The sequence below is a fragment of the Schistocerca gregaria genome, unplaced genomic scaffold (assembly GCF_023897955.1).
Source record: "Schistocerca gregaria isolate iqSchGreg1 unplaced genomic scaffold, iqSchGreg1.2 ptg000066l, whole genome shotgun sequence".
Classification (NCBI taxonomy): Eukaryota; Metazoa; Arthropoda; class Insecta; order Orthoptera; family Acrididae; genus Schistocerca; species Schistocerca gregaria.
Genome location: NW_026061707.1, coordinates 16,712,883 through 16,784,971, shown reverse-complemented (window position 1 = coordinate 16,784,971; position 72,089 = coordinate 16,712,883).

Sequence of the window (72,089 nt, the reverse complement as noted above, 5' to 3'; positions counted from 1 at the left end):
GTAATCTGTGGTCTATCAGAATGTTGATGAAACACTGTAAATGCATCGGGATTGATTACAACAGTCACCATGCGCCCTTTCCTCAGTGGGAGTAATGTAACAAACAGCCTACGCTTTGATCGTTAACTGGAAGACCAGTAGTAGTTTCCGATTAACATCTGGAGGCATTCTGTAATCTGTGGACTATCAGAGTGTTGATGAAACACAGAAATTGCATCGGGATTGAATACAACATTCTCCACGCGCAGTTCGATCCATAGGAGTAATGTCTCAAACAGTCTACGCTTTGATCGTTCAGTGGAAGGCCAGTAGTAGTTTCAACTGCACATCTGGAAGCATTCTGTAATCTGTTGAGTATCAGAGTGTTGATGAAACACAGAAATTGCATCGCGATTGAATACAACAGTCACCATGCGCACTTTCCTCCATGGGAGTAATGTCTCAAAGAGTCTACTCTTTGATCGTTCCCGGGAAGACCAGTAGTAGTTTCCGATGCACTTCTCGTGGCATTCTGTAATCTGTGGACTATCAGAGTGTTGATGAAACACAGAAAATGCATCGGGATTGAATACAACAGTCACCATGCGCACTTTCCTCCATGGGAGTAATGTCTCAAAGAGTTTACGCTTTGATCGTTCCCTGGAAGACCAGTAGTAGTTTCCGATGCACATTTGGAGGCATTCTGTAATCTGTGGAGTATCAGAGTGTTGATAAAACACAGAAATTGCATCGGGATTGAATACAACAGTCACCATGCGCACTTTCCTTCATGGGAGTAATGTCCCAAACAGTCTACGCTTTGATCGTTCCCTGGAGGACCAGTAGTAGTTTCCGATTAACATCTGGAGGCATGTTGTAAACTGTGGACTATCAGAGTGTTGATGAAACACAGAAATTGCATCGGGATTGAATACAACAATCTCCATGCGCAGTTTCCTCCATGGGAGTAATGTCTCAAAGAGTCTACGTTTGGTCGTTCCCGGGAAGAACAGTAGTAGTTTCCGATGCACATCTCGTGGCATTCTGTAATCTGTGGACTATCAGAGTGTTGATGAAACACAGAAAATGCATCGGGATTGATACAACATTCACCATGTGCACTTTCCTCCATGGGAGTAATTTCTCAAAGTGTTTACGCTTTGATCGTTCCCTGGAAGGCCAGTAGTAGTTTCCGATGCACATTTGGAGGCATTCTGTAATCTGTGGAGTATTAGAGTGTTGATGAAACTCAAAAATTGCATCGGGATTGAATACAACAATCACCATGCGCACTTTCCTCCATGGGAGTAATGTCCCAAACAGTCTACGCTTTGATCTTTCCCTGGAAGACCAGTAGTAGTTTCCGATTAACATCTGGAGGCATTCTGTAATCTGTGGACTATCAGAGTGTTGTTGAAACACAGAAATTGCATCAGGATTGAATACCACACTCTCCATGCGTACATTCCTCCATAAAAGTAATGTCTCAAACAGTCTACGCTTTGATCGTTTCTGGAAGAACAGTAGTAGTTTCCGATTCACTTGTGGAGGCATTCTGTAATCTGTGGACTATCAGAGTGTTGATGAAACACAGAAATTGCATCGGGATTGAATACAACAGTCACCATGCGTACATTCGTCCATAAAAGTAATGTCTCAAACAGTCTACGCTTTGATGGTTACCTGGAAGAGCAGTAGTAGTTTCCGATTCACATGTGGAGGAATTCTGTAATCTGTGGACTATCACAGTGTTGATGAAACACAGAAATTGCATCGGGATTCAATACAACAGTCACCATGCGCTGTTTCTTACATAAAAGTAATGTCTCAAACAGTCTACGCTTTCATCGTTCCCTGGAGACCAGTAGTAGTTTCCGATGCACATCTCGTGGCATTCTGTAATCTGTGGTCTATCAGAATGTTGATGAAACACTGTAAATGCATCGGGATTGATTACAACAGTCACCATGCGCCCTTTCCTCAGTGGGAGTAATGTAACAAACAGCCTACGCTTTGATCGTTAACTGGAAGACCAGTAGTAGTTTCCGATTAACATCTGGAGGCATTCTGTAATCTGTGGACTATCAGAGTGTTGATGAAACACAGAAATTGCATCGGGATTGAATACAACATTCTCCACGCGCAGTTCGATCCATAGGAGTAATGTCTCAAACAGTCTACGCTTTGATCGTTCAGTGGAAGGCCAGTAGTAGTTTCAACTGCACATCTGGAAGCATTCTGTAATCTGTTGAGTATCAGAGTGTTGATGAAACACAGAAATTGCATCGCGATTGAATACAACAGTCACCATGCGCACTTTCCTCCATGGGAGTAATGTCTCAAAGAGTCTACTCTTTGATCGTTCCCGGGAAGACCAGTAGTAGTTTCCGATGCACTTCTCGTGGCATTCTGTAATCTGTGGACTATCAGAGTGTTGATGAAACACAGAAAATGCATCGGGATTGAATACAACAGTCACCATGCGCACTTTCCTCCATGGGAGTAATGTCTCAAAGAGTTTACGCTTTGATCGTTCCCTGGAAGACCAGTAGTAGTTTCCGATGCACATTTGGAGGCATTCTGTAATCTGTGGAGTATCAGAGTGTTGATAAAACACAGAAATTGCATCGGGATTGAATACAACAGTCACCATGCGCACTTTCCTTCATGGGAGTAATGTCCCAAACAGTCTACGCTTTGATCGTTCCCTGGAGGACCAGTAGTAGTTTCCGATTAACATCTGGAGGCATGTTGTAAACTGTGGACTATCAGAGTGTTGATGAAACACAGAAATTGCATCGGGATTGAATACAACAATCTCCATGCGCAGTTTCCTCCATGGGAGTAATGTCTCAAAGAGTCTACGTTTGGTCGTTCCCGGGAAGAACAGTAGTAGTTTCCGATGCACATCTCGTGGCATTCTGTAATCTGTGGACTATCAGAGTGTTGATGAAACACAGAAAATGCATCGGGATTGATACAACATTCACCATGTGCACTTTCCTCCATGGGAGTAATGTCTCAAAGTGTTTACGCTTTGATCGTTCCCTGGAAGGCCAGTAGTAGTTTCCGATGCACATTTGGAGGCATTCTGTAATCTGTGGAGTATTAGAGTGTTGATGAAACTCAAAAATTGCATCGGGATTGAATACAACAATCACCATGCGCACTTTCCTCCATGGGAGTAATGTCCCAAACAGTCTACGCTTTGATCTTTCCCTGGAAGACCAGTAGTAGTTTCCGATTAACATCTGGAGGCATTCTGTAATCTGTGGACTATCAGAGTGTTGATGAAACACAGAAATTGCATCAGGATTGAATACCACACTCTCCATGCGTACATTCCTCCATAAAAGTAATGTCTCAAACAGTCTACGCTTTGATCGTTTCTGGAAGAACAGTAGTAGTTTCCGATTCACTTGTGGAGGCATTCTGTAATCTGTGGACTATCAGAGTGTTGATGAAACACAGAAATTGCATCGGGATTGAATACAACAGTCACCATGCGCCTTTTCTTACATAAAAGTAATGTCTCACACAGTCTACGCTTTCATCGTTCCCTGAAGACCAGTAGTAGTTTCCGATGCACATCTCGTGGCATTCTGTAATCTGTGGTCTATCAGAGTGTTGATGAAACACAGTAAATGCATCGGGATTGAATAAAACAGTCACCATGCGCACTTTCCTCCATGGGAGTAATGTCTCAAAGAGTTTACGCTTTGATTGTTCCCTGGAAGACCAGTAGTAGTTTCCGATGCACATCTGGAGGCATTCTGTAATCTGTGGACTATTAGAGTGTTGATGAAACACAGAAATTGCATCGGGATTGAATACAACAGTCACCATGCGCACATACCTCCATAAAAGTAATGTCTCAACCAGTCTACGCTTTGATCGTTCCCTGGAAGACCAGTAGTAGTTTACGATGAACATCTGGAGGCATCCTGTAATCTGTGGAGTATCAGAGTGTTGATGAAACACAGAAATTGCATCGGTATTGAATACAACAGTCACCATGCGCACTTTCCTCCATGTGAGTAATGTCTTAAACAGTCTACGCTTTGATGGTTTCCTGGAAGACCAGTAGTAGTTTCCGATTCACATGTGGAGGCATTCTGTAATCTGTGGACTATCAGAGTGTTGATGAAACACAGAAATTGCATCGGGATTCAATACAAGAGTCACCATGCGCTGTTTCTTACATAAAAGTAATGTCTCAAACAGTCTACGCTTTCATCGTTCCCTGGAGACCAGTAGTAGTTTCCGATGCACATCTCGTGGCATTCTGTAATCTGTGGTCTATCAGAGTGTTGATTAAACACTGTATATGCATCGGGATTGAATACAACAGTCACCATGCGCACTTTCCTCAACGGGAGTAATGTCTCAAACAATCTACGCTTTGATCGTTCCCTGGAAGACCAGTAGTAGTTTCCGATGCACATCTCTTGGCATTCTGTAATCTGTGGACTATCAGAGTGTTGATTAAACACTGTAAATGCATCGGGATTGAATACAACTGTCACCATGCGCCCTTTCCTCCATGGGAGTAATGTAACAAACAGCCTACGCTTTGATCGTTAACTGGAAGACCAGTAGTAGTTTCCGATTAACATCTGGAGGCATTCTGTAATCTGTGGACTATCAGAGTGTTGATGAAACACAGATAATGCATCGGGATTGAATACACAGTCACCATGCGCACTTTCCTCCACGGGAGTAATGTCTCAAACAATCTACTCTTTGATCGTTCCCTGGAAGACCAGTAGTAGTATCCGATGCACATTTGGAGGCATTCTGTAATCTGTGGAGTATCAGAGTGTTGATGAAACACAGAAATTGCATCGGGATTGAATACAACAGTCACCATGCGCACTTTCCTTCATGGCAGTAATGTCCCAAACAGTCTACGCTTTGATCGTTCCCTGGAGGACCAGTAGCAGTTTCCGATTAACATCTGGAGGCATTTTGTAATCTGTGGACTATCAGAGTGTTGATGAAACACAGAAATTGCATCGGGATTGAATACAACATTCTCCATGCGCAGTTTCCTCCATGGGAGTAATGTCTCAAACAGGCTACGCTTTGATCGTTCCCTGGAAGACCAGTAGTAGTTTCCGATTAACATCTGGAGGCATTCTGTAATCTGTGGACTATCAGAGTGTTGATGAAACACAGAAATTGCATCGGGATTGAATACAACAGTCACCATGCGTACATTCCTCCATAAAAGTAATGTCTCAAACAGTCTACGCTTTGATGGTTTCCTGGAAGACCAGTAGTAGTTTCCGATTCACATGTGGAGGCATTCTGTAATCTGTGGACTATCAGAGTGTTGATGAAACACAGAAATTGCATCGGGATTCAATACAACAGTCACCATGCGCTGTTTCTTACATAAAAGTAATGTCTCAAACAGTCTACGCTTTCATCGTTCCCTGGAGACCAGTAGTAGTTTCCGATGCACATCTCGTGGCATTCTGTAATCTGTGGTCTATCAGAGTGTTGATGAAACACAGAAATTGCATCGGGATTGAATACAACTGTCACCATGCGCCCTTTCCTCAGTGGGAGTAATGTCCCAAACAGTCTACGCTTTGATCGTTAACTGGAAGAAATGTAGTAGTTTCCGATTAACATCTGGAGGCATTCTGTAATCTGTGGACTATCAGAGTGTTGATGAAACACAGAAATTGCATCGGGATTGAATACAACATTCTCCATGCGCAGTTCCCTCCATAGGAGTAATGTCTCAAACAGTCTACGCTTTGATCGTTCAGTGGAAGGCCAGTAGTAGTTTCAACTGCACATCTGGAGGCATTCTGTAATCTGTTGAGTATCAGAGTGTTGATGAAACACAGAAATTGCATCGGTATTGAATACAACAGTCACCATGCACACTTTCCTCCATGGGAGTAATGTCTCAAAGAGTCTACGCTTTGATCGTTCCCGGGAAGACCAGTAGTAGTTTCCGATGCAGTTCTCGTGGCATTCTGTAATCTGTGGACTATCAGAGTGTTGATGAAACACAGAAAATGCATCGGGATTGAATACAACAGTCACCATGCGCACTTTCCTCCATGGGAGTAATGTCTCAAAGAGTTTACGCTTTGATCGTTCCCTGGAAGACCAGTAGTAGTTTCCGATGCACATTTGGAGGCATTCTGTAATCTGTGGAGTATCAGAGTGTTGATAAAACACAGAAATTGCATCGGGATTGAATATAACAGTCACCATGCGCACTTTCCTTCATGGGAGTAATGTCCCAAACAGTCTACGCTTTGATCGTTCCCTGGAGGACCAGTAGTAGTTTCCGATTAACATCTGGAGGCATTCTGTAGATTGTGGACTATCAGAGTGTTGATGAAACACAGAAATTGCATCGGGATTGAATACAACAATCTCCATGCGCAGTTTCCTCCATGGGAGTAATGTCTCAAACAGTCTACGCTTTGATAGTTCCCTGGAACACCAGTAGTAGTTTCCGATTAACATCTGGAGGCATTCTGTAATCTGTGGACTATCAGATTGTTGATGAAACACAGAAATTGCATCGGGATTGAATACAACAGTCACCATGCGTACATTCCTCCATAAAAGTAATGTCTCAAAGAGTCTACGCTTTGATGGTTTCTTTGAAGACCAGTAGTAGTTTCCGATTCACATGTGGAGGCATTCTGTAATCTGTGGACTATCAGAGTGTTGATGAAACACAGAAATTGCATCGGGATTCAATACAACAGTCACCATGCGCTGTTTCTTACATAAAAGTAATGACTCAAACAGTCTACGCTTTCATCGTTCCCTGGAGACCAGTAGTAGTTTCCGATGCACATTTGGAGGCATTCTGTAATCTGTGGAGTATCAGAGTGTTGATGAAACACAGAAATTGCATCGGGATTGAATACAACAGTCACCATGCGCACTTTCCTTCATGGGAGGAATGTCCCAAACAGTCTACGCTTTGATCGTTCCCTGGAGGACCAGTAGTAGTTTCCGATTAACATCTGGAGGCATTTTGTAATCTGTGGACTATCAGAGTGTTGATGAAACACAGAAATTGCATCGGGATTGAATACAACATTCTCCATGCGCAGTTTCCTCCATTGGAGTAATGTCTCAAACAGTCTATGCTTTGATCGGTCCCTGGAAGACCAGCAGTAGTTTCCGATTCACATGTGGAGGCATTCTGTAATCTGTGGACTATCAGAGTGTTGATGAAACACAGAAATTGCATCGGGATTGAATACAACAGTCACCATGCGTACATTCCTCCATAAAAGTAATGTCTCAAACAGTCTACGTTTTGATGGTTACCTGGAAGACCAGTAGTAGTTTCCGATTCACATGTGGAGGCATTCTGTAATCTGTGGACTATCAGAGTGTTGATGAAACACAGAAATTGCATCGGGATTCAATACAACAGTCACCATGCGCTGTTTCTTACATAAAAGTAATGTCTCAAACAGTCTACGCTTTCATCGTTCCCTGGAGACCAGTAGTAGTTTCCGATGCACATCTCGTGGCATTCTGTAATCTGTGGTCTATAAGAGTGTTGATGAAACACAGAAATTGCATCGGGATTGAATACAACAGTCACCATGCGCCCTTTCCTCGGTGGGAGTAATGTCCCAAACAGTCTACGCTTTGATCGTTAACTGGAAGACCAGTAGTAGTTTCCGATTAACATCTGGAGGCATTCTGTAATCTGTTGAGTATCAGAGTGTTGATGAAACACAGAAATTGCATCGGGATTGAATACAACAGTCACCATGCACACTTTCCTCCATGGGAGTAATGTCTCAAAGAGTCTACGCTTTGATCGTTCCCGGGAAGACCAGTAGTAGTTTCCGATGCATTTCTCGTGGCATTCTGTAATCTGTGGACTATCAGAGTGTTGATGAAACACAGAAAATGCATCGGGATTGAATACAACAGTCACCATGCGCACTTTCCTCCATGGGAGTAATGTCTCAAAGAGTTTACGCTTTGATCGTTCCCTGGAAGACCAGTAGTAGTTTCCGATGCACATTTGGAGGCATTCTGTAATCTGTGGAGTATCAGAGTGTTGATAAAACACAGAAATTGCATCGGGATTGAATACAACAGTCACCATGCGCACTTTCCTCCACGGGAGTAATGTCTCAAACAATCTACGCTTTGATCGTTCCCTGGAAGACCAGTAGTAGTTTCCGATGCACCTCTGGTGGCATTCTGTAATCTGTAGACTATCAGAGTGTTGATGAAACACAGTAATTGCATCTGGATTGAATAAAACACTCACCATGCTCACTTTCCTCCATGGGAGTAAAGTCTCTAACTGTCTACGCTTTGATCGTTCCCTGGAAGACCAGTAGTAGTTTCCGATGAACTTCTGGAGGATTTCAGTAATCTGTGGACTATCAGAGTGTTGATGAAACACAGAAATTGCATCGGGATTGAATACAAAAATCTCCATGCGCAGTTTCCTCCATGGGAGTAATGTCTCAAACAGTCTACGCTTTGATAGTTCCCTGGAACACCAGTAGTAGTTTCCGATTAACATCTGGAGGCATTCTGTAATCTGTGGACTATCAGAGTGTTGATGAAACACAGAAATTGCATCGGGATTGAATACAACATTCTCCATGCGCAATTTCCTCCATTGGAGTAATGTCTCAAACAGTCTATGCTTTGATCTGTACCTGGAAGACCAGCAGTAGTTTCCGATTCACATGTGGAGGCATTCTGTAATCTGTGGACTATCAGAGTGTTGATGAAACACAGAAATTGCATCGGGATTCAATATAACAGTCACCATGCGCTGTTTCTTACATAAAAGTAATGACTCAAACAGTCTACGCTTTCATCGTTCCCTGGAGACCAGTAGTAGTTTCCGATGCACATTTGGAGGCATTCTGTAATCTGTGGAGCATCAGAGTGTTGATGAAACACAGAAATTGCTTCGGGATTGAATACAACAGACACCATGCGCACTTTCCTCCATGGGAGGTATGTCTCAAACAGTCGACGCTTTGATCGTTCTCTGGAAGACCAGTAGTAGTTTCCGATGCACATTTGGAGGCATTCTGTAATCTATGGACTATCAGAGTGTTGATGAAACACAGAAATTGCATCGGGATTGAATACAACAGTCACCATGCGCACTTTCCTCCGTGGGAGTAATTTCTCAAAGAGTCTACGCTTTGATCGTTCCCTGGAGGACCAGTAGTAGTTTCCGATTAACATCTGGAGGCATTTTGTAAACTGTGGACTATCAGAGTGTTGATGACACACAGAAATTGCATCGGGATTGAATACAACAATCTCCATGCGCAGTTTCCTCCATGGGAGTAATGTCTCAAAGAGTCTACGTTTGGTCGTTCCCGGGAAGAACAGTAGTAGTTTCCGATGCACATCTCGTGGCATTCTGTAATCTGTGGACTATCAGAGTGTTGATGAAACACAGAAAATGCATCGGGATTGATACAACATTCACCATGTGCACTTTCCTCCATGGGAGTAATGTCTCAAAGAGTTTACGCTTTGATCGTTCCCTGGAAGGCCAGTAGTAGTTTCCGATGCACATTTGGAGGCATTCTGTAATCTGTGGAGTATCAGAGTGTTGATGAAACACAGAAATTGCATCGGGATTGAATACAACAGTCACCATGCGCTGTTTCTTACATAAAAGTAATGTGTCAAACAATCTATGCTTTGATCGTTCCCTCGAAGACCAGTAGTAGTTTCCGATGCACCTCTGGTGGCATTCTGTAATGTGTAGACTATCAGAGTGTTGCTGAAACACAGTAATTGCATCGGGATTGAATAAAACAGTCACCATGCTCACTTTTCTCCGTGGGAGTAATGTCTCTAACAGTCTACGCTTTGATCGTTCCCTGGAAGACCAGTAGTAGTTTCCGATGTACATCTGCAGGCATTCAGTAATCTGTGGACTATCAGAGTGTTGATGAAACACAGAAAATGCATCAGGATTGAATACAACAGTCACCATGCGCACTTTCCTCCACGGGAGTATTGTCACAAACAATCTACGCTTTGATCGTTCCCTGGAAGACCAGTAGTCGTTTCCGATGCACATCTGGAGGCATTCTGTAATCTGTGGACTATTAGAGTGTTGATGAAACACAGTAATTGCATCGGGATTGAATAAAACAGTCACCATGCTCACTTTCCTCCGTGGGAGTAATGTCTCTAACAGTCTACGATTTGATCGTTCCCTGGAAGACCAGTAGTACTTTCCGATGAACAACTGGAGGCTTCCTGTAATCTGTGGACTATCAGAGTGTTGATGAAACACAGAAATTGCATCGGGATTGAATACAACATTCTCCATGCGCAGTTTCCTCCATGGGAGTAATGTCTCAAACAGTCTACGCTTTGATCGTTCAGTGGAAGACCAGTAGTAGTTTCAACTGCACATCTGGAGGCATTCTGTAATCTGTGGAGTATCAGAGTGTTGATGAAACACAGAAATTGCATCGGGATAGAATACAACAGTCACCATGCGCACTTTCCTCCATGGGACTAATGTCTCAAACAGTCTACGCTTCGATCGTTCCCGGGAAGACCAGTAGTACTTTCTTGTGCACATCTCGTGGCATTCTGTAATCTGTGGACTATCAGAGTGTTGATGAAACACAGAAAATGCATCGGGATTGAATGCAACAGTCACCATGCGCACTTTCCTCCATGGGAGTATTGTCTCAAAGAGTTTACGCTTTGATCGTTACATGGAAGACCAGTAGTAGTTTCCGATGCACATTTGGAGGCATTCTGTAATCTGTGGAGTATCAGAGTGTTGATAAAACACAGAAATTCCATCGGGATTGAATACAACAGTCACCATGCGCACATTCCTCCATGGGAGTAATGTCTCAAACAGTCTACAATTTGATCGTTCCCTGGAAGACCAGTAGAAGTTTCCGATGCACATCTGGAGGCATTCTGTAATCTGTGGAGTATTAGAGAGTTGATGAAACACAGAAATTGTATCGGGATTGAATAACACAGTCCTCATCCGCACTTTCCTCCATGGGAGTAATGTCTGAAACAGTCTACGCGTTGATCGTTCCCGGGAAGACCAGTAGTAGTTTCCGATTAACATCTGGAGGCATTCTGTAATCTGTGGAGTATCAGAGTGTTGATGAAACACAGAAATTGCATCGGGATTGAATACAATAGTCACCATGCGCACTTTCCTCCAAGGGAGTAATGTCAAAAACAGTCTACGTTTTGATCGTTCCCTGGAAGACCAGTAGTAGTTCCCGATGCACATCTGGAGGCATTCTGTAATCTGTGGAGTATCAGAGTGTTGATGAAACACAGAAATTGCATCGGGATTGAATACAACAGTCACCATGCGCACTTTCCTCCATGGGAGTAATGTCCCAAACAGTCTACGCTTTGATCGTTCCCTGGAGGACCAGTAGTAGTTTCCGATTAACATCTGGAGGCATTCTGTAATCTGTGAACTATCAGAGTGTTGATGTAACACAGAAATTGCATCGGGATTGAATACAACAGTCACCATGCGCTGTTTCTTACATAAAAGTAATGTCTCAAACAGTCAACGCTTTGATCGTTCCCTGGAAGACGAGCAGTAGTTTCCGAAGAACATCTGGAGGCATTCTGTAATCTGTGGAGTATCAGAGTGTTGATGAAACACAGAAATTGCATCGGGATTGAATACAACAGTCACCATGCGCACATTCCTCCACGGGAGTAATGTCTCAAACTGTCTACGCTTTGATCGTTCCCTGGAAGACCAGTAGTAGTTTCCGATGCACATCTGGAGGCATTCTGTAATCTGTGGAGTATCAGAGTGTTGATGAAACACAGAAATTGCATCGGGATTGAATACAACAGACACCATGCGCACTTTCCTCCATGGGAGTAATTCTCAAACAGTCTACGCTTTGATCGTTCCCTGGAAGACCAGTAGTAGTTTCCGATGCACATCTCGTGGCATTCTGTAATCTGTGGACTATCAGAATGTTGATGAAACACAGATAATGCATCGGGATTGAATACAACAGTCACCATGCGCACTTTCCTCCATGGGAGTAATGTCTAAAACAGTCTACGCTTTGATCGTTCCCTGGAGGACCAGTAGTAGTCCCCGATGCACATCTGGAGGCTTTCTGTAATCTTTGGACTACCAGAGTGTTGATGAAACACAGAAATTGCATCGGGATTGAATACAACAGTCACCATGCGCACTTTCTTTCATGGGAGTAATTCTCAATCAGTCTACGATTTGATCGTTCCCTGGAAGACCAGTAGTGGTTTTCGATACAAATTTGGAGGCATTCTGTAATCTGTGGAGTATCAGAGTGTTGATGAAACACAGAAATTGCATCGGGATTGAATACAACAGTCACCATGCGCACTTTCCACCATGGGAGTAATGTCACAAACAGTCTACGCTTTGATCGTTCCCGGGAAGACCAGTAGTAGTTTCCGATGCACATCTCGTGGCATTCTGTAATCTGTGGACTATCAGAGTGTTGATGAAACACAGAAAATGCATCGGGATTGAATACAACAGTCACCATGCGCACTTTCCTCCATAGTAGTAATGTCTCAAAGAGTTTACGTTTTGATCGTTCCCTGAAAGGCCAGTAGTAGTTTCCGATGCACATTTGGAGGCATTCTGTAAACTGTGGAGTATCAGAGTGTTGATGAAACTCAGAAATTGCATCGGGATTGAATACAACAGTCACCATGCCCACTTTCCTCCATGGGAGTAATGTCCCAAACAGTCTACGGTTTGATCGTTCCCTGGAAGACCAGTAGTAGTTTCCGATGCACATCTCGTGGCATTCTGTAATCTGTGGACTATCAGAATGTTGATGAAACACAGAAATTGCATCGGGATTGAATACGACAGTCACCATGCGCACTTTCCTACATGGGAGTAATGTCTCAAACAGTCTACGCTTCGATCGTTCCCGGGAAGACCAGTAGTAGTTTCAAATGCACATCTCGTGGCATTCTGTAATCTGTGGACTATCAGAGTGTTGATGAAACACAGAAAATGCATCGGGATTGAATGCAACAGTCACCATGCGCACTTTCCTCCATGGGAGTAATGTCTCAAAGAGTTTACGCTTTGATCGTTACATGGAAGACCAGTAGTAGTTTCCGATGCACATTTGGTGGCATTCTGTAATCTGTGGAGTATCAGAGTGTTGATAAAACACAGAAATTGCATCGGGATTGAATAAAACAGTCACCATGCGCACATTCCTCCATGGGAGTAATGTCTCAAACAGTCTACGCTTTGATCGTTCCCTGGAAGACCAGTAGTAGTTTCCGATGCACATCTCGTGGCATTCTGTAATCTGTGGACTACCAGAGTGTTGATGAAACACAGAAAATACATCGGTATTGAATACAATAGTCACCATGCGCACTTCCCTCCATGGCAGTAATGTCTCAAAGAAATTACGATTTGACCGTTCCCTGGAAGACCAGTAGTATTTTCCGATGCACATTTTGAAGCATTCTGTAATCTGTGGACTATCAGAGTGTTGATGAAACACAGAAATTGCATCGGGATTGAATACAACAGTCACCATGCGCTGTTTCTTACATAAAAGTAATGTGTCAAACAATCTATGCTTTGATCGTTCCCTCGAAGACCAGTAGTAGTTTCCGATGCACCTCTGGTGGCATTCTGTAATGTGTAGACTATCAGAGTGTTGATGAAACACAGTAATTGCATCGGGATTGAGTATAACAGTCACCATGCTCACTTTCCTCCGTGGGAGTAATGTCTCTAACAGTCTATGCTTTGATCGTTCTCTGGAAGACCAGTAATAGTTTCCGATGAACATCTGGAGGCTTTCTGTAATCTGTGGACTATCAGAGTGTTGATGAAACACAGAAATTGCATCGGGATTGAATACAACAGTCACCATGCGCACTTTCCTCCATGGGAGTAATGTCTCTAACAGTCTACGCTTTGATCGTTCCCTGGAAGACCAGTAGTAGTTTCAGAAGCACATCTGGAGGTTTTCCGTAATCTGTGGACTATCAGAGTGTTGATGAAACATAGAAATTGCATCGGGATTGAATACAACAGTCACCATGCGCACTTTCCTACATGGGAGTAATGTCTCAAACAGTCTACGCTTCGATCGTTCCCAGGAAGACCAGTAGTAGTTTCAAATGCACATCTCGTGGCATTCTGTAATCTGTGGACTATCAGAGTGTTGATGAAACACAGAAAATGCATCGGGATTGAATGCAACAGTCACCATGCGCACTTTCCTCCATGGGAGTAATGTCTCAAAGAGTTTACGCTTTGATCGTTACATGGAAGACCAGTAGTAGTTTCCGATGCACATTTGGTGGCATTCTGTAATCTGTGGAGTATCAGAGTGTTGATAAAACACAGAAATTGCATCGGGATTGAATAAAACAGTCACCATCCGCACATTCCTCCAGAAGAGTAATGTCTGAAACAGTCTACGCTTTGATCGTTCCCAGGAAGACCAGTAGTAGTTTCCGATTAACATCTGGAGGCATTCTGTAATCTGTGGACCATCAGAGTGTTCATGAAAGACACAAATTGCATCGGGATTGAATACAACAGTCACGATGCGCACTTTCCTCCATGGAAGTAAAGTCTCAAACACTCTACGATTTGATCGTTCCCTGGAAGACCAGTAGTAGTTTCCTATGAACTTCTGGAGGCTTTCTGTAATCAGTGGACTATCAGAGTGTTGATGAAACACAGAAATTGCATCGGGATTGAATACGACAGTCACCATGCGCACTTTCCTCCATGGGAGTAATGTCTCAAACAGTCTACGCTTTGATCGTTCCCGGGAAGACCAGTAGTAGTTTCCGATGCACATCTCGTGGCATTCTGTAATCTGTGGACTATCAGAGTGTTGATGAAACACAGAAAATGCATCGGGATTGGATACAACAGTTACCATGCGCACTTTCCTCCATGGGAGTAATGTCTCAAACAGTCTACGCTTTGATCGTTCCCTGGAAGACCAGTAGTAGTTTCCGATGCATATTTGGAGGCATTCTGTAATCTGTGGAGTATCAGAGTGTTGATAAAACACAGAAATTGCATCGGGATTGAATAAAACAGTCACCATCCGCACTTTCCTCCAGAGGAGTAATGTCTGAAACAGTCTACGTTTTGATCGTTCCCAGGAAGACCAGTAGTAGTTTCCGATTAACATGTGGAGGCATTCTGTAATCTGTGGACCATCAGAGTGTTGATGAAAGACACAAATTGCATCGGGATTGAATACAACAGTCACGATGCGCACTTTCCTCCATGGAAGTAAAGTCTCAAACACTCTACGCTTTGATCGTTCCCTGGAAGACCAGTAGTAGTTTCCTATGAACTTCTGGAGGCTTTCTGTAATCAGTGGACTATCAGAGTGTTGATGAAACACAGAAATTGCATCGGGATTGAATACGACAGTCACCATGCGCACTTTCCTCCATGGGAGTAATGTCTCAAACAGTCTACGCTTTGATCGTTCCCGGGAAGACCAGTAGTAGTTTCCGATGCATATCTCGTGGCATTCTGTAATCTGTGGACTATCAGAGTGTTGGTGAAACACAGAAAATGCATCGGGATTGGATACAACAGTTACCATGCGCACTTTCCTCCATGGGAGTAATGTCTCAAACAGTCTACGCTTTGATCGTTCCCTGGAAGACCAGTAGTTGTTTCCGATGCACATTTGGAGGCATTCTGTAATCTGTGGAGTATCAGAGTGTTGATAAAACACAGAAATTGCATCGGGATTGAATAAAACAGTCACCATCCGCACTTTCCTCCAGAGGAGTAATGTCTGAAACAGTCTACGCTTTGATCGTTCCCAGGAAGACCAGTAGTTGTTTCCGATTAACATCTGGACGCATTCTGTAATCTGTGGACCATCAGAGTGTTGATGAAAGACACAAATTGCATCGGGATTGAATACAACAGTCACGATGCGCACTTTCCTCCATGGAAGTAATGTCCCAAACTGTCTACGCTTTGATCGTTCCCTGGAAGACCAGTAGTAGTTTCCGATTAACATCTGGAGGCATTCTGTAATCTGTGGACTATCAGAGTGTTGATGAAACACAGTAATTGCATCAGGATTGAATACAACCCTCACCATGCGTACATTCCTCCATAAAAGTAATGTCTCAAACAGCCTACGCTTTGATCGTTTCTGGAAGAACAGTAGTAGTTTCCGATTCACATGTGGAGGCATTCTGTAATCTGTGGACTATCAGAGTGTTGATGAAACACAGAAATTGCAACGGGATTGAATACAACAGTCACCATGCGCTGTTTCTTACATAAAAGTAATGTCTCACACAGTCTACGCTTTCATCGTTCCCTGGAAGACCAGTAGTAGTTTCCGATGCATATCTCGTGGCATTCTGTAATCTGTGATCTATCAGAGTGTTGATGAAACACAGTAAATGCATCGGGATTGAATAAAACAGTCACCATGCGCACTTTCCTCCATGGGAGTAATGTCTCAAAGAGTTTACACTTTGATTGTTCCCTGGAAGACCAGTAGTAGTTTCCGATGCACATCTGGAGGCATTCTGTAATCTGTGGACTATTAGAGTGTTGATGAAACACAGAAATTGCATCGGGATTGAATACAATAGTCACCATGCACACATACCTCCATAAAAGTAATGTCTCAACCAGTCTACGCTTTGATCGTTCCCTGGAAGACCAGTAGTAGTTTACGATGCACATCTGGAGGCATCCTGTAATCTGTGGAGTATCAGAGTGTTGATGAAACACAGAAATTGCATCGGTATTGAATACAACAGTCACCATGCGCACTTTCCTCCATGTGAGTAATGTCTCAAACAGTCTACGCTTTGATCGTTCCCTGGAAGACCAGTAGTAGTTTCCGATGCACATCTGCAGGCATTCAGTAATCTGTGGACTATCAGAGTGTTGATGAAACACAGAAAATGCATCGGGATTGAATACAACAGTCACCATGCGCACTTCCCTCCACGGGAGTATTGTCACAACCAACCTACGCTTTGATCGTTCCCTGGAAGACCAGTAGTAGTTTCCGATGCACCTCTGGTGGCATTCTGTAATGTGTAGACTATCAGAGTGTTGATGAAACACAGAAATTGGATCGGGATTGAATACAACGTTCTCCATGCGCAGTTTCCTCCATGGGAGTAATGTCTCAAACAGTCTACGCTTTGATCGTTCCCTGGAAGACCAGTAGTAGTTTCCGATGCAAATTTGGAGGCATTCTGTAATCTGTGGAGTATCAGAGTGTTGATGAAACACAGAAATTGCATCGGGATTGAGTACAACAGTCACCATGCGCTGTTTCTTACATAAAAGTAATGTGTCAAACAATCTATGCTCTGATCGTTCCCTCGAAGACCAGTAGTAGTTTCCGATGCACCTCTGGTGGCATTCTGTAATGTGTAGACTATCAGGGTGTTGCTGAAACACAGTAATTGCATCGGGATTGAATAAAACAGTCACCATGCTCACTTTTCTCTGTGGGAGTAATGTCTCTAACAGTCTACGCTTTGATCGTTCCCTGGAAGACCAGTAGTAGTTTCCGATATTACATCTGCAGGCATTCAGTAATCTGTGGACTATCAGAGTGTTGATGAAACACAGAAAATGCATCAGGATTGAATACAACAATCACCATGCGCACATTCCTCCACGGGAGTATTGTCACAAACAATCTACGCTTTGATCGTTCCCTGGAAGACCAGTAGTCGTTTCCGATGCACATCTGGAGGCATTCTGTAATCTGTGGACTATTAGAGTGTTGATGAAACACAGTAATTGCATCGGGATTGAATAAAACAGTCACCATGCTCACTTTCCTCCGTGGGAGTAATGTCTCTAACAGTCTACGATTTGATCGTTCCCTGGAAGACCAGTAGTACTTTCCGATGAACATCTGGAGGCTTTCTGTAATCTGTGGACTATCAGAGTGTTGATGAAACACAGAAATTGCATCGGGATTGAATACAACATTCTCCATGCGCAGTTTCCTCCATGGGAGTAATGTCTCAAACAGTCTACGCTTTGATCGTTCAGTGGAAGACCAGTAGTAGTTTCAACTGCACATCTGGAGGCATTCTGTAATCTGTGGAGTATCAGAGTGTTGATGAAACACAGAAATTGCATCGGGATAGAATACAACAGTCACCATGCGCACTTTCCTCCATGGGACTAATGTCTCAAACAGTCTACGCTTCGATCGTTCCCGGGAAGACCAGTAGTACTTTCCGATGCACATCTCGTGGCATTCTGTAATCTGTGGACTATCAGAGTGTTGATGAAACACAGAAATTGCATCGGGATTGAATACAACAGTCACCATGCGCACATTCCTCCATGGGAGTAATGTCTCAAACAGTCTACAATTTGATCGTTCCCTGGAAGACCAGTAGAAGTTTCCGATGCACATCTGGAGGCATTCTGTAATCTGTGGAGTATTAGAGAGTTGATGAAACACAGAAATTGTATCGGGATTGAATAACACAGTCCTCATCCGCACTTTCCTCCATGGGAGTAATGTCTGAAACAGTCTACGCGTTGATCGTTCCCGGGAAGACCAGTAGTAGTTTCCGATTAACATCTGGAGGCATTCTGTAATCTGTGGAGTATCAGAGTGTTGATGAAACACAGAAATTGCATCGGGATTGAATACAACAGTCACCATGCGCACTTTCCTCCAAGGGAGTAATGTCAAAAACAGTCTACGTTTTGATCGTTCCCTGGAAGACCAGTAGTAGTTCCCGATGCACATCTGGAGGCATTCTGTAATCTGTGGAGTATCAGAGTGTTGATGGAACACAGAAATTGCATCGGGATTGAATACAACAGTCACCATGCGCACTTTCCTCCATGGGAGTAATGTCTCAAAGAGTCTACGCTTTGATCGTTCCCGGGAAGACCAGTAGTAGTTTCCGATGCACATCTCGTGGCATTCTGTAATCTGTGGACTATCAGAGTGTTGATGAAACACAGAAAATGCATCGGGATTGAATACAACAGTCACCATGCGCACTTTCCTCCATAGGAGTAATGTCTCAAAGAGTTTACGCTTTGATCGTTCAATGAAAGGCCAGTAGTAGTTTCCGATGCACATTTGGAGGCATTCTGTAATCTGTGGAGTATCAGAGTGTTGATGAAACTCAGAAATTGCATCGGGATTGAATAAAACAGTCACCATGCGCACTTTCCTCCATGGGAGTAATGTCCCAAACAGTCTACGCTTTGATCGTTCCCTGGAAGACCAGTAGTAGTTTCCGATTAACATCTGGAGGCATTCTGTAATCTGTGAACTATCAGAGTGTTGATGTAACACAGAAATTGCATCGGGATTGAATACAATAGTCACCATGCGCTGTTTCTTACATAAAAGTAATGTCTCAAACAGTCAACGCTTTGATCGTTCCCTGAAAGGCCAGTAGTAGTTTCTGATGCACATTTGGAGGCATTCTGTAATCTGTGGAGTATCAGAGTGTTGATGTAACACAGAAATTGCATCGGGATTGAATACAACAGTCACCATGCGCACTTTCCTCCATAGGAGTAATGTCTCAAAGAGTTTACGCTTTGATCGTTCCCTGAAAGGCCAGTAGTAGTTTCCGATGCACATTTGGAGGCATTCTGTAATCTGTGGACTATCAGAATGTTGATGAAACACAGATAATGCATCGGGATTGAATACAACAGTCACCATGCGCACTTTCCTCCATGGGAGTAATGTCTAAAACAGTCTACGTTTTGATCGCTCCCTGGAGGACCAGTAGTAGTCCCCGATGCACATCTGGAGGCTTTCTGTAATCTGTGGACTACCAGAGTGTTGATGAAACACAGAAATTGCATCGGGATTGATTACAACAGTCACCATGCGCACTTTCTTTCATGGGAGTAATTCTCAATCAGTCTACGCTTTGATCGTTCCCTGGAAGACCAGTAGTGGTTTCCGATACAAATTTGGAGGCATTCTGTAATCTGTGGAGTATCAGAGTGTTGATGAAACACAGAAATTGCATCGGGATTGAATACAACAGTCACCATGCGCACTTTCCACCATGGGAGTAATGTCACAAACAGTCTACGCTTTGATCGTTCCCGGGAAGACCAGTAGTAGTTTCCGATGCATATCTCGTGGCATTCTGTAATCTGTGGACTATCAGAGTGTTGATGAAACACAGAAAATGCATCGGGATTGAATACAACAGTCACCATGCACACTTTCCTCCATCGGAGTAATGTCTTAAAGAGTTTACGCTTTCATTGTTCCCTGGACAACCAGTAATAGTTTCCTATGCACATCTGCAGGCATTCTGTAATCTGTGGACTATCAGAGTGTTGATGAAACACAGAAAACGCATCGGGATTGAATACAACAGTCACCATGCGCTGTTTCTTACATAAAAGTAATGTGTCAAACAATCTATGCTTTGATCGTTCCCTCGAAGACCAGTAGTAGTTTCCGATGCACCTCTGGTGGCATTCTGTAATGTGTAGACTATCAGAGTGTTGATGAAACACAGTAATTGCATCGGGATTGAGTATAACAGTCACCATGCTCACTTTCCTCCGTGGGAGTAATGTCTCTAACAGTCTACGCTTTGATCGTTCCCTGGAAGACCAGTAATAGTTTCCGATGAACATCTGGAGGCTTTCTGTAATCTGTGGACTATCAGAGTGTTGATGAAACACAGAAATTGCATCGGGATTGAATACAACAGTCACCATGCGCACTTTCCTCCATGGGAGTAATGTCTCTAACAGTCTACGCTTTGATCGTTCCCTGGAAGACCAGTAGTAGTTTCCGAAGCACATCTGGAGTTTTTCCGTAATCTGTGGACTATCAGAGTGTTGATGAAACATAGAAATTGCATCGGGATTGAATACAACAGTCACCACGCGCACTTTCCTACATGGGAGTAATGTCTCAAACAGTCTACGCTTCGATCGTTCCCGGGAAGACCAGTAGTAGTTTCAAATGCACATCTCGTGGCATTCTGTAATCTGTGGACTATCAGAGTGTTGATGAAACACAGAAAATGCATCGGGATTGAATGCAACAGTCACCATGCGCACTTTCCTCCATGGGAGTAATGTCTCAAAGAGTTTACGCTTTGATCGTTACATGGAAGACCAGTAGTAGTTTCCGATGCACATTTGGTGGCATTCTGCAATCTGTGGAGTATCAGAGTGTTGATAAAACACAGAAATTGCATCGGGATTGAATACAACAGTCACCATGCGCACATTCCTCCATGGGAGTAATGTCTCAAACAGTCTACGCTTTGATCGTTCCCTGGAAGACCAGTAGTAGTTTCCGATGCACATCTCGTGGCATTCTGTAATCTGTGGACTACCAGAGTGTTGATGAAACACAGAAATTGCATCGGGATTGAATACAACAGTCACCATGCGCACATTCCTCCATGGGAGTAATGTCTCAAACAGTCTACAATTTGATCGTTCCCTGGAAGACCAGTAGAAGTTTCCGATGCACATCTGGAGGCATTCTGTAATCTGTGGAGTATTAGAGAGTTGATGAAACACAGAAATTGTATCGGGATTGAATAACACAGTCCTCATCCGCACTTTCCTCCATGGGAGTAATGTCTGAAACAGTCTACGCGTTGATCGTTCCCGGGAAGACCAGTAGTAGTTTCCGATTAACATCTGGAGGCATTCTGTAATCTGTGGAGTATCAGAGTGTTGATGAAACACAGAAATTGCATCGGGATTGAATACAACAGTCACCATGCGCACTTTCCTCCAAGGGAGTAATGTCAAAAACAGTCTACGTTTTGATCGCTCCCTGGAAGACCAGTAGTAGTTCCCGATGCACATCTGGAGGCATTCTGTAATCTGTGGAGTATCATAGTGTTGATGAAACACAGAAATTGCATCGGGATTGAATACAACAGTCACCATGCGCACTTTCCTCCATGGGAGTAATGTCTCAAAGAGTCTACGCTTTGATCGTTCCCGGGAAGACCAGTAGTAGTTTCCGATGCACATCTCGTGGCATTCTGTAATCTGTGGACTATCAGAGTGTTGATGAAACACAGAAAATGCATCGGGATTGAATACAACAGTCACCATGCGCACTTTCCTCCATAGGAGTAATGTCTCAAAGAGTTTACGCTTTGATCGTTCAATGAAAGGCCAGTAGTAGTTTCCGATGCACATTAGGAGGCATTCTGTAATCTGTGGAGTATCAGAGTGTTGATGAAACTCAGAAATTGCATCGGGATTGAATAAAACAGTCACCATGCGCACTTTCCTCCATGGGAGTAATGTCCCAAACAGTCTACGCTTTGATCGTTCCCTGGAAGACCAGTAGTAGTTTCCGATTAACATCTGGAGGCATTCTGTAATCTGTGAACTATCAGAGTGTTGATGTAACACAGAAATTGCATCGGGATTGAATACAACAGTCACCATGCGCTGTTTCTTACATAAAAGTAATGTCTCAAACAGTCAACGCTTTGATCGTTCCCTGAAAGGCCAGTAGTAATTTCCGATGCACATTTGGAGGCATTCTGTAATCTGTGGAGTATCAGAGTGTTGATGTAACACAGAAATTGCATCGGGATTGAATACAACAGTCACCATGCGCACTTTCCTCCATAGGAGTAATGTCTCAAAGAGTTTACGCTTTGATCGTTCCCTGAAAGGCCAGTAGTAGTTTCCGATGCACATTTGGAGGCATTCTGTAATCTGTGGACTATCAGAATGTTGATGAAACACAGATAATGCATCGGGATTGAATACAACAGTCACCATGCGCACTTTCCTCCATGGGAGTAATGTCTAAAACAGTCTACGCTTTGATCGCTCCCTGGAGGACCAGTAGTAGTCCCCGATGCACATCTGGAGGCTTTCTGTAATCTGTGGACTACCAGAGTGTTGATGAAACACAGAAATTGCATCGGGATTGAATACAACAGTCACCATGCGCACTTTCTTTCATGGGAGTAATTCTCAATCAGTCTACGCTTTGATCGTTCCCTGGAAGACCAGTAGTGGTTTCCGATACAAATTTGGAGGCATTCTGTAATCTGTGGAGTATTAGAGTGTTGATGAAACACAGAAATTGCATCGGGATTGAATACAACAGTCACCATGCGCACTTTCCACCATGGGAGTAATGTCACAAACAGTCTACGCTTTGATCGTTCCCGGGAAGACCAGTAGTAGTTTCCGATGCACATCTCGTGGCATTCTGTAATCTGTGGACTATCAGAGTGTTGATGAAACACAGAAAATGCATCGGGATTGAATACAACAGTCACCATGCACACTTTCCTCCATCGGAGTAATGTCTTAAAGAGTTTACGCTTTCATTGTTCCCTGGACAACCAGTAATAGTTTCCTATGCACATCTGCAGGCATTCTGTAATCTGTGGACTATCAGAGTGTTGATGAAACACAGAAAATGCATCGGGATTGAATACAACAGTCACCATGCGCTGTTTCTTACATAAAAGTATGTGTCAAACAATCTATGCTTTGATCGTTCCCTCGAAGACCAGTAGTAGTTTCCGATGCACCTCTGGTGGCATTCTGTAATGTGTAGACTATCAGAGTGTTGATGAAACACAGTAATTGCATCGGGATTGAGTATAACAGTCACCATGCTCACTTTCCTCCGTGGGAGTAATGTCTCTAACAGTCTACGCTTTGATCGTTCCCTGGAAGACCAGTAATAGTTTCCGATGAACATCTGGAGGCTTTCTGTAATCTGTGGACTATCAGAGTGTTGATGAAACACAGAAATTGCATCGGGATTGAATACAACAGTCACCATGCGCACTTTCCTCCATGGGAGTAATGTCTCTAACAGTCTACGCTTTGATCGTTCCCTGGAAGACCAGTAGTAGTTTCCGAAGCACATCTGGAGCTTTTCCGTAATCTGTGGACTATCAGAGTGTTGATGAAACATAGAAATTGCATCGGGATTGAATACAACAGTCACCACGCGCACTTTCCTACATGGGAGTAATGTCTCAAACAGTCTACGCTTCGATCGTTCCCGGGAAGACCAGTAGTAGTTTCAAATGCACATCTCGTGGCATTCTGTAATCTGTGGACTATCAGAGTGTTGATGAAACACAGAAAATGCATCGGGATTGAATGCAACAGTCACCATGCGCACTTTCCTCCATGGGAGTAATGTCTCAAAGAGTTTACGCTTTGATCGTTACATGGAAGACCAGTAGTAGTTTCCGATGCACATTTGGTGGCATTCTGCAATCTGTGGAGTATCAGAGTGTTGATAAAACACAGAAATTGCATCGCGATTGAATACAACAGTCACCATGCGCACATTCCTCCATGGGAGTAATGTCTCAAACAGTCTACGCTTTGATCGTTCCCTGGAAGACCAGTAGTAGTTTCCGATGCACATCTCGTGGCATTCTGTAATCTGTGGACTACCAGAGTGTTGATGAAACACAGAAAATACATCGGTATTGAATACAATAGTCACCATGCGCACTTCCCTCCATGGCAGTAATGTCTCAAAGAAATTACGATTTGACCGTTCCCTGGAAGACCAGTAGTATTTTCCGATGCACATTTTGAGGCATTCTGTAATCTGTGGACTATCAGAGTGTTGATGAAACACAGAAATTGCATCGGGATTGAATACAACAGTCACCATGCGCTGTTTCTTACATAAAAGTAATGTGTCAAACAATCTATGCTTTGATCGTTCCCTCGAATACCAGTAGTAGTTTCCGATGCACCTCTGGTGGCATTCTGTAATGTGTAGACTATCAGAGTGTTGATGAAACACTGTAATTGCATCGGGATTGAGTATAACAGTCACCATGCTCACTTTCCTCCGTGGGAGTAATGTCTCTAACAGTCTACGCTTTGATCGTTCCCTGGAAGACCAGTAATAGTTTCCGATGAACATCTGGAGGCTTTCTGTAATCTGTGGACTATCAGAGTGTTGATGAAACACAGAAATTGCATCGGGATTGAATACAACAGTCACCATGCGCACTTTCCTCCATGGGAGTAATGTCTCTAACAGTCTACGCTTTGATCGTTCCCTGGAAGACCAGTAGTAGTTTCCGAAGCACATCTGGAGGTTTTCCGTAATCTGTGGCCTATCAGAGTGTTGATGAAACATAGAAATTGCATCGGGATTGAATACAACAGTCACCATGCGCACTTTCCTACATGGGAGTAATGTCTCAAACAGTCTACGCTTCGATCGTTCCCAGGAAGACCAGTAGTAGTTTCAAATGCACATCTCGTGGCATTCTGTAATCTGTGGACTATCAGAGTGTTGATGAAACACAGAAAGTGCATCGGGATTGGATACCACAGTTACCATGCGCACTTTCCTCCATGGGAGTAATGTCTCAAAGAGTTTACGCTTTGATCGTTACATGGAAGACCAGTAGTAGTTTCCGATGCACATTTGGTGGCATTCTGTAATCTGTGGAGTATCAGAGTGTTGATAAAACACAGAAATTGCATCGGGATTGAATAAAACAGTCACCATCCGCACTTTCCTCCAGAGGAGTAATGTCTGAAACAGTCTACGCTTTGATCGTTCCCAGGAAGACCAGTAGTAGTTTCCGATTAACATCTGGAGGCATTCTGTAATCTGTGGACCATCAGAGTGTTGATGAAAGACACAAATTGCATCGGGATTGAATACAACAGTCACGGTGCGCACTTTCCTCCATGGAAGTAAAGTCTCAAACACTCTACGCTTTGATCGTTCCCTGGAAGACCAGTAGTAGTTTCCTATGAACTTCTGGAGGCTTTCTGTAATCAGTGGACTATCAGAGTGTTGATGAAACACAGAAATTGCATCGGGATTGAATACGACAGTCACCATGCGCACTTTCCTCCATGGGAGTAATGTCTCAAACAGTCTACGCTTTGATCGTTCCCGGGAAGACCAGTAGTAGTTTCCGATGCACATCTCGTGGCATTCTGTAATCTGTGGACTATCAGAGTGTTGATGAAACACAGAAAGTGCATCGGGATTGGATACCACAGTTACCATGCGCACTTTCCTCCATGGGAGTAATGTCTCAAACAGTCTACGCTTTGATCGTTCCCTGGAAGACCAGTAGTAGTTTCCGATGCACATTTGGAGGCATTCTGTAATCTGTGGAGTATCAGAGTGTTGATGAAACACAGAAATTGCATCGGGATTGAATACAACAGTCACCATGCGCACTTTCCTTCATGGGAGTAATGTCCCAAACAGTCCACGCTTTGATCGTCCCCTGGAGGACAAGTAGTAGTTTCCGATTAACATCTGGAGGCATTCTGTAATCTGTGGACTATCAGAGTGTTGATGAAACACAGAAAATGCATCGGGATTGAATGCAACAGTCACCATGCGCACTTTCCTCCATGGGAGTAATGTCTCAAAGAGTTTACGCTTTGATCGTTACATGGAAGACCAGTAGTAGTTTCCGATGCACTTCTGGTGGCATTCTGTAATGTGTAGACTATCAGAGTACTGATGAAACACAGTAATTGCATCGGGATTGAATAAAACAGTCACCATGCCCACTTTCCTCCATGGGAGTAACGTCTCAAAGAGTTTTTCGCTTTGATTGTTCCCTGGAAGACCAGTAGTAGTTTCCGATGCACATCTGGAGGCATTCTGTAATCTGTGGACTATTAGAGTGTTGATGAAACACAGAAATTGCATCGGGATTGAATACAACAGTCACCATGCGCACTTTCCTCCATGGGAGTAATGTCTCAATCAGTCTACGCTTTGATCGGTCCCTGGAAGACCAGTAGTAGTTTCCGATGCACCTCTGGTGGCATTCTGTAATGTGTAGACTATCAGAGTGTTGATGAAACACAGTAATTGCATCCGAATTGAATAAAACAGTCACCATGCTCACTTTCCTCCATGGGGGTAATGTTTCTAACAGTCTACACTTTGATCGTTCCCTGGAAGACCAGTAGTAGTTTCCGATGCACATTTGGAGGCATTCTGTAATCTGTGGAGTATCAGAGTGATGATGAAACACAGAAATTTCATCGGGATTGAATACGACAGTCACCATGCGCACTTTCCTCCATGGGAGTAATGTCTCAAACAGTCTACGCTTTGATCGTTCCCAGGAAGACCAGTAGTAGTTTCCGATACACATCTCGTGGCATTCTGTAATCTGTGGACTATCAGAGTGTTGATGAAACACAGAAAATGCATCGGGATTGGATACAACAGTCACCATGCGCACTTTCCTCCATGGGAGTAATGTCTCAAACAATCTACGCTTTGATCGTTCCCTGGAAGACCAGTAGTAGTTTCCGATGCCCATTTTTAGGCATTCTGTAATTTGTGGAGTATCAGAGTGTTGATGAAACACAGAAATTGAATCGGGATTGAATACAACAGTCACCATGCGCACTTTCCTTCATGGGAGTAATTTCCCAAACAGTCTACGCTTTGATCGTTCCCTGGAGAACCAGTAGTAGTTTCCGATTAACGTCTGGAGGCATTTTGTAATCTGTGGACTATCAGAGTGTTGATGAAACACAGAAATTGCATCGGGATTGAATACAACATTCTCCATGCGCAGTTTCCTCCATGGGAGTAATGTCTCAAACAGTCTACGCTTTGATCGTTACCTGGAAGACCAGTAGTAGTTTCCGATTAACATCTGGAGGCATTCTGTAATCCGTGGACTATCAGAGTGTTGATGAAACACAGAAGTTCCATGGGGATTGAATACAACAGTCACCATGCGTACATTCCTCCATAAAAGTAATGTCTCAAACAGTCTACGATTCGATGGTTTCCTGGAAGACCAGTAGTAGTTTCCGATTCACATGTGGAGGCATTCTGTAATCTGTGGACTATCAGAGTGTTGATGAAACACAGAAATTGCATCGGGATTCATTACAACAGTCACCATGCGCTGTTTCTTACATAAATGTAATGTCTCAAACAGTCTATGCTTTCATCGTTCCCTGGAGACCAGTAGTAGTTTCCGATGCACATCTCGTTGCATTCTGTAATCTGTGGTCTATCAGAGTGTTGATGAAACACTGTAAATGCATCGGGATTGAATACAACAGTCACCATGCGCCCTTTCCTCCATGGGAGTAATGTAACAAACAGCCTACGCTTTGATCGTTAACTGTAAGACCAGTAGTAGTTTCCGATTAACATCTGGAGGCATTCTGTAATTTGTTGAGTATCAGAGTTTTGATGAAACACAGAAATTTCATCGGGATTGAATACAACAGTCACCATGCGCACTTTCCTCCTTGGGAGTAATGTCTCAAAGAGTCTACGCTTTGATCGTTCCCGGGAAGACCAGTAGTAGTTTCCGATGCACATTTGGAGGCATTCTGTAATCTGTGGAGTATCAGAGTGTTGATGAAACACAGAAAATTCATCGGGATTGAATAAAACAGTCACCATGATCACTTTCCTCCATGGGAGTAATGTCTCAAAGAGTTTACACTTTGATCGTTCCCTGGAAGACCAGTAGTAGTTTCCGATGCACATTTGGAGGCATTCTGTAATCTGTGGAGTATCAGAGTGTTGATAAAACACAGAAATTGCATCGGGATTGAATACAACAGTCACTATGCGCACATTCCTCCATGGGAGTAATGTCTCAAACAGTCTACACTTTGATCGTTCCCGGGAAGACCAGTAGTAGTTTCCGATGCACATCTCGTAGCATTCTGTAAACTGTGGACTATCAGAGTGTTGATGAAAGACAGAAAATGCATCGGGATTGAATACAACAGTCACCATGCGCACTTTCCTCCATGGGAGTAATGTCTCAATGAGTTTACGCTTTGATCGTTCCCTGGAAGACCAGTAGTAGTTTCCGATGCACATTTGGAGGCATTCTGTAATCTGTGGACTATCAGAGTGTTGATGAAACACAGAAATTGCATTGGGATTGAATACAACAGTCACCATGCACACTTTCCTCCATGGCAGTAATGTCTCAAACAGTCTACGCTTTGATCGTTCCAAGGGAAGACAAGTAGTAGCTTCCGATGCACATCTCGTGGCATTCTGTAATCTGTGGACTGTCAGAGTGTTGATGAAACACAGAAAATGCATCGGGATTGGATACAACAGTCACCATGCGCACTTTCCTCCATGGGAGTAATGTCTCAAACAGTCTACGCTTTGATCGTTCCTGGGAAGACCAGTAGTAGTTTCCGATGCACATCTCGTGGCATTCTGTAATCTGTGGACTATCAGAGTGTTCATGAAACACAGAAAATGCATCGGGATTGGATACAACAGTCAACATGCGCACTTTCCTCCATGGGAGTAATGTCTTAAACAGTCTACGCTTTGATCGTTCCCTGGAAGACCATTACTAGTTTCCGAAGCACATTTGGAGGCATTCTGTAATCTTTGGAGTATAAGAGTGTTGATGAAACACAGAAATTGCATCGGGATTGAATACAACAATCACCATGCGCAGTTTCGTCCATGGGAGTAATGTCTCAAACAGTCTACGCTTTGATCGTTCCCTGGAAGACCAGTAGTAGTTTCCGATTAACATCTGGAGGCATTCTGTAATCTGTGGACTATTAGAGTGTTGATGAAACACAGAAATTGCATCGGGATTCAATACAACAGTCACCATGCGCTGTTTCTTACATAAAAGTAATGTCTCAAACAGTCCTGGAGACCAGTAGTAGTTTCCGATGCACATCTCGTGGCATTCTGTAATCTGTGGTCTATCAGATTTTTGATGAATCACTGTAAATGCATCGTGATTGAATACAACAGTCACCATGCGCCCTTTCCTCCATGGGAGTAATGTAACAAACAGCCTACGCTTTGATCGTTAACTGGAAGACCAGTAGTAGTTTCCGATTAACATCTGGAGGCATTCTGTAATCTGTGGACTATCAGAGTGTTGATGAAACACAGAAATTGCATCGGGATTGAATACAACATTCTCCATGCGCAGTTCGATCCATAGGAGTAATGTCTCAAACAGTCTACGCTTTGATCGTTCCCTGGAGAACCAGTAGTAGTTTCCGATTAACATCTGGAGGCATTTTGTAATCTGTGGACTATCAGAGTTTTGATGAAACACAGAAATTGCATCGGGATTGAATACAACATTCTCCATGCGCTGTGTCCTCCATGGGAGTAATGTCTCAAACAGTCTACGCTTTGATCGTTCCCTGGAAGACCAGTAGTAGTTTCCGATTAACATCTGGAGGCAGTCTGTAATCTGTGGACTATCAGAGTGTTGATGAAACACAGAAATTGCATCGGGATTGAATACAACAATCACCATGCGCAGTTCGATCCATAGGAGTAATGTCTCAAACAGTCTACGCTTTGATCGTTCAGTGGAAGGCCAGTAGTAGTTTCAACTGCACATCTGGAGGCATTCTGTAATCTGTTGAGTATCAAAGTGTTGATGAAACACAGAAATTGCATCGGGATTGAATACAACAGTCACCATGCGCACTTTCCTCCATGGGAGTAATGTCTCTAACAGTCTACGCTTTGATCGTTCCCTGGAAGACCAGTAGTAGTTTCCGAAGCACGTCTGGAGGTTTTCCGTAATCTGTGGCCTATCAGAGTGTTGATGAAACATAGAAATTGCATCGGGATTGAATACAACAGTCACCATGCGCACTTTCCTACATGGGAGTAATGTCTCAAACTGTCTACTCTTCGATCGTTCCCAGGAAGACCAGTAGTAGTTTCAAATGCACATCTCGTGGCATTCTGTAATCTGTGGACTATCAGAGTGTTGATGAAACACAGAAAATGCATCAAGATTGAATGCAACAGTCACCATGCGCACTTTCCTCCATGGGAGTAATGTCTCAAAGAGTTTACGCTTTGATCGTTACATGGAAGACCAGTAGTAGTTTCCGATGCACATTTGGTGGCATTCTGTAATCTGTGGAGTATCAGAGTGTTGATAAAACACAGAAATTGCATCGGGATTGAATAAAACAGTCACCATCCGCACTTTCCTCCAGAGGAGTAATGTCTGAAACAGTCTACGCTTTGATCGTTCCCAGGAAGACCAGTAGTAGTTTCCGATTAACATCTGGAGGCATTCTGTAATCTGTGGACCATCAGAGTGTTGATGAAAGACACAAATTGCATCGGGATTGAATACAACAGTCACGGTGCGCACTTTCCTCCATGGAAGTAAAGTCTCAAACACTCTACGCTTTGATCGTTCCCTGGAAGACCAGTAGTAGTTTCCTATGAACTTCTGGAGGCTTTCTGTAATCAGTGGACTATCAGAGTGTTGATGAATCACAGAAATTGCATCGGGATTGAATACGACAGTCACCATGCGCACTTTCCTCCATGGGAGTAATGTCTCAAACAGTCTACGCTTTGATCGTTCCCGGGAAGACCAGTAGTAGTTTCCGATGCACATCTCGTGGCATTCTGTAATCTGTGGACTATCAGAGTGTTGATGAAACACAGAAAATGCATCGGGATTGGATACAACAGTTACCATGCGCACTTTCCTCCATGGGAGTAATGTCTCAAACAGTCTACGCTTTGATCGTTCCCTGGAAGACCAGTAGTAGTTTCCGATGCACATTTGGAGGCATTCTGTAATCTGTGGAGTATCAGAGTGTTGATGAAACACAGAAATTGCATCGGGATTGAATACAACAGTCACCATGCGCACTTTCCTTCATGGGAGTAATGTCCCAAACAGTCCACGCTTTGATCGTCCCCTGGAGGACAAGTAGTAGTTTCCGATTAACATCTGGAGGCATTTTGTAATCTGTGGACTATCAGAGTGTTGATGAAACATAGAAATTGCATCGGGATTGAATAGAACAATCACCATGAGCACATTCCTCCATAAAAGTAATGTCTCAAACAGTCTACGCTTTGATCGTTCCCTGGAAGACCAGTAGTAGTTTCCGATGCACTTCTGGTGGCATTCTGTAATGTGTAGACTATCAGAGTACTGATGAAACACAGTAATTGCATCGGGATTGAATAAAACAGTCACCATGCCCACTTTCCTCCATGGGAGTAACGTCTCAAAGAGTTTTTCGCTTTGATTGTTCCCTGGAAGACCAGTAGTAGTTTCCGATGCACATCTGGAGGCATTCTGTAATCTGTGGACTATTAGAGTGTTGATGAAACACAGAAATTGCATCGGGATTGAATACAACAGTCACCATGCGCACTTTCCTCCATGGGAGTAATGTCTCAATCAGTCTACGCTTTGATCGGTCACTGGAAGACCAGTAGTAGTTTCCGATGCACCTCTGGTGGCATTCTGTAATGTGTAGACTATCAGAGTGTTGATGAAACACAGTAATTGCATCCGAATTGAATAAAACAGTCACCATGCTCACTTTCCTCCATGGGGGTAATGTTTCTAACAGTCTACACTTTGATCGTTCCCTGGAAGACCAGTAGTAGTTTCCGATGCACATTTGGAGGCATTCTGTAATCTGTGGAGTATCAGAGTGATGATGAAAAACAGAAATTTCATCGGGATTGAATACGACAGTCACCATGCGCACTTGCCTCCATGGGAGTAATGTCTCAAACAGTCTACGCTTTGATCGTTCCCAGGAAGACCAGTAGTAGTTTCCGATACACATCTCGTGGCATTCTGTAATCTGTGGAATATCAGAGTGTTGATGAAACACAGAAAATGCATCGGGATTGGATACAACAGTCACCATGTGCACTTTCCTCCATGGGAGTAATGTCTCAAACAATCTACGCTTTGATCGTTCCCTGGAAGACCAGTAGTAGTTTCCGATGCCCATTTTTATGCATTCTGTAATTTGTGGAGTATCAGAGTGTTGATGAAACACAGAAATTGAATCGGGATTGAATACAACAGTCACCATGCGCACTTTCCTTCATGGGAGTAATTTCCCAAACAGTCTACGCTTTGATCGTTCCCTGGAGAACCAGTAGTAGTTTCCGATTAACGTCTGGAGGCATTTTGTAATCTGTGGACTATCAGAGTGTTGATGAAACACAGAAATTGCATCGGGATTGAATACAACATTCTCCATGCGCAGTTTCCTCCATGGGAGTAATGTCTCAAACAGTCTACGCTTTGATCGTTACCTGGAAGACCAGTAGTAGTTTCCGATTAACATCTGGAGGCATTCTGTAATCCGTGGACTATCAGAGTGTTGATGAAACACAGAAGTTCCATGGGGATTGAATACAACAGTCACGATGCGTACATTCCTCCATAAAAGTAATGTCTCAAACAGTCTACCCTTCGATGGTTTCCTGGAAGACCAGTAGTAGTTTCCGATTCACATGTGGAGGCATTCTGTAATCTGTGGACTATCAGAGTGTTGATGAAACACAGAAATTGCATCGGGATTCAATACAACAGTCACCATGCGCTGTTTCTTACATAAATGTAATGTCTCAAACAGTCTATGCTTTCATCGTTCCCTGGAGACCAGTAGTAGTTTCCGATGCACATCTCGTTGCATTCTGTAATCTGTGGTCTATCAGAGTGTTGATGAAACACTGTAAATGCATCGGGATTGAATACAACAGTCACCATGCGCCCTTTCCTCCATGGGAGTAATGTAACAAACAGCCTACGCTTTGATCGTTAACTGTAAGACCAGTAGTAGTTTCCGATTAACATCTGGAGGCATTCTGTAATCTGTTGAGTATCAGAGTTTTGATGAAACACAGAAATTTCATCGGGATTGAATACAACAGTCACCATGCGCACTTTCCTCCTTGGGAGTAATGTCTCAAAGAGTCTACGCTTTGATCGTTCCCGGGAAGACCAGTAGTAGTTTCCGATGCACATTTGGAGGCATTCTGTAATCTGTGGAGTATCAGAGTGTTGATGAAACACAGAAAATTCATCGGGATTGAATAAAACAGTCACCATGATCACTTTCCTCCATGGGAGTAATGTCTCAAAGAGTTTACATTTTGATCGTTCCCTGGAAGACCAGTAGTAGTTTCCGATGCACATTTGGAGGCATTCTGTAATCTGTGGACTATCAGAGTGTTGATGAAACACAGAAATTGCATTGGGATTGAATACAACAGTCACCATGCACACTTTCCTCCATGGCAGTAATGTCTCAAACAGTCTACGCTTTGATCGTTCCAAGGGAAGACAAGTAGTAGCTTCCGATGCACATCTCGTGGCATTCTGTAATCTGTGGACTGTCAGAGTGTTGATGAAACACAGAAAATGCATCGGGATTGGATACAACAGTCACCATGCGCACTTTCCTCCATGGGAGTAATGTCTCAAACAGTCTACGCTTTGATCGTTCCTGGGAAGACCAGTAGTAGTTTCCGATGCACATCTCGTGGCATTCTGTAATCTGTGGACTATCAGAGTGTTAATGAAACACAGAAAATGCATCGGGATTGGATACAACAGTCAACATGCGCACTTTCCTCCATGGGAGTAATGTCTTAAACAGTCTACGCTTTGATCGTTCCCTGGAAGACCATTAGTAGTTTCCGAAGCACATTTGGAGGCATTCTGTAATCTTTGGAGTATAAGAGTGTTGATGAAACACAGAAATTGCATCGGGATTGAATACAACAATCACCATGCGCAGTTTCGTCCATGGGAGTAATGTCTCAAACAGTCTACGCTTTGATCGTTCCCTGGAAGACCAGTAGTAGTTTCCGATTAACATCTGGAGGCATTCTGTAATCTGTGGACTATTAGAGTGTTGATGAAACACAGAAATTGCATCGGGATTCAATACAACAGTCACCATGCGCTGTTTCTTACATAAAAGTAATGTCTCAAACAGTCCTGGAGACCAGTAGTAGTTTCCGATGCACATCTCGTGGCATTCTGTAATCTGTGGTCTATCAGATTGTTGATGAATCACTGTAAATGCATCGTGATTGAATACAACAGTCACCATGCGCCCTTTCCTCCATGGGAGTAATGTAACAAACAGCCTACGCTTTGATCGTTAACTGGAAGACCAGTAGTAGTTTCCGATTAACATCTGGAGGCATTCTGTAATCTGTGGACTATCAGAGTGTTGATGAAACACAGAAATTGCATCGGGATTGAATACAACATTCTCCATGCGCAGTTCGATCCATAGGAGTAATGTCTCAAACAGTCTACGCTTTGATCGTTCCCTGGAGAACCAGTAGTAGTTTCCGATTAACATCTGGAGGCATTCTGTAATCTGTGGACCATCAGAGTGTTGATGAAAGACACAAATTGCATCGGGATTGAATACAACAGTCACGGTGCGCACTTTCCTCCATGGAAGTAAAGTCTCAAACACTCTACGCTTTGATCGTTCCCTGGAAGACCAGTAGTAGTTTCCTATGAACTTCTGGAGGCTTTCTGTAATCAGTGGACTATCAGAGTGTTGATGAAACACAGAAATTGCATCGGGATTGAATACGACAGTCACCATGCGCACTTTCCTCCATGGGAGTAATGTCTCAAACAGTCTACGCTTTGATCGTTCCCGGGAAGACCAGTAGTAGTTTCCGATGCACATCTCGTGGCATTCTGTAATCTGTGGACTATCAGAGTGTTGATGAAACACAGAAAATGCATCGGGATTGGATACCACAGTTACCATGCGCACTTTCCTCCATGGGAGTAATGTCTCAAACAGTCTACGCTTTGATCGTTCCCTGGAAGACCAGTAGTAGTTTCCGATGCACATTTGGAGGCATTCTGTAATCTGTGGAGTATCAGAGTGTTGATGAAACACAGAAATTGCATCGGGATTGAATACAACAGTCACCATGCGCACTTTCCTTCATGGGAGTAATGTCCCAAACAGTCCACGCTTTGATCGTCCCCTGGAGGACAAGTAGTAGTTTCCGATTAACATCTGGAGGCATTTTGTAATCTGTGGACTATCAGAGTGTTGATGAAACATAGAAATTGCATCGGGATTGAATACAACAATCACCATGAGCACATTCCTCCATAAAAGTAATGTCTCAAACAGTCTACGCTTTGATCGTTCCCTGGAAGACCAGTAGTAGTTTCCGATGCACTTCTGGTGGCATTCTGTAATGTGTAGACTATCAGAGTACTGATGAAACACAGTAATTGCATCGGGATTGAATAAAACAGTCACCATGCCCACTTTCCTCCATGGGAGTAACGTCTCAAAGAGTTTTTCGCTTTGATTGTTCCCTGGAAGACCAGTAGTAGTTTCCGATGCACATCTGGAGGCATTCTGTAATCTGTGGACTATTAGAGTGTTGATGAAACACAGAAATTGCATCGGGATTGAATACAACAGTCACCATGCGCACTTTCCTCCATGGGAGTAATGTCTCAATCAGTCTACGCTTTGATCGGTCCCTGGAAGACCAGTAGTAGTTTCCGATGCACCTCTGGTGGCATTCTGTAATGTGTAGACTATCAGAGTGTTGATGAAACACAGTAATTGCATCCGAATTGAATAAAACAGTCACCATGCTCACTTTCCTCCATGGGGGTAATGTTTCTAACAGTCTACACTTTGATCGTTCCCTGGAAGACCAGTAGTAGTTTCCGATGCACATTTGGAGGCATTCTGTAATCTGTGGAGTATCAGAGTGATGATGAAACACAGAAATTTCATCGGGATTGAATACGACAGTCACCATGCGCACTTTCCTCCATGGGAGTAATGTCTCAAACAGTCTACGCTTTGATCGTTCCCAGGAAGACCAGTAGTAGTTTCCGATACACATCTCGTGGCATTCTGTAATCTGTGGACTATCAGAGTGTTGATGAAACACAGAAAATGCATCGGGATTGGATACAACAGTCACCATGCGCACTTTCCTCCATGGGAGTAATGTCTCAAACAATCTACGCTTTGATCGTTCCCTGGAAGACCAGTAGTAGTTTCCGATGCCCATTTTTAGGCATTCTGTAATTTGTGGAGTATCAGAGTGTTGATGAAACACAGAAATTGAATCGGGATTGAATACAACAGTCACCATGCGCACTTTCCTTCATGGGAGTAATTTCCCAAACAGTCTAGGCTTTGATCGTTCCCTGGAGAACCAGTAGTAGTTTCCGATTAACGTCTGGAGGCATTTTGTAATCTGTGGACTATCAGAGTGTTGATGAAACACAGAAATTGCATCGGGATTGAATACAACATTCTCCATGCGCAGTTTCCTCCATGGGAGTAATGTCTCAAACAGTCTACGCTTTGATCGTTACCTGGAAGACCAGTAGTAGTTTCCGATTAACATCTGGAGGCATTCTGTAATCCGTGGACTATCAGAGTGTTGATGAAACACAGAAGTTCCATGGGGATTGAATACAACAGTCACCATGCGTACATTCCTCCATAAAAGTAATGTCTCAAACAGTCTACGCTTCGATGGTTTCCTGGAAGACCAGTAGTAGTTTCCGATTCACATGTGGAGGCATTCTGTAATCTGTGGACTATCAGAGTGTTGATGAAACACAGAAATTGCATCGGGATTCAATACAACAGTCACCATGCGCTGTTTCTTACATAAATGTAATGTCTCAAACAGTCTATGCTTTCATCGTTCCCTGGAGACCAGTAGTAGTTTCCGATGCACATCTCGTTGCATTCTGTAATCTGTGGTCTATCAGAGTGTTGATGAAACACTGTAAATGCATCGGGATTGAATACAACAGTCACCATGCGCCCTTTCCTCCATGGGAGTAATGTAACAAACAGCCTACGCTTTGATCGTTAACTGTAAGACCAGTAGTAGTTTCCGATTAACATCTGGAGGCATTCTGTAATCTGTTGAGTATCAGAGTTTTGATGAAACACAGAAATTTCATCGGGATTGAATACAACAGTCACCATGCGCACTTTCCTCCTTGGGAGTAATGTCTCAAAGAGTCTACGCTTTGATCGTTCCCGGGAAGACCAGTAGTAGTTTCCGATGCACATTTGGAGGCATTCTGTAATCTGTGGAGTATCAGAGTGTTGATGAAACACAGAAAATTCATCGGGATTGAATAAAACAGTCACCATGATCACTTTCCTCCATGGGAGTAATGTCTCAAAGAGTTTACACTTTGATCGTTCCCTGGAAGACCAGTAGTAGTTTCCGATGCACATTTGGAGGCATTCTGTAATCTGTGGAGTATCAGAGTGTTGATAAAACACAGAAATTGCATCGGGATTGAATACAACAGTCACTATGCGCACATTCCTCCATGGGAGTAATGTCTCAAACAGTCTACACTTTGATCGTTCCCGGGAAGACCAGTAGTAGTTTCCGATGCACATCTCGTAGCATTCTGTAAACTGTGGACTATCAGAGTGTTGATGAAAGACAGAAAATGCATCGGGATTGAATACAACAGTCACCATGCGCACTTTCCTCCATGGGAGTAATGTCTCAAAGAGTTTACGCTTTGATCGTTCCCTGGAAGACCAGTAGTAGTTTCCGATGCACATTTGGAGGCATTCTGTAATCTGTGGACTATCAGAGTGTTGATGAAACACAGAAATTGCATTGGGATTGAATACAACAGTCACCATGCACACTTTCCTCCATGGCAGTAATGTCTCAAACAGTCTACGCTTTGATCGTTCCAAGGGAAGACAAGTAGTAGCTTCCGATGCACATCTCGTGGCATTCTGTAATCTGTGGACTGTCAGAGTGTTGATGAAACACAGAAAATGCATCGGGATTGGATACAACAGTCACCATGCGCACTTTCCTCCATGGGAGTAATGTCTCAAACAGTCTACGCTTTGATCGTTCCTGGGAAGACCAGTAGTAGTTTCCGATGCACATCTCGTGGCATTCTGTAATCTGTGGACTATCAGAGTGTTAATGAAACACAGAAAATGCATCGGGATTGGATACAACAGTCAACATGCGCACTTTCCTCCATGGGAGTAATGTCTTAAACAGTCTACGCTTTGATCGTTCCCTGGAAGACCATTAGTAGTTTCCGAAGCACATTTGGAGGCATTCTGTAATCTTTGGAGTATAAGAGTGTTGATGAAACACAGAAATTGCATCGGGATTGAATACAACAATCACCATGCGCAGTTTCGTCCATGGGAGTAATGTCTCAAACAGTCTACGCTTTGATCGTTCCCTGGAAGACCAGTAGTAGTTTCCGATTAACATCTGGAGGCATTCTGTAATCTGTGGACTATTAGAGTGTTGATGAAACACAGAAATTGCATCGGGATTCAATACAACAGTCACCATGCGCTGTTTCTTACATAAAAGTAATGTCTCAAACAGTCCTGGAGACCAGTAGTAGTTTCCGATGCACATCTCGTGGCATTCTGTAATCTGTGGTCTATCAGATTTTTGATGAATCACTGTAAATGCATCGTGATTGAATACAACAGTCACCATGCGCCCTTTCCTCCATGGGAGTAATGTAACAAACAGCCTACGCTTTGATCGTTAACTGGAAGACCAGTAGTAGTTTCCGATTAACATCTGGAGGCATTCTGTAATCTGTGGACTATCAGAGTGTTGATGAAACACAGAAATTGCATCGGGATTGAATACAACATTCTCCATGCGCAGTTCGATCCATAGGAGTAATGTCTCAAACAGTCTACGCTTTGATCGTTCCCTGGAGAACCAGTAGTAGTTTCCGATTAACATCTGGAGGCATTTTGTAATCTGTGGACTATCAGAGTTTTGATGAAACACAGAAATTGCATCGGGATTGAATACAACATTCTCCATGCGCTGTGTCCTCCATGGGAGTAATGTCTCAAACAGTCTACGCTTTGATCGTTCCCTGGAAGACCAGTAGTAGTTTCCGATTAACATCTGGAGGCAGTCTGTAATCTGTGGACTATCAGAGTGTTGATGAAACACAGAAATTGCATCGGGATTGAATACAACAATCACCATGCGCAGTTCGATCCATAGGAGTAATGTCTCAAACAGTCTACGCTTTGATCGTTCAGTGGAAGGCCAGTAGTAGTTTCAACTGCACATCTGGAGGCATTCTGTAATCTGTTGAGTATCAAAGTGTTGATGAAACACAGAAATTGCATCGGGATTGAATACAACAGTCACCATGCGCACTTTCCTCCATGGGAGTAATGTCCCAAACAGTCCACGCTTTGATCGTCCCCTGGAGGACAAGTAGTAGTTTCCGATTAACATCTGGAGGCATTTTGTAATCTGTGGACTATCAGAGTGTTGATGAAACATAGAAATTGCATCGGGATTGAATACAACAATCACCATGAGCACATTCCTCCATAAAAGTAATGTCTCAAACAGTCTACGCTTTGATCGTTCCCTGGAAGACCAGTAGTAGTTTCCGATGCACTTCTGGTGGCATTCTGTAATGTGTAGACTATCAGAGTACTGATGAAACACAGTAATTGCATCGGGATTGAATAAAACAGTCACCATGCCCACTTTCCTCCATGGGAGTAACGTCTCAAAGAGTTTTTCGCTTTGATTGTTCCCTGGAAGACCAGTAGTAGTTTCCGATGCACATCTGGAGGCATTCTGTAATCTGTGGACTATTAGAGTGTTGATGAAACACAGAAATTGCATCGGGATTGAATACAACAGTCACCATGCGCACTTTCCTCCATGGGAGTAATGTCTCAATCAGTCTACGCTTTGATCGGTCCCTGGAAGACCAGTAGTAGTTTCCGATGCACCTCTGGTGGCATTCTGTAATGTGTAGACTATCAGAGTGTTGATGAAACACAGTAATTGCATCCGAATTGAATAAAACAGTCACCATGCTCACTTTCCTCCATGGGGGTAATGTTTCTAAAAGTCTACACTTTGATCGTTCCCTGGAAGACCAGTAGTAGTTTCCGATGCACATTTGGAGGCATTCTGTAATCTGTGGAGTATCAGAGTAATGATGAAAAACAGAAATTTCATCGGGATTGAATACGACAGTCACCATGCGCACTTGCCTCCATGGGAGTAATGTCTCAAACAGTCTACGCTTTGATCGTTCCCAGGAAGACCAGTAGTAGTTTCCGATACACATCTCGTGGCATTCTGTAATCTGTGGACTATCAGAGTGTTGATGAAACACAGAAAATGCATCGGGATTGGATACAACAGTCACCATGCGCACTTTCCTCCATGGGAGTAATGTCTCAAACAATCTACGCTTTGATCGTTCCCTGGAAGACCAGTAGTAGTTTCCGATGCCCATTTTTATGCATTCTGTAATTTGTGGAGTATCAGAGTGTTGATGAAACACAGAAATTGAATCGGGATTGAATACAACAGTCACCATGCGCACTTTCCTTCATGGGAGTAATTTCCCAAACAGTCTACGCTTTGATCGTTCCCTGGAGAACCAGTAGTAGTTTCCGATTAACGTCTGGAGGCATTTTGTAATCTGTGGACTATCAGAGTGTTGATGAAACACAGAAATTGCATCGGGATTGAATACAACATTCTCCATGCGCAGTTTCCTCCATGGGAGTAATGTCTCAAACAGTCTACGCTTTGATCGTTACCTGGAAGACCAGTAGTAGTTTCCGATTAACATCTGGAGGCATTCTGTAATCCGTGGACTATCAGAGTGTTGATGAAACACAGAAGTTCCATGGGGATTGAATACAACAGTCACGATGCGTACATTCCTCCATAAAAGTAATGTCTCAAACAGTCTACCCTTCGATGGTTTCCTGGAAGACCAGTAGTAGTTTCCGATTCACATGTGGAGGCATTCTGTAATCTGTGGACTATCAGAGTGTTGATGAAACACAGAAATTGCATCGGGATTCAATACAACAATCACCATGCGCTGTTTCTTACATAAATGTAATGTCTCAAACAGTCTATGCTTTCATCGTTCCCTGGAGACCAGTAGTAGTTTCCGATGCACATCTCGTTGCATTCTGTAATCTGTGGTCTATCAGAGTGTTGATGAAACACTGTAAATGCATCGGGATTGAATACAACAGTCACCATGCGCCCTTTCCTCCATGGGAGTAATGTAACAAACAGCCTACGCTTTGATCGTTAACTGTAAGACCAGTAGTAGTTACCGATTAACATCTGGAGGCATTCTGTAATCTGTTGAGTATCAGAGTTTTGATGAAACACAGAAATTTCATCGGGATTGAATACAACAGTCACCATGCGCACTTTCCTCCTTGGGAGTAATGTCTCAAAGAGTCTACGCTTTGATCGTTCCCGGGAAGACCAGTAGTAGTTTCCGATGCACATTTGGAGGCATTCTGTAATCTGTGGAGTATCAGAGTGTTGATGAAACACAGAAAATTCATCGGGATTGAATAAAACAGTCACCATGATCACTTTCCTCCATGGGAGTAATGTCTCAAAGAGTTTACATTTTGATCGTTCCCTGGAAGACCAGTAGTAGTTTCCGATGCACATTTGGAGGCATTCTGTAATCTGTGGACTATCAGAGTGTTGATGAAACACAGAAATTGCATTGGGATTGAATACAACAGTCACCATGCACACTTTCCTCCATGGCAGTAATGTCTCAAACAGTCTACGCTTTGATCGTTCCAAGGGAAGACAAGTAGTAGCTTCCGATGCACATCTCGTGGCATTCTGTAATCTGTGGACTGTCAGAGTGTTGATGAAACACAGAAAATGCATCGTGATTGGATACAACAGTCACCATGCGCACTTTCCTCCATGGGAGTAATGTCTCAAACAGTCTACGCTTTGATCGTTCCTGGGAAGACCAGTAGTAGTTTCCGATGCACATCTCGTGGCATTCTGTAATCTGTGGACTATCAGAGTGTTAATGAAACACAGAAAATGCATCGGGATTGGATACAACAGTCAACATGCGCACTTTCCTCCATGGGAGTAATGTCTTAAACAGTCTACGCTTTGATCGTTCCCTGGAAGACCATTAGTAGTTTCCGAAGCACATTTGGAGGCATTCTGTAATCTTTGGAGTATAAGAGTGTTGATGAAACACAGAAATTGCATCGGGATTGAATACAACAATCACCATGCGCAGTTTCGTCCATGGGAGTAATGTCTCAAACAGTCTACGCTTTGATCGTTCCCTGGAAGACCAGTAGTAGTTTCCGATTAACATCTGGAGGCATTCTGTAATCTGTGGACTATTAGAGTGTTGATGAAACACAGAAATTGCATCGGGATTCAATACAACAGTCACCATGCGCTGTTTCTTACATAAAAGTAATGTCTCAAACAGTCCTGGAGACCAGTAGTAGTTTCCGATGCACATCTCGTGGCATTCTGTAATCTGTGGTCTATCAGATTGTTGATGAATCACTGTAAATGCATCGTGATTGAATACAACAGTCACCATGCGCCCTTTCCTCCATGGGAGTAATGTAACAAACAGCCTACGCTTTGATCGTTAACTGGAAGACCAGTAGTAGTTTCCGATTAACATCTGGAGGCATTCTGTAATCTGTGGACTATCAGAGTGTTGATGAAACACAGAAATTGCATCGGGATTGAATACAACATTCTCCATGCGCAGTTCGATCCATAGGAGTAATGTCTCAAACAGTCTACGCTTTGATCGTTCCCTGGAGAACCAGTAGTAGTTTCCGATTAACATCTGGAGGCAGTCTGTAATCTGTGGACTATCAGAGTGTTGATGAAACACAGAAATTGCATCGGGATTGAATACAACAATCACCATGCGCAGTTCGATACATAGGAGTAATGTCTCAAACAGTCTACGCTTTGATCGTTCAGTGGAAGGCCAGTAGTAGTTTCAACTGCACATCTGGAGGCATTCTGTAATCTGTTGAGTATCAAAGTGTTGATGAAACACAGAAATTGCATCGGGATTGAATACAACAGTCACCATGCGCACTTTCCTCCATGGGAGTAATGTCTCAAAGAGTTTACACTTTAATCGTTCCCTGGAAGACCAGTAGTAGTTTCCGATGCACATTTGGAGGCATTCTGTAATCTGTGGAGTATCAGAGTGTTGATAAAACACAGAAATTGCATCGGGATTGAATACAACATTCACTATGCGCACATTCCTCCATGGGAGTAATGTCTCAAACAGTCTACGGTTTGATCGTTCCCGGGAAGACCAGTAGTAGTTTCCGATGCACATCTCGTGGCATTCTGTAATCTGTGGACTATCAGAGTGTTGATGAAACACAGAAAATGCATCGGGATTGAATACAACAGTCACCTAGATCACTTTCCTCCATGGGAGTAATGTCTCAAAGAATTTCCACTTTGATCGTTCCCTGGAAGACCAGTAGTAGTTTCCGATGCACATTTGGAGGCATTCTGTAATCTGTGGAGTATCAGAGTGTTGATAAAACACAGAAATTGCATCGGGATTGAATACAACAGTCACTATGCGCACATTCCTCCATGGGAGTAATGTCTCAAACAGTCTACACTTTGATCGTTCCCGGGAAGACCAGTAGTAGTTTCCGATTCACATGTGGATGCATTCTGTAAACTGTGGACTATCAGGGTGTTGATGAAACACTGAAAATGCATCGGGATTGAATACAACAGTCACCATGCGCACTTTCCTCCATGGGAGTAATGTCTCAAAGAGTTTACGCTTTGATAGTTCCCTGGAAGACCAGTAGTAGTTTCCGATGCACATTTGGAGGCATTTTGTAATCTGTGGACTATCAGAGTGTTGATGAAACACAGAAATTGCATTGTGATTGAATACAACAGTCACCATGCACACTTTCCTCCATGGCAGTAATGTCTCAAACAGTCTACGCTTTGATCGTTCCCTTGAAGAGCAGTAGTAGTTTCCGATGCACATCTGGAGGCATTCTGTAATCTGTGGACTATCAGAGTGTTGATGAAACACAGAAAATGCGTCGGGATTGAATACAACAGTCACCATGCGCACTTTCCTCCACGGGAGTAATGTCTCAAACAATCTACGCTTTGATCGTTCCCTGGAAGACCAGTAGTAGTTTCCGATGCACCTCTGGTGGCATTCTGTAATCTGTGGACTGTCAGAGTGTTGATGAAACACAGTAATTGCATCCGGATTGAATAAAACACTCACCATGCTCACTTTCCTCCATGGGAGTAATGTCTCTAACAGTCTACGCTTTGATCGTTCCCTGGAAGACCAGTAGTAGTTTCCGATGATCTTCTGGAGGCTTTCTGTAATCTGTGGACTATCAGAGTGTTGATGAAACACAGAAATTGCATCGGGATTGAATACGACAGTCACCATGCGCACTTTCCTCCATGGGAGTAATGTCTCAAACAGTCCTCACTTTGATCGTTCCCGGGAAGACAAGTAGTAGTTTTCGATGCACATCTCGTGGCATTCTGTAATCTGTGGACTATCAGAGTGTTGATGAAACACAGAAATTGCATCGGGATTCAATACAACAGTCACCATGCGCTGTTTCTTACATAAAAGTAATGTCTCAAACAGTCTACGCTTTCATCGTTCCCTGGAGACCAGTAGTAGTTTCCGATGCACATCTCGTGGCATTCTGTAATCTGTGGTCTATCAGATTGTTGATGAATGACTGTAAATGCATCGTGATTGAATACAACAGTCACCATGCGCCCTTTCCTCCATGGGAGTAATGTAACAAACAGCCTACGCTTTGATCGTTAACTGGAAGACCAGTAGTAGTTTCCGATTAACATCTGGAGGAATTCTGTAATCTGTGGACTATCAGAGTGTTGATGAAACACAGAAATTGCATCGGGATTGAATACAACATTCTCCATGCGCAGTTCGATCCATAGGAGTAATGTCTCAAACAGTCTACGCTTTGATCGTTCCCTGGAGAACCAGTAGTAGTTTCCGATTAACATCTGGAGGCATTTTGTAATCTGTGGACTATCAGAGTTTTGATGAAACACAGAAATTGCATCGGGATTGAATACAACATTCTCCATGCGCTGTGTCCTCCATGGGAGTAATGTCTCAAACAGTCTACGCTTTGATCGTTCCCTGGAAGACCAGTAGTAGTTTCCGATTAACATCTGGAGGCAGTCTGTAATCTGTGGACTATCAGAGTGTTGATGAAACACAGAAATTGCATCGGGATTGAATACGACAGTCACCATGCGCACTTTCCTCCATGGGAGTAATGTCTCAAACAGTCCTCACTTTGATCGTTCCCGGGAAGACAAGTAGTAGTTTTCGATGCACATCTCGTGGCATTCTGTAATCTGTGGACTATCAGAGTGTTGATGAAACACAGAAATTGCATCGGGATTCAATACAACAGTCACCATGGGCTGTTTCTTACATAAAAGTAATGTCTCAAACAGTCTACGCTTTCATCGTTCCCTGGAGACCAGTAGTAGTTTCCGATGCACATCTCGTGGCATTCTGTAATCTGTGGTCTATCAGATTGTTGATGAATGACTGTAAATGCATCGTGATTGAATACAACAGTCACCATGCGCCCTTTCCTCCATGGGAGTAATGTAACAAACAGCCTACGCTTTGATCGTTAACTGGAAGACCAGTAGTAGTTTCCGATTAACATCTGGAGGAATTCTGTAATCTGTGGACTATCAGAGTGTTGATGAAACACAGAAATTGCATCGGGATTGAATACAACAATCACCATGCGCAGTTCGATCCATAGGAGTAATGTCTCAAACAGTCTACGCTTTGATCGTTCAGTGGAAGGCCAGTAGTAGTTTCAACTGCACATCTGGAGGCATTCTGTAATCTGTTGAGTATCAAAGTGTTGATGAAACACAGAAATTGCATCGGGATTGAATACAACAGTCACCATGCGCACTTTCCTCCATGGGAGTAATGTCTCAAAGAGTTTACACTTTAATCGTTCCCTGGAAGACCAGTAGTAGTTTCCGATGCACATTTGAGGCATTCTGTAATCTGTGGAGTATCAGAGTGTTGATAAAACACAGAAATTGCATCGGGATTGAATACAACAGTCACTATGCGCACATTCCTCCATGGGAGTAATGTCTCAAACAGTCTACGGTTTGATCGTTCCCGGGAAGACCAGTAGTAGTTTCCGATGCACATCTCGTGGCATTCTGTAATCTGTGGACTATCAGAGTGTTGATGAAACACAGAAAATGCATCGGGATTGAATACAACAGTCACCATGATCACTTTCCTCCATGGGAGTAATGTCTCAAAGAGTTTCCACTTTGATCGTTCCCTGGAAGACCAGTAGTAGTTTCCGATGCACATTTGGAGGCATTCTGTAATCTGTGGAGTATCAGAGTGTTGATAAACCACAGAAATTGCATCGGGATTGAATACAACAGTCACTATGCGCACATTCCTCCATGGGAGTAATGTCTCAAACAGTCTACACTTTGATCGTTCCCGGGAAGACCAGTAGTAGTTTCCGATTCACATGTGGATGCATTCTGTAAACTGTGGACTATCAGAGTGTTGATGAAACACTGAAAATGCATCGGGATTGAATACAACAGTCACCATGCGCACTTTCCTCCATGGGAGTAATGTCTCAAAGAGTTTACGCTTTGAGAGTTCCCTGGAAGACCAGTAGTAGTTTCCGATGCACATTTGGAGGCATTTTGTAATCTGTGGACTATCAGAGTGTTGATGAAACACAGAAATTGCATTGTGATTGAATACAACAGTCACCATGCACACTTTCCTCCATGGCAGTAATGTCTCAAACAGTCTACGCTTTGATCGTTCCCTTGAAGAGCAGTAGTAGTTTCCGATGCACATCTGGAGGCATTCTGTAATCTGTGGACTATCAGAGTGTTGATGAAACACAGAAAATGCGTCGGGATTGAATACAACAGTCACCATGCGCACTTTCCTCCACGGGAGTAATGTCTCAAACAGTCTACGCTTTGATCGTTCCCTGGAAGACCAGTAGTAGTTTCCGATGCCCATTTTTAGGCATTCTGTAATTTGTGGAGTATCAGAGTGTTGATGAAACACAGTAATTGCATCCGGATTGACTAAAACAGTCACCATGCTCACTTTCCTCCATGGGGGTAATGTTTCTAACAGTCTACACTTTGATCGTTCCCTGGAAGACCAGTATTAGTTTCCGATGCACATTTGGAGGCATTCTGTAATCTGTGGAGTATCAGAGTGATGATGAAACACAGAAATTTCATCGGGATTGAATACGACAGTCACCATGCGCACTTTCCTCCATGGGAGTAATGTCTCAAACAGTCTACGCTTTGATCGTTCCCAGGAAGACCAGTAGTAGTTTCCGATACACATCTCGTGGCATTCTGTAATCTGTGGACTATCAGAGTGTTGATGAAGCACAGAAAATGCATCGGGATTGGATACAACAGTCACCATGCGCACTTTCCTCCATGGGAGTAATGTCTCAAACAGTCTACGCTTTGATCGTTCCCTGGAAGACCAGTAGTAGTTTCCGATGCCCATTTTTAGGCATTCTGTAATTTGTGGAGTATCAGAGTGTTGATGAAACACAGAAATTGAATCGGGATTGAATACAACAGTCACCATGCGCACTTTCCTTCATGGGAGTAATGTCCCAAACAGTCTACGCTTTGATCGTTCCCTGGAGATCCAGTAGTAGTTTCCGATTAACGTCTGGAGGCATTTTGTAATCTGTGGACTATCAGAGTGTTGATGAAACACAGAAATTGCATCGGGATTGAATACAACATTCTCCATGCGCAGTTTCCTCCATGGGAGTAATGTCTCAAACAGTCTACGCTTTGATCGTTACCTGGAAGACCAGTAGTAGTTTCCGATTAACATCTGGAGGCATTCTGTAATCCGTGGACTATCAGAGTGTTGATGAAACACAGAAGTTCCATGGGGATTGAATACAACAGTCACCATGCGTACATTCCTCCATAAAAGTAATGTCTCAAACAGTCTACGCTTTGATGGTTTCCTGGAAGACCAGTAGTAGTTTCCGATTCACATGTGGAGGCATTCTGTAATCTGTGGACTATCAGAGTGTTGATGAAACACAGAAATTGCATCGGGATTCAATACAACAGTCACCATGCGCTGTTTCTTACATAAATGTAATGTCTCAAACAGTCTATGCTTTCATCGTTCCCTGGAGACCAGTAGTAGTTTCCGATGCACATCTCGTGGCATTCTGTAATCTGTGGTCTATCAGAGTGTTGATGAAACACTGTAAATGCATCGGGATTGAATACAACAGTCACCATGCGCCCTTTCCTCCATGGGAGTAATGTAACAAACAGCCTACGCTTTGATCGTTAACTGGAAGACCAGTAGTAGTTTCCGATTAACATCTGGAGGCATTCTGTAATCTGTGGACTATCAGAGTGTTGATGAAACACAGAAATTTCATCGGGATTGAATACAACATTCTCCATGCGCAGTTCGATCCATAGGAGTAATGTCTCAAACAGTCTACGCTTTGATCGTTCAGTGGAAGGCCAGTAGTAGTTTCAACTGCACATCTGGAGGCATTCTGTAATCAGTTGATTATCAGAGTGTTGATGAAACACTGAAATTGAATCGGGATTGAATACAACAGTCACCATGCGCACTTTCCTCCTTGGGAGTAATGTCTCAAAGAGTCTACGCTTTGATCGTTCCCGGGAAGACCAGTAGTAGTTTCCGATGCACATTTGGAGGCATTCTGTAATCTGTGGAGTATCAGAGTGTTGATGAAACACAGAAAATTCATCGGGATTGAATAAAACAGTCACCATGATCACTTTCCTCCATGGGAGTAATGTCTCGAAGAGTTTACACTTTGATCGTTCCCTGGAAGACCAGTAGTAGTTTCCGATGCACATTTGGAGGCATTCTGTAACCTGTGGAGTATCAGAGTGTTGATAAAACACAGAAATTGCATCGGGATTGAATACAACAGTCATTATGCGCACATTCCTCCATGGGAGTAATGTCTCAAACAGTCTACACTTTGATCGTTCCCGGGAAGACCAGTAGTAGTTTCCGATGCACATCTCGTAGCATTCTGTAAACTGTGGACTATCAGAGTGTTGATGAAAGACAGAAAATGCATCGGGATTGAATACAACAGTCACCATGCGCACTTTCCTCCATGGGAGTAATGTCTCAAAGAGTTTACGCTTTGATCGTTCCCTGGAAGACCAGTAGTAGTTTCCGATGCACATTTGGAGGCATTCTGTAATCTGTGGACTATCAGAGTGTTGATGAAACACAGAAATTGCATTGGGATTGAATACAACAGTCACCATGCACACTTTCCTCCATGGCAGTAATGTCTCAAACAGTCTACGCTTTGATCGTTCCAAGGGAAGACAAGTAGTAGCTTCCGATGCACATCTCGTGGCATTCTGTAATCTGTGGACTGTCAGAGTGTTGATGAAACACAGAAAATGCATCGGGATTGGATACAACAGTCACCATGCGCACTTTCCTCCATGGGAGTAATGTCTCAAACAGTCTACGCTTTGATCGTTCCTGGGAAGACCAGTAGTAGTTTCCGATGCACATCTCGTGGCATTCTGTAATCTGTGGACTATCAGAGTGTTAATGAAACACAGAAAATGCATCGGGATTGGATACAACAGTCAACATGCGCACTTTCCTCCATGGGAGTAATGTCTGAAACAGTCTACGCTTTGATCGTTCCCTGGAAGACCATTAGTAGTTTCCGAAGCACATTTGGAGGCATTCTGTAATCTTTGGAGTATAAGGGTGTTGATGAAACACAGAAATTGCATCGGGATTGAATACAACAATCACCATGCGCAGTTTCGTCCATGGGAGTAATGTCTCAAAAAGTCTACGCTTTGATCGTTCCCTGGAAGACCAGTAGTAGTTTCCGATTAACATCTGGAGGCATTCTGTAATCTGTGGACTATTAGAGTGTTGATGAAACACAGAAATTGCATCGGGATTCAATACAACAGTCACCATGCGCTGTTTCTTACATAAAAGTAATGTCTCAAACAGTCTACGCTTTCATCGTTCCCTGGAGACCAGTAGTAGTTTCCGATGCACATCTCGTGGCATTCTGTAATCTGTGGTCTATCAGATTGTTGATGAATCACTGTAAATGCATCGTGATTGAATACAACAGTCACCATGCGCCCTTTCCTCCATGGGAGTAATGTAACAAACAGCCTACGCTTTGATCGTTAACTGGAAGACCAGTAGTAGTTTCCGATTAACATCTGGAGGCATTCTGTAATCTGTGGACTATCAGAGTGTTGATGAAACACAGAAATTGCATCGGGATTGAATACAACATTCTCCATGCGCAGTTCGATCCATAGGAGTAATGTCTCAAACAGTCTACGCTTTGATCGTTCCCTGGAGAACCAGTAGTAGTTTCCGATTAACATCTGGAGGCATTTTGTAATCTGTGGACTATCAGAGTTTTTATGAAACACAGAAATTGCATCGGGATTGAATACAACATTCTCCATGCGCTGTGTCCTCCATGGGAGTAATGTCTCAAACAGTCTACGCTTTGATCGTTCCCTGGAAGACCAGTAGTAGTTTCCGATTAACATCTGGAGGCAGTCTGTAATCTGTGGACTATCAGAGTGTTGATGAAACACAGAAATTGCATCGGGATTGAATACAACAATCACCATGCGCAGTTCGATCCATAAGAGTAATGTCTCAAACAGTCTACGCTTTGATCGTTCAGTGGAAGGCCAGTAGTAGTTTCAACTGCACATCTGGAGGCATTCTGTAATCTGTTGAGTATCAAAGTGTTGATGAAACACAGAAATTGCATCGGGATTGAATACAACAGTCACCATGCGCACTTTCCTCCATGGGAGTAATGTCTCAAAGAGTTTACACTTTAATCGTTCCCTGGAAGACCAGTAGTAGTTTCCGATGCACATTTGGAGGCATTCTGTAATCTGTGGAGTATCAGAGTGTTGATAAAACACAGAAATTGCATCGGGATTGAATACAACAGTCACTATGCGCACATTCCTCCATGGGAGTAATGTCTCAAACAGTCTACGGTTTGATCGTTCCCGGGAAGACCAGTAGTAGTTTCCGATGCACATCTCGTGGCATTCTGTAATCTGTGGACTATCAGAGTGTTGATGAAACACAGAAAATGCATCGGGATTGAATACAACAGTCACCATGATCACTTTCCTCCATGGGAGTAATGTCTCAAAGAGTTTCCACTTTGATCGTTCCCTGGAAGACCAGTAGTAGTTTCCGATGCACATTTGGAGGCATTCTGTAATGTGTGGAGTATCAGAGTGTTGATAAAACACAGAAATTGCATCGGGATTGAATACAACAGTCACTATGCGCACATTCCTCCATGGGAGTAATGTCTCAAACAGTCTACACTTTGATCGTTCCTGGGAAGACCAGTAGTAGTTTCCGATTCACATGTGGATGCATTCTGTAAACTGTGGACTATCAGAGTGTTGATGAAACACTGAAAATGCATCGGGATTGAATACAACAGTCACCATGCGCACTTTCCTCCATGGGAGTAATGTCTCAAAGAGTTTACGCTTTGATAGTTCCCTGGAAGACCAGTAGTAGTTTCCGATGCACATTTGGAGGCATTTTGTAATCTGTGGACTATCAGAGTGTTGATGAAACACAGAAATTGCATTGTGATTGAATACAACAGTCGCCATGCACACTTTCCTCCATGGCAGTAATGTCTCAAACAGTCTACGCTTTGATCGTTCCCTTGAAGAGCAGTAGTAGTTTCCGATGCACATCTGGAGGCATTCTGTAATCTGTGGACTATCAGAGTGTTGATGAAACACAGAAAATGCGTCGGGATTGAATACAACAGTCACCATGCGCACTTTCCTCCACGGGAGTAATGTCTCAAACAATCTACGCTTTGATCGTTCCCTGGAAGACCAGTAGTAGTTTCCGATGCACCTCTGGTGGCATTCTGTAATCTGTGGACTGTCAGAGTGTTGATGAAACACAGTAATTGCATCCGGATTGAATAAAACACTCACCATGCTCACTTTCCTCCATGGGAGTAATGTCTCTAACAGTCTACGCTTTGATCGTTCCCTGGAAGACCAGTAGTAGTTTCCGATGAACTTCTGGAGGCTTTCTGTAATCTGTGGACTATCAGAGTGTTGATGAAACACAGAAATTGCATCGGGATTGAATACGACAGTCACCATGCGCACTTTCCTCCATGGGAGTAATGTCTCAAACAGTCCTCACTTTGATCGTTCCCGGGAAGACAAGTAGTAGTTTTCGATGCACATCTCGTGGCATTCTGTAATCTGTGGACTATCAGAGTGTTGATGAAACACAGAAATTGCATCGGGATTCAATACAACAGTCACCATGCGCTGTTTCTTACATAAAAGTAATGTCTCAAACAGTCTACGCTTTCATCGTTCCCTGGAGACCAGTAGTAGTTTCCGATGCACATCTCGTGGCATTCTGTAATCTGTGGTCTATCAGATTGTTGATGAATCACTGTAAATGCATCGTGATTGAATACAACAGTCACCATGCGCTCTTTCCTCCATGGGAGTAATGTAACAAACAGCCTACGCTTTGATCGTTAACTGGAAGACCAGTAGTAGTTTCCGATTAACATCTGGAGGCATTCTGTAATCTGTGGACTATCAGAGTGTTGATGAAACACAGAAATTGCATCGGGATTGAATACAACATTCTCCATGCGCAGTTCGATCCATAGGAGTAATGTCTCAAATAGTCTACGCTTTGATCGTTCCCTGGAGAACCAGTAGTAGTTTCCGATTAACATCTGGAGGCATTTTGTAATCTGTGGACTATCAGAGTTTTGATGAAACACAGAAATTGCATCGGGATTGAATACAACATTCTCCATGCGCTGTGTCCTCCATGGGAGTAATGTCTCAAACAGTCTACGCTTTGATCGTTCCCTGGAAGACCAGTAGTAGTTTCCGATTAACATCTGGAGGCAGTCTGTAATCTGTGGACTATCAGAGTGTTGATGAAACACAGAAATTGCATCGGGATTGAATACAACAATCACCATGCGCAGTTCGATCCATAGGAGTAATGTCTCAAACAGTCTACGCTTTGATCGTTCAGTGGAAGGCCAGTAGTAGTTTCAACTGCACATCTGGAGGCATTCTGTAATCTGTTGAGTATCAAAGTGTTGATGAAACACAGAAATTGCATCTGGATTGAATACAACAGTCACCATGCGCACTTTCCTCCATGGGAGTAATGTCTCAAAGAGTTTACACTTTAATCGTTCCCTGGAAGACCAGTAGTAGTTTCCGATGCACATTTGGAGGCATTCTGTAATCTGTGGAGTATCAGAGTGTTGATAAAACACAGAAATTGCATCGGGATTGAATACAACAGTCACTATGCGCACATTCCTCCATGGGAGTAATGTCTCAAACAGTCTACGGTTTGATCGTTCCCGGGAAGACCAGTAGTAGTTTCCGATGCACATCTCGTGGCATTCTGTAATCTGTGGACTATCAGAGTGTTGATGAAACACAGAAAATGCATCGGGATTGAATACAACAGTCACCATGATCACTTTCCTCCATGGGAGTAATGTCTCAAAGAGTTTCCACTTTGATCGTTCCCTGGAAGACCAGTAGTAGTTTCCGATGCACATTTGGAGGCATTCTGTAATCTGTGGAGTATCAGAGTGTTGATAAAACACAGAAATTGCATCGGGATTGAATACAACAGTCACTATGCGCACATTCCTCCATGGGAGTAATGTCTCAAACAGTCTACACTTTGATCGTTCCCGGGAAGACCAGTAGTAGTTTCCGATGCACATCTCGTGGCATTCTGTAATCTGTGGACTATCAGAGTGTTGATGAAACACTGAAAATGCATCGGGATTGAATACAACAGTCACCATGCGCACTTTCCTCCATGGGAGTAATGTCTCAAAGAGTTTACGCTTTGATAGTTCCCTGGAAGACCAGTAGTAGTTTCCGATGCACATTTGGAGGCATTTTGTAATCTGTGGACTATCAGAGTGTTGATGAAACACAGAAATTGCATTGTGATTGAATACAACAGTCACCATGCACACTTTCCTCCATGGCAGTAATGTCTCAAACAGTCTACGCTTTGATCGTTCCCTTGAAGAGCAGTAGTAGTTTCCGATGCACATCTGGAGGCATTCTGTAATCTGTGGACTATCAGAGTGTTGATGAAACACAGAAAATGCGTCGGGATTGAATACAACAGTCACCATGTGCACTTTCCTCCACGGGAGTAATGTCTCAAACAATCTACGCTTTGATCGTTCCCTGGAAGACCAGTAGTAGTTTCCGATGCACCTCTGGTGGCATTCTGTAATCTGTGGACTGTCAGAGTGTTGATGAAACACAGTAATTGCATCTGGATTGAATAAAACACTCACCATGCTCACTTTCCTCCATGGGAGTAATGTCTCTAACAGTCTACGCTTTGATCGTTCCCTGGAAGACCAGTAGTAGTTTCCGATGAACTTCTGGAGGCTTTCTGTTATCTGTGGACTATCAGAGTGTTGATGAAACACAGAAATTGCATCGGGATTGAATACGACAGTCACCATGCGCACTTTCCTCCATGGGAGTAATGTCTCAAACAGTCCTCACTTTGATCGTTCCCGGGAAGACAAGTAGTAGTTTTCGATGCACATCTCGTGGCATTCTGTAATCTGTGGACTATCAGAGTGTTGATGAAACACAGAAAATGCATCGGGATTGGATACAACAGTCACCATGCGCACTTTCCTCCATGGGAGTAATGTCTCAAACAGTCTACGCTTTGATCGTTCCCTGGAAGACCAGTAGTAGTTTCCGATGCACATGTGGAGGCATTCTGTAATCTGTGGACTATCAGAGTGTTGATGAAACACAGAAATTGCATCGGGATTCAATACAACAGTCACCATGCGCTGTTTCTTACATAAAAGTAATGTCTCAAACAGTCTACGCTTTCATCGTTCCCTGGAGACCAGTAGTAGTTTCCGATGCACATTTGGAGGCATTCTGTAATCTGTGGAGTATCAGAGTGTTGATGAAACACAGAAATTGCATCGGGATTGAATACAACAGTCACCATGCGCACTTTTCTTCATGGGAGTAATGTCCCAAACAGTCTACGCTTTGATCGTTCCCTGGAGAACCAGTAGTAGTTTCCGATTAACATCTGGAGGCATTTTGTAATCTGTGGACTATCAGAGTGTTGATGAAACACAGAAATTGCTTCGGGATTGAATACAACATTCTCCATGCGCAGTTTCCTCCATGGGAGTAATGTCTCAAACAGTCTACGCTTTGATCGTTCCCTGGAAGACCAGTAGTAGTTTCCGATTAACGTCTGGAGGCATTCTGTAATCTGTGGACTATCAGAGTGTTGATGAAACACAGAAATTGGATCGGGATTGAATACAACATTCTCCATGCGCAGTTTCCTCCATGGGAGTAATGTAACAAACAGCCTACGATTTGATCGTTAACTGGAAAACCAGTAGTAGTTTCCGATTAACATCTGGAGGCTTCTGTAATCTGTGGACTATCAGAGTGTTGATGAAACACAGATATTGCATCGGGATTGAATACAACATTCTCCATGCGCAGTTCGATCCATAGGAGTAATGTCTCAACCAGTCTACGCTTTGATCGTTCAGTGGAAGGCCAGTAGCAGCTTCATCTGCACATCTGGAGGCATTCTGTAATCTGTTGAGTATCAGAGTGTTGATGAAACACAGAAATTGAATCGGGATTGAATACAACAGTCACCATGCGCACTTTCCTCCATGGGAGTAATGTCTCTAACAGTCTACGCTTTGATCGTTCCCTGGAAGACCAGTAGTAGTTTCCGATGCACATTTGGAGGCATTCTGTAATCTGTGGAGTATCAGAGTGTTGATGAAACACAGAAATTGCATCGGGATTGAATACAACAGTCACCATGCGCACTTTCCTTCATGGGAGTAATGTCCCAAACAGTCTACGCTTTGATCGTTCCCTGGAGAACCAGTAGTAGTTTCCGATTAACATCTGGAGGCATTTTGTAATCTGTGGACTATCAGAGTGTTGATGAAACACAGAAATTGCATCGGGATTGAATACAACATATTCCATGCGCAGTTTCCTCCATGGGAGTAATGTCTCAAACAGTCTACGCTTTGATCGTTCCCTGGAAGACCAGTAGTAGTTTCCGATTAACATCTGGAGGCATTCTGTAATCTGTGGACTATCAGAGTGTTGATGAAACACAGAAATTGGATCGGGATTGAATACAACATTCTCCATGCGCAGTTTCCTCCATGGGAGTAATGTAACAAACAGCCTACGCTTTGATCGTTAACTGGAAGACCAGTAGTAGTTTCCGATTAACATCTGGAGGCATTCTGTAATCTGTGGACTATCAGAGTGTTGATGAAACACAGAAATTGCATCGGGATTGAATACAACATTCTCCATGCGCAGTTCGATCCATAGGAGTAATGTCTCAAACAATCTACGTTTTGATCGTTCAGTGGAAGGCCAGTAGCAGTTTCAACTGCACATCTGGAGGCATTCTGTAATCTGTTCAGTATCAGAGTGTTGATGAAACACAGAAATTGCATCGGGATTGAATACAACAGTCACCATACGCACTTTCCTCCATGGGAGTAATGTCCCAAACAGTCTACGGTTTGATCGTTCCCTGGAGAACCAGTAGTAGTTTCCGATTCACATCTGGAGGCATTTTGTAATCTGTGGACTATCAGAGTGTTGATGAAACACAGAAATTGCAACGGGATTGAATACAACATTCTCCATGCGCAGTTTAATCCATGGGAGTAATGTCTCAAACAGTCTACGCTTTGATCGTTCCCTGGAAGACCAGTAGTAGTTTCCGATTAACATCTGGAGGCATTCTGTAATCTGTGGACTATCAGAGTGTTGATGAAACACAGAAATTGCATGGGGATTGAATACAACAGTCACCATGCGTACATTCCTCCATAAAAGTAATGTCTCAAACAGTCTACGCTTTGATGGTTTCCTGGAAGACCAGTAGTAGTTTCCGATTCACATGTGGATGCATTCTGTAATCTGTGGACTATCAGAGTGTTGATGAAACACAGAAATTGCATCGGGATTCAATACAACTGTCACCATGCGCTGTTCCTTACATAAAAGTAATGTCTCAAACAGTCTACGCTTTTATCGTTCCCTGGAGACCAGTAGTAGTTTCCGATGCACATCTCGTGGCATTCTGTAATCTGTGGTCTATCAGAGTGTTGATGAAACACTGTAAATGCATCGGGATTGAATACAACAGTCACCATGCGCCCTTTCCTCCATGTTAGTAATGTAACAAACAGCCTACGCTTTGATCGTTAACTGGAAGACCAGTAGTAGTTTCCGATTAACATCTGGAGGCATTCTGTAATCTGTGGACTATCAGAGTGTTGATGAAACACAGAAATTGCATCGGGATTGAATACAACATTCTTCATGCGCAGTTCGATCCATAGGAGTAATGTCTCAAACAGTCTACGCTTTGATCGTTCAGTGGAGGGCCAGTAGTAGTTTCAACTGCACATCTGAAGGCATTCTGTAATCTGTTGAGTATCAGAGTGTTGATGAAACACAGAAATTGCATCGGGATTGAATACAACAGTCACCATGCGCACTTTCCTCCATGGGAGTAATGTCTCAAAGAGTTTACACTTTGATCGTTCCCTGGAAGACCAGTAGTAGTTTCCGATGCACATTTGGAGGCATTCTGTAATCTGTGGAGTATCAGAGTGTTGATAAAACACAGAAATTGCATCGGGATTGAATACAACAGTCACTATGCGCACATTCCTCCATGGGAGTAATGTCTCAAACAGTCTACACTTTGATCGTTCCCGGGAAGACCAGTAGTAGTTTCCGATGCACATCTCGTGGCATTCTGTAATCTGTGGACTATCAGAGTGTTGATGAAACACAGAAAGTGCATCGGGATTGTATACAACAGTCACCATGATCACTTTCCTCATTGGGAGTAATGTCTCAAAGAGTTTACACTTTGATCGTTCCCTGGAAGACCAGTAGTAGTTTCCGATGCACATTTGGAGGCATTCTGTAATCTGTGGAGTATCAGGGTGTTGATAAAACACAGACATTGCATCGGGATTGAATACAACAGTCACTATGTGCACACATCTCCATGGAAGTAATGTCTCACACAGTCTACACTTTGATCGTTCCCGGGAAGACCAGTAGTAGTTTCCGATGCACATCTCGTGGCATTCTGTAATCTGTGGACTATCAGAGTGTTGATGAAACACTGAAAATGCATCGGGATTGAATACAACAGTCACCATCCGCACTTTCCTACATGGGAGTAATGTCTGAAACAGTCTACGCTTTGATCGTTTGCTGGAAGACCAGTAGTAGTTTCCGATGCACATCACGTGGCATTCTGCAATCTGTGGACTATCAGAGTGTTGATGAAACACAGAAAATGCATCGGGATTGGATACAACAGTCAACATGCGCACTTTCCTCCATGGGAGTAATGTCTTAAACAGTCTACGCTTCGATCGTCCCCTGGAAGACCAGTAGTAGTTTCCGAAGCACATTTGGAGGCATTCTGTAATCTGTGGAGTATAAGAGTGTTGATGAAACACAGAAATTGCATCGGGATTGAATACGACAGTCACCATGCGCAGTTTCGTCCATGGGAGTAATGTCTCAAACAGTCTACGCTTTGATCGTTCCCTGGAAGACCAGTAGTAGTTTCCGATTAACATCTGGAGGCATTCTGTAATCTGTGGACTATCAGAGTGTTGATGAAACACAGAAATTGCATCGGGATTGAATACAACAGTCACCATGCGTACATTCCTCCATAAAAGTAATGTCTCAAACAGTCTACGCTTTGATGGTTTCCTGGAAGACCAGTAGTAGTTTCCGATTCACATGTGGAGGCATTCTGTAATCTGTGGACTATCAGAGTGTTGATGAAACACAGAAATTGCATCGGGATTCAATACAACTGTCACCATGCGCTGTTTCTTACATAAAAGTAATGTCTCAAACAGTCTACGCTTTCATCGTTCCCTGGAGACCAGTAGTAGTTTCCGATGCACATCTCGTGGCATTCTGTAATCTGTGGTCTATCAGATTGTCGATGAATCACTGTAAATGCATCGTGATTGAATACAACAGTCACCATGCGCCCTTTCCTCCATGGGAGTAATGTAACAAACAGCCTACGCTTTGATCGTTAACTGGAAGACCAGTAGTAGTTTCCGATTAACATCTGGAGGCTTCTGTTATCTGTGGACTATCACAGTGTTGATGAAACACAGAAATTGCATCGGGATTGAATACAACATTCTCCATGCGCAGTTCGATCCATAGGAGTAATGTCTCAAACTGTCTACGCTTTGATCGTTCAGTGGAAGGCCAGTAGCAGCTTCAACTGCACATCTGGAGGCATTCTGTAATCTGTTGAGTATCAGAGTGTTGATGAAACACAGAAATTGAATCGGGATTGAATACAACAGTCACCATGCGCACTTTCCTCCATGGGAGTAATGTCTCTAACAGTCTACGCTTTGATCGTTCCCTGGAAGATCAGTAGTAGTTTCCGATGCACATTTGGAGGCATTCTGTAATCTGTGGAGTATCAGAGTGTTGATGAAACACAGAAATTGCATCGGGATTGAATACAACAGTCACCATGCGCACTTTCCTTCATGGGAGTAATGTCCCAAACAGTCTACGCTTTGATCGTTCCCTGGAGAACCAGTAGTAGTTTCCGATTAACATCTGGAAGCATTTTGTAATCTGTGGACTATCAGAGTGTTGATGAAACACAGAAATTGCATCGGGATTGAATACAACATTCTCCATGCGCAGTTTCCTCCATTTGAGTAATGTCTCAAACAGTCTACGCTTTGATCGTTCCCTGGAAGACCAGTAGTAGTTTCCGATTAACATCTGGAGGCATTCTGTAATCTGTGGACAATCAGAGTGTTGATGAAACACAGAAACTGCATGGGGATTGAATACAACAGTCACCATGCGTACATTCCTCCATAAAAGTAATGTCTCAAACAGTCGACGCTTTGATGGTTTCCTGGAAGACCAGTAGTAGTTTCCGATGCACATTTGGAGGCATTCTGTAATCTGTGGAGTATCAGAGTGTTGATAAAACACCGAAATTGCATCGGGATTGAATACAACAGTCACTATGCGCACATTCCTCCATGGGAGTAATGTCTCAAACAGTCTACACTTTGATCGTTCCCGGGAAGACCAGTAGTAGTTTCCGATGGACATCTCGTGGCATTCTGTAATCTGTGGACTATCAGAGTGTTGATGAAACACAGAAAATGCATCGGGATTGAAAACAACAGTCACCATGATCACTTTCCTCCATGGGAGTAATGTCTCAAACAGTCTACGCTTTGATCGTTCCCTGGAAGACCAGTAGTAGTTTCCGATTAACATCCGGAGGCATTCTGTAATCTGTGGACTATCAGAGTGTTGATGAAACACAGAAATTGCATGGGGATTGAATACAACAGTCACCATGCGTACATTCCTCCATAAAAGTAATGTCTCACACAGTCTACGCTTTGATGGTTTCCTGGAAGACCAGTAGTAGTTTCCGATTCACATGTGGATGCATTCTGTAATCTGTGGACTATCAGAGTGTTGATGAAACACAGAAATTGCATCGGGATTCAATACAACTGTCACCATGCGCTGTTCCTTACATAAAAGTAATGTCTCAAACAGTCTACGCTTTTATCGTTCCCTGGAGACCAGTAGTAGTTTCCGATGCACATCTCGTGGCATTCTGTAATCTGTGGTCTATCAGAGTGTTGATGAAACACTGTAAATGCATCGGGATTGAATACAACAGTCACCATGCGCCCTTTCCTCCATGGGAGTAATGTAACAAACAGCCTACGCTTTGATCGTTAACTGGAAGACCAGTAGTAGTTTCCGATTAACATCTGGAGGCATTCTGTAATCTGTGGACTATCAGAGTGTTGATGAAACACAGAAATTGCATCGGGATTGAATACAACATTCTTCATGCGCAGTTCGATCCATAGGAGTAATGTCTCAAACAGTCTACGCTTTGATCGTTCAGTGGAAGGCCAGTAGTAGTTTCAACTGCACATCTGAAGGCATTCTGTAATCTGTTGAGTATCAGAGTGTTGATGAAACACAGAAATTGCATCGGGATTGAATACAACAGTCACCATGCGCACTTTCCTCCATGGGAGTAATGTCTCAAAGAGTTTACACTTTGATCGTTCCCTGGAAGACCAGTAGTAGTTTCCGATGCACATTTGGAGGCATTCTGTAATCTGTGGAGTATCAGAGTGTTGATAAAACACAGAAATTGCATCGGGATTGAATACAACAGTCACTATGCGCACATTCCTCCATGGGAGTAATGTCTCAAACAGTCTACACTTTGATCGTTCCCGGGAAGACCAGTAGTAGTTTCCGATGCACATCTCGTGGCATTCTGTAATCTGTGGACTATCAGAGTGTTGATGAAACACAGAAAATGCATCGGGATTGTATACAACAGTCACCATGATCACTTTCCTCATTGGGAGTAATGTCTCAAAGAGTTTACACTTTGATCGTTCCCTGGAAGACCAGTAGTAGTTTCCGATGCACATTTGGAGGCATTCTGTAATCTGTGGAGTATCAGGGTGTTGATAAAACACAGAAATTGCATCGGGATTGAATACAACAGTCACTATGTGCACACATCTCCATGGGAGTAATGTCTCACACAGTCTACACTTTGATCGTTCCCGGGAAGACCAGTAGTAGTTTCCGATGCACATCTCGTGGCATTCTGTAATCTGTGGACTATCAGAGTGTTGATGAAACACTGAAAATGCATCGGGATTGAATACAACAGTCACCATCCGCACTTTCCTACATGGGAGTAATGTCTGAAACAGTCTACGCTTTGATCGTTTGCTGGAAGACCAGTAGTAGTTTCCGATGCACATCACGTGGCATTCTGCAATCTGTGGACTATCAGAGTGTTGATGAAACACAGAAAATGCATCGGGATTGGATACAACAGTCAACATGCGCACTTTCCTCCATGGGAGTAATGTCTTAATCAGTCTACGCTTTGATCGTTCCCTGGAAGACCAGTAGTAGTTTCCGAAGCACATTTGGAGGCATTCTGTAATCTGTGGAGTATAAGAGTGTTGATGAAACACAGAAATTGCATCGGGATTGAATACGACAGTCACCATGCGCAGTTTCGTCCATGGGAGTAATGTCTCAAACAGTCTACGCTTTGATCGTTCCCTGGAAGACCAGTAGTAGTTTCCGATTAACATCTGGAGGCATTCTGTAATCTGTGGACTATCAGAGTGTTGATGAAACACAGAAATTGCATCGGGATTGAATACAACAGTCACCATGCGTACATTCCTCCATAAAAGTAATGTCTCAAACAGTCTACGCTTTGATGGTTTCCTGGAAGACCAGTAGTAGTTTCCGATTCACATGTGGAGGCATTCTGTAATCTGTGGACTATCAGAGTGTTGATGAAACACAGAAATTGCATCGGGATTCAATACAACTGTCACCATGCGCTGTTTCTTACATAAAAGTAATGTCTCAAACAGTCTACGCTTTCATCGTTCCCTGGAGACCAGTAGTAGTTTCCGATGCACATCTCTTGGCATTCTGTAATCTGTGGTCTATCAGATTGTCGATGAATCACTGTAAATGCATCGTGATTGAATACAACAGTCACCATGCGCCCTTTCCTCCATGGGAGTAATGTAACAAACAGCCTACGCTTTGATCGTTAACTGGAAGACCAGTAGTAGTTTCCGATTAACATCTGGAGGCTTCTGTAATCTGTGGACTATCACAGTGTTGATGAAACACAGAAATTGCATCGGGATTGAATACAACATTCTCCATGCGCAGTTCGATCCATAGGAGTAATGTCTCAAACTGTCTACGCTTTGATCGTTCAGTGGAAGGCCAGTAGCAGCTTCAACTGCACATCTGGAGGCATTCTGTAATCTGTTGAGTATCAGAGTGTTGATGAAACACAGAAATTGAATCGGGATTGAATACAACAGTCACCATGCGCACTTTCCTCCATGGGAGTAATGTCTCTAACAGTCTACGCTTTGATCGTTCCCTGGAAGATCAGTAGTAGTTTCCGATGCACATTTGGAGGCATTCTGTAATCTGTGGAGTATCAGAGTGTTGATGAAACACAGAAATTGCATCGGGATTGAATACAACAGTCACCATGCGCACTTTCCTTCATGGGAGTAATGTCCCAAACAGTCTACGCTTTGATCGTTCCCTGGAGAACCAGTAGTAGTTTCCGATTAACATCTGGAGGCATTTTGTAATCTGTGGACTATCAGAGTGTTGATGAAACACAGAAATTGCATCGGGATTGAATACAACATTCTCCATGCGCAGTTTCCTCCATGGGAGTAATGTCTCAAACAGTCTACGCTTTGATCGTTCCCTGGAAGACCAGTAGTAGTTTCCGATTAACATCTGGAGGCATTCTGTAATCTGTGGACAATCAGAGTGTTGATGAAACACAGAAACTGCATGGGGATTGAATACAACAGTCACCATGCGTACATTCCTCCATAAAAGTAATGTCTCAAACAGTCGACGCTTTGATGGTTTCCTGGAAGACCAGTAGTAGTTTCCGATTCACATGTGGATGCATTCTGTAATCTGTGGACTATCAGAGTGTTGATGAAACACAGAAATTGCATCGGGATTCAATACAACAGTCACCATGCGCTGTTTCTTACATAAAAGTAATGTCTCAAACAGTCTACGCTTTTATCGTTCCCTGGAGACCAGTAGTAGTTTCCGATGCACATCTCGTGGCATTCTGTAATCTGTGGTCTATCAGAGTGTTGACGAAACACTGTAAATGCATCGGGATTGAATACAACAGTCACCATGCGCCCTTTCCTCCATGGGAGTAATGTAACAAACAGCCTACGCTTTGATCGTTAACTGAAAGACCAGTAGTAGTTTCCGATTAACATCTGGAGGCATTCTGTAATCTGTGGACTATCAGAGTGTTGATGAAACACAGAAATTGCATCGGGATTGAATACAAAATTCTTCATGCGCAGTTCGATCCATAGGAGTAATGTCTCAAACAGTCTACGCTTTGATCGTTCAGTGGAAGGCCAGTAGTAGTTTCAACTGCACATCTGGAGGCATTCTGTAATCTGTTGAGTATCAGAGTGTTGATGAAACACAGAAATTGCATCGGGATTGAATACAACAGTCACCATGCGCACTTTCCTCCATGGGAGTAATGTCTCAAAGAGTTTATACTTTGATCGTTCCCTGGAAGACCAGTAGTAGTTTCCGATGCACATTTGGAGGCATTCTGTAATCCGTGGAGTATCAGAGTGTTGATAAAACACCGAAATTGCATCGGGATTGAATACAACAGTCATTATGCGCACATTCCTCCATGGGAGTAATGTCTCAAACAGTCTACACTTTGATCGTTCCCGGGAAGACCAGTAGTAGTTACCGATGCACATCTCGTGGCATTCTGTAATCTGTGGAATATCAGAGTGTTGATGAAACACAGAAAATGCATCGGGATTGGATACAACAGTCACCATGCGCACTTTCCTCCATGGGAGTAATGTCTCAAACAGTCTACGCTTTGATCGTTCCCTGGAAGACCAGTAGTAGCTTCCGATGCACATTTGGTGGCATTCTGTAATCTGTGGAGTATCAGAGTGTTGATGAAACACAGAAATTGCATCGGGATTGAATACAACAGTCACCATGCGCACTTTCCTCCATGGGAGTAATGTCTCAAACAGTCTACGCTTTGATCGTTCCAAGGGAAGACAAGTAGTAGCTTCCGATGCACATCTCGTGGCATTCTGTAATCTGTGGACTATCAGAGTGTTGATGAAACACAGAAAATGCATCGGGATTGGATACAACAGTCACCATGCGCACTTTCCTCCATGGGAGTAATGTCTCAAACAGTCTACGCTTTGATCGTTCCTGGGAAGACCAGTAGTAGTTTCCGATGCACATCTCGTGGCATTCTGTAATCTGTGGACTATCAGAGTGTTGATGAAACACAGAAAATACATCGGGATTGGATACAACAGTCAACATGCGCACTTTCCTCCATGGGAGTAATGTCTTAAACAGTCTACGCTTTGATCGTTCCCTGGAAGACCAGTAGTAGTTTCCGAAGCACATTTGGAGGCATTCTGTAATCTGTGGAGTATAAGAGTGTTGATGAAACACAGAAATTGCATCGGGATTGAATACGACAGTCACCATGCGCAGTTTCGTCCATGGGAGTAATGTCTCAAACAGTCTACGCTTTGATCGTTCCCTGGAAGACCAGTAGTAGTTTCCGATTAACATCTGGAGGCATTCTGTAATCTGTGGACAATCAGAGTGTTGATGAAACACAGAAACTGCATGGGGATTGAATACAACAGTCACCATGCGTACATTCCTCCATAAAAGTAATGTCTCAAACAGTCGACGCTTTGATGGTTTCCTGGAAGACCAGTAGTAGTTTCCGATTCACATGTGGATGCATTCTGTAATCTGTGGACTATCAGAGTGTTGATGAAACACAGAAATTGCATCGGGATTCAATACAACAGTCACCATGCGCTGTTTCTTACATAAAAGTAATGTCTCAAACAGTCTACGCTTTTATCGTTCCCTGGAGACCAGTAGTAGTTTCCGATGCACATCTCGTGGCATTCTGTAATCTGTGGTCTATCAGAGTGTTGACGAAACACTGTAAATGCATCGGGATTGAATACAACAGTCACCATGCGCCCTTTCCTCCATGGGAGTAATGTAACAAACAGCCTACGCTTTGATCGTTAACTGAAAGACCAGTAGTAGTTTCCGATTAACATCTGGAGGCATTCTGTAATCTGTGGACTATCAGAGTGTTGATGAAACACAGAAATTGCATCGGGATTGAATACAAAATTCTTCATGCGCAGTTCGATCCATAGGAGTAATGTCTCAAACAGTCTACGCTTTGATCGTTCAGTGGAAGGCCAGTAGTAGTTTCAACTGCACATCTGGAGGCATTCTGTAATCTGTTGAGTATCAGAGTGTTGATGAAACACAGAAATTGCATCGGGATTGAATACAACAGTCACCATGCGCACTTTCCTCCATGGGAGTAATGTCTCAAAGAGTTTACACTTTGATCGTTCCCTGGAAGACCAGTAGTAGTTTCCGATGCACATTTGGAGGCATTCTGTAATCCGTGGAGTATCAGAGTGTTGATAAAACACCGAAATTGCATCGGGATTGAATACAACAGTCACTATGCGCACATTCCTCCATGGGAGTAATGTCTCAAACAGTCTACACTTTGATCGTTCCCGGGAAGACCAGTAGTAGTTACCGATGCACATCTCGTGGCATTCTGTAATCTGTGGAATATCAGAGTGTTGATGAATCACAGAAAATGCATCGGGATTGAATACGACAGTCACCATGCGCAGTTTCGTCCATGGGAGTAATGTCTCAAACAGTCTACGCTTTGATCGTTCCCTGGAAGACCAGTAGTAGTTTCCGATTAACATCTGGAGGCATTCTGTAATCTGTGGACTATCAGAGTGTTGATGAAACACAGAAATAGCATCGGGATTGAATACAACAGTCACCATGCGTACATTCCTCAATAAAAGTAATGTCTCAAACAGTCTACGCTTTGATGGTTTCCTGGAAGACCAGTAGTAGTTTCCGATTCACATGTGGAGGCATTCTGTAATCTGTGGACTATCAGAGTGTTGATGAAACACAGAAATTGCATCGGGATTCAATACAACAGTCACCATGCGCTGTTTCTTACATAAAAGTAATGTCTCAAACAGTCTACGCTTTCATCGTTCCCTGGAGACCAGTAGTAGTTTCCGATGCACATCTCGTGGCATTCTGTAATCTGTGGTCTATCAGATTGTCGATGAATCACTGTAAATGCATCGTGATTGAATACAACAGTCACCATGCGCGCTTTCCTCCATGGGAGTAATGTAACAAACAGCCTACGCTTTGATCGTTAACTGGAAGTCCAGTAGTAGTTTCCGATTAACATCTGGAGGCTTCTGTAATCTGTGGACTCTCAGAGTGTTGATGAAACACAGAAATTGCATCGGGATTGAATACAACATTCTCCATGCGCAGTTCGATCCATAGGAGTAATGTCTCAAACAGTCTACGCTTTGATCGTTCAGTGGAAGGCCAGTAGCAGCTTCAACTGCACATCTGGAGGCATTCTGTAATCTGTTGAGTATCAGAGTGTTGATGAAACACGGAAATTGAATCGGGATTGAATACAACAGTCACCATGCGCACTTTCCTCCATGGGAGTAATGTCTCTAACAGTCTACGCTTTGATCGTTCCCTGGAAGACCAGTAGTAGTTTCCGATGCACATTTGGAGGCATTCTGTAATCTGTGGAGTATCAGAGTGTTGATGAAACACAGAAATTGCATCGGGATTGAATACAACAGTCACCATGCGCACTTTCCTTCATGGGAGTAATGTCCCAAACAGTCTACGCTTTGATCGTTCCCTGGAGAACCAGTAGTAGTTTCCGATTAACATCTGGAGGCATTTTATAATCTGTGGACTATCAGAGTGTTGATGAAACACAGAAATTGCATCGGGATTGAATACAACATTCTCCATGCGCAGTTTCCTCCATGGGAGTAATGTCTCAAACAGTCTACGCTTTAATCGTTCCCTGGAAGACCAGTAGTAGTTTCCGATTAACATCTGGAGGCATTCTGTAATCTGTGGACAATTAGAGTGTTGATGAAACACAGAAACTGCATGGGGATTGAATACAACAGTCACCATGCGTACATTCCTCCATAAAAGTAATGTCTCAAACAGTCGACACTTTGATGGTTTCCTGGAAGACCAGTAGTAGTTTCCGATTCACATGTGGATGCATTCTGTAATCTGTGGACTATCAGAGTGTTGATGAAACACAGAAATTGCATCGGGATTCAATACAACAGTCACCATGCGCTGTTTCTTACATAAAAGTAATGTCTCAAACAGTCTACGCTTTTATCGTTCCCTGGAGACCAGTAGTAGTTTCCGATGCACATCTCGTGGCATTCTGTAATCTGTGGTCTATCAGAGTGTTGATGAAACACTGTAAATGCATCGGGATTGAATACAACAGTCACCATGCGCCCTTTCCTCCATGGGAGTAATGTAACAAACAGCCTACGCTTTGATCGTTAACTGGAAGACCAGTAGTAGTTTCCGATTAACATCTGGAGGCATTCTGTAATCTGTGGAATATCAGAGTGTTGATGAAACACAGAAATTTCATCGGGATTGAATACAACATTCTCCATGCGCAGTTCGATCCATAGGAGTAATGTCTCAAACAGTCTACGCTTTGATCGTTCAGTGGAAGGCCAGTAGTAGTTTCAACTGCACATCTGGAGGCATTCTGTAATCTGTTGAGTATCAGAGTGTGGATGAAACACAGAAATTGCATCGGGATTGAATACAACAGTCACCATGCGCACTTTCCTCCATGGGAGTAATGTCTCAAAGAGTCTACACTTTGATCGTTCCCGGGAAGACCAGTAGTAGTTTCCGATGCACATCTCGTGGCATTCTGTAATCTGTGGACTATCAGAGTGTTGATGAAACACAGAAAATGCATCGGGATTGAATACAACAGTCACCATGATCACTTTCCTCCATGGGAGTAATGTCTCAAAGAGTTTACACTTTGATCGTTCCCTGGAAGACCAGTAGTAGTTTCCGATGTACATTTGGAGGCATTCTGTAATCTGTGGAGTATCAGAGTGTTGATAAAACACAGAAATTGCATCGGGATTGAATACAACAGTCACTATGCGCACATTCCTCCATGGGAGTAATGTCTCAAACAGTCTACGCTTGTTCGTTCCCGGGAAGACCAGTAGTAGTTTCCGATGCACATCTCGTGGCATTCTGTAATCTGTGGACTATCAGAGTGTTGATGAAACACAGAAAATGCATCGGGATTGAATACAACAGTCACCATGCGCACTTTCCTCCATGGGAGTAATGTCTCAAAGAGTTTACGCTTTGATCGTTCCCTGGAAGACCAGTAGTAGTTTCCGATGCACATTTGGAGGCATTCTGTAATCTGTGGACTATCAGAGTGTTGATGAAACACAGAAATTGCATTGGGATTGAATACAACAGTCACCATGCACACTTTCCTCCATGGCAGTAATGTCTCAAACAGTCTACGATTTGATCGTTCCCTGGAAGAGCAGTAGTAGTTTCCGATGCACATCTGGAGGCATTCTGTAATCTGTGGACTATCAGAGTGTTGATGAAACACAGAAAATGCATAGGGATTGAATACAACAGTCACCATGCGCACTCTCCTGCACGGGAGTAATGTCTCAAACAATCTACGCTTTGATCGTTCCCTGGAAGACCAGTAGTAGTTTCCGATTCACCTCTGGTGGCATTCTGTAATCTGTAGACTATCAGAGTGTTGATGAAACACAGTAATTGCATCCGGATTGAATAAAACACTCACCATGCTCACTTTCCTCCATGGGAGTAATGTCTCTAACAGTCTACGCTTTGATCGTTCCCTGGAAGACCAGTAGTAGTTTCCCATGAATTTCTGGAGTCTTTCTGTAATCTGTGGACTATCAGAGTGTTGATGAAACACAGAAATTGCATCGGGATTGAATACGACAGTCACCATGCGCACTTTCCTCCATGGGAGTAATGTCTCAAACAGTCCTCGCTTTGACGTTCCCGGGAAGACAAGTAGTAGTTTACGATGCACATCTCGTGGCATTCTGTAATCTGTGGACTATCAGGGTGTTGATGAAACACAGAAAATGCTTCGGGATTGGATACAACAGTCACCATGCGCACTTTCCTTCATGGGAGTAATGTTTCAAACAGTCTACGCTTTGATCGTTCCTGGGAAGACCAGTAGTAGTTTCCGATGCATATCTCGTGGCATTCTGTAATCTGTGGACTATCAGAGTGTTGATGAAACACAGAAAATGCATCGGGATTGGATACAACAGTCACCATGCGCACTTTCCTCCATGAAAGTAATGTCTTAAACAGTCTACGCTTTAATCGTTCCCTGGAAGACCAGTAGTAGTTTCCGAAGCACATTTGGAGGCATTCTGTAATCTCTGGAGTATCAGAGTGTTGATGAAACACAGAAAATGCATAGGGATTGAATACAACAATCACCATGCGCACTCTCCTCCACGGGAGTAATGTCTCAAACAATCTACGCTTTGATCGTTCCCTGGAAGACCAGTAGTAGTTTCCGATGCACCTCTGGTGGCATTCTGTAATCTGTAGACTATCAGAGTGTTGATGAAACACAGTAATTGCATCCGGATTGAATAAAACACTCACCATGCTCACTTTCCTCCATGGGAGTAATGTCTCAAACAGTCTACGCTTTGATCGTTCCCTGGAAGACCAGTAGTAGTTTCCGATGCACATTTGGAGGCAATCTGTAATCTGTGGAGTATCAGAGTGTTGATGAAACACAGAAATCGCATCGGGATTGATTACAACAGTCACCATGCGCACTTTCCTCCATGGGAGTAATGTCTCAAACAGTCTACGCTTTGATCGTTCCAAGGGAAGACAAGTAGTAGCTTCCGATGCACATCTCGTGGCATTCTGTAATCTGTGGACTATCAGAGTGTTGATGAAACACAGAAAATGCTTCGGGATTGGATACAACAGTCACCATGCGCACTTTCCTTCATGGGAGTAATGTCTCAAACAGTCTACGCTTTGATCGTTCCTGGGAAGACCAGTAGTAGCTTCCGATGCACATCTCGTGGCATTCTGTAATCTGTGGACTATCAGAGTGTTGATGAAACACAGAAAATGCTTCGGGATTGGATACAACAGTCACCATGCGCACTTTCCTTCATGGGAGTAATGTCTCAAACAATCTACGCTTTGATCGTTCCCTGGAAGACCAGTAGTAGTTTCCGATTCACCTCTGGTGGCATTCTGTAATCTGTAGACTATCAGAGTGTTGATGAAACACAGTAATTGCATCCGGATTGAATAAAACACTCACCATGCTCACTCTCCTCCATGGGAGTAATGTCTCTAACAGTCTACGCTATGATCGTTCCCTGGAAGACCAGTAGTAGTTTCCGATGAACTTCTGGAGGCTTTCTGTAATCTGTGGACTATCAGAGTGTTGATGAAACA